This window comes from Tachypleus tridentatus, chromosome 12, assembly GCF_004210375.1.
Source record: "Tachypleus tridentatus isolate NWPU-2018 chromosome 12, ASM421037v1, whole genome shotgun sequence".
NCBI classification, from domain to species: Eukaryota; Metazoa; Arthropoda; class Merostomata; order Xiphosura; family Limulidae; genus Tachypleus; species Tachypleus tridentatus.
Window position 1 is genome coordinate 121,357,085 of NC_134836.1, and position 72,089 is coordinate 121,429,173.

The 72,089-nt window shown below is 33.1% G+C and overlaps 1 protein-coding gene and 2 long non-coding RNA genes across 4 annotated transcripts in view; 1 reads left to right on the plus strand and 2 right to left on the minus strand.

Moving 5' to 3' along the window:
* The first annotated feature begins 2,081 nt into the window (after positions 1 to 2,081).
* Positions 2,082 to 11,480, plus strand: LOC143233307 (uncharacterized). The gene is made up of 2 exons (XR_013018092.1): positions 2,082 to 2,155; positions 10,896 to 11,480. It is a non-coding gene; the product is annotated as an uncharacterized LOC143233307 (long non-coding RNA).
* A 3,151-nt stretch (positions 11,481 to 14,631) lies between these two features.
* Positions 14,632 to 50,543, minus strand: LOC143234546 (sentrin-specific protease 1-like). Of its 2 annotated transcripts, none has more exons than XM_076471976.1 (18): positions 50,338 to 50,543; positions 46,772 to 46,869; positions 42,650 to 42,798; positions 39,411 to 39,483; positions 35,525 to 35,820; positions 33,198 to 33,334; positions 31,490 to 31,719; positions 28,836 to 28,884; positions 28,243 to 28,308; positions 26,755 to 26,839; positions 25,068 to 25,100; positions 24,139 to 24,217; positions 23,485 to 23,627; positions 19,704 to 19,907; positions 16,989 to 17,068; positions 16,786 to 16,864; positions 15,035 to 15,130; positions 14,632 to 14,808 (listed from the first exon to the last, which is right to left on the minus strand). In XM_076471976.1, the coding sequence occupies exons 1-18, from the start codon at positions 50,439 to 50,441 to the stop codon at positions 14,746 to 14,748; spliced, it is 2,064 nt and encodes a 687-aa protein (XP_076328091.1). In that variant the 5' UTR covers positions 50,442 to 50,543; the 3' UTR covers positions 14,632 to 14,745. The 2 variants fall into 2 exon arrangements, with proteins under 2 accessions (XP_076328091.1, XP_076328092.1); XM_076471977.1 differs by lacking the exon at positions 50,338 to 50,543 and adding an exon at positions 48,260 to 48,378.
* A 14,506-nt stretch (positions 50,544 to 65,049) lies between these two features.
* The window catches only part of LOC143233176 (uncharacterized), an 11,980-nt gene continuing 4,940 nt past the window's right edge, over positions 65,050 to 72,089 (minus strand). The window contains exons 2-3 of the long non-coding RNA XR_013018017.1: positions 65,929 to 66,056; positions 65,050 to 65,618 (exon numbers count right to left, since the gene is read on the minus strand). This is a non-coding gene — a long non-coding RNA (uncharacterized LOC143233176). The remainder of the gene's footprint in view (positions 65,619 to 65,928; positions 66,057 to 72,089) is intronic.

Consider the following 72,089-nt stretch of genomic DNA (forward strand, 5'->3'; position numbering starts at 1 on the left):
CCTTTAACCATAGGCAGCGGTAATTGTAGAGATGGTCGTGTGGGTCACCTTATTTGCTATGTTAACAGTGACCACTTAATTCAAAATGGAATACACAGGCGTCTGTGTCTTGTTTAAGGGGTCACTCTTCTGCATGGCCAAACATGACAAGGATGGCGTAGCTGGGTTAAAAAGTATTGTACATTACACAGGTCAGAATTATGTGACCACAAACATGATTTTCTAGATAACTTTAAGAGGCCCTTTACAAACAACGTAGAGTACCACACACACATATATATATTTGTATGTGTGTGATGTTCTGACAACGGGTTAAGGTTCCAGGAACGTATTGCTACAATGGATTTCGGTTCCAAGAATATACTGTAATAATGGGTGACGGTTAAAAGAGTATATTGTAACAATGAACTACGGTTACAAAACTACACTGTAATAATAGGCTACGGTTACAAGGGTGTAACAATGAACATACTGTGAATCTGTTACGTGCACTTCACAATAAATTTTCGAAATAAAATATTTGCCTGTTATCAATAGATGGCGCGAGATGCATGACACATCAGGAAGTGACGTTTCTTTTAATATTTGTTTCTTTGTAATTAAGCCCAAAAAAGTTACACTATGGGCTATTTGTGATACGCCCACCACGGGCATCGAAACCGATTTCAACAACAAACAAACTATACTAAATCTCAAGATACAAGAAACTACAAAACCTTACACTGCTGCATGCCATGTATTTCCGACATCAGCGAAACAATAATCAACATCTGGAAAACATTTAACAAAACATAACATTCCAGTAAACACAAAATCTATTCAAAAACCAGGTACAAAACTAAAGTCCATACTATGCAAAAACTACACTGACAAACACAATACCAACAGTATTTATAAAATACAATGCAACAACTGCCACGACTTCAAAATGTAGAAACAAGCAGAAAATTGAAACCATATTCAAAACACCCTCACGCGTTTTTGAACGCTACAGATCAAATAAATACAACATAACCATAAAAACATCCATATACTAAATAGGGAAACAAATATAAACAAACGCAAAATCAAAGAAGTCCCACTTATACAGCAATTAAAACCAAAATTAAATAAATATAAAGGAACACCTTTATACCTATACTAATTAATAACCTAACATCTAACTGCAACGCCCCCTACAATCTCGTACCCGTTTACAGTATCGTTCCTAAGATATGTACCAATCAATAGTCAGTTGCAAACTTTTTCTTTGTTAACCTGAAGATGACCTAAGAAGGTCGAAACATTGTTCTCTGCTTTGTTAGTAAAAGTGTTAATACCCATACCTGAGATACATTTTTACTTAGGTGGATTTCTTGCCATCATGAATGAATGGTTCTGTTTAGTTGTCTCCTCTCTGGTCTGTCACTTCTAAATGAACAACGACCAGCAATGATGGTCCTTCTGTAGTTTTGCAAGAAACTGAACTAACAATTTGTTTGTGATTATGCACAAAACTACACAGTGGGCTAGCTGTGCTCTGCCCATAACGTGTATCAAAACACAGTTTCTAGCGTTGTAAATCCGAAGACAGACTGCTGTGCCACTGGGGGGTTGAATTAACAACAACAACAAAAAAGACAATTTATCAAAATATGCTGTTATTTTACTTTCACTTGACACATGCGATGTTGTTCTTAAATTCATAAAGTGCACTTATGAGAAAATACCGATAGAATTGTTGCGCATAAAATAGTATGTAATCATTTAAAGTTTAAAAGAAGCCAAAAAAAAGGTATTACCGATATTCATCAATAGATGGCACTAAATATTTAGATTTTATTGGTTTTTCTCTTTCTTTCATGTGATAGATAGGTAAGCATGAGACAAGTCGTGTAATATGTAGCTGTTCGTGTGCATTTATCTTAGAAGCGTGGAAAGTTGTACGAGTACTTTTTGTATAATACAACTTTAATTGTGCAAACTTAACGCTTTTTACCGAAAGAGCCATACTTTTAGTTTGTAATTTCGTACGCAAGTAATAATAATGATACAAACATAACATTAGACTAATTTTCTAAAGGTCGTACCTAACCCGCAGATATTAATTAAACATGTCAACCGCTGTACAGTAAATGACGTCTGTCTACATGGCTGGTAAAATAAAAGACTACCGGTAAGTCAGTGATTAGGCTTAAATACTGAAATATCCGTGAAATTGATCTATTTTAATCACTTATTTTTTATTTCTGTATTTTTGCATATAAATATCCAATAATTCTTTTTAAAGCATTTTATATCAATAATTTATGTAAAAAAAAATTAAATAATTAAATAGATATGTAGTTAAAAGGAATATCGGTTGTAATAGGAAGCTTTAATTTGGCTAAGAAATTAATTAGCCTAAAATTGCTTAAAATGGTATTTGCAAACGATACAGTGCTCAGAAACGTGGAGTTATGCAAAATTACAGGAAACGCATAATAATATGTACTGTAATCTAGATCCCAGTGAGTTTAATTTAAATTACAGATATTTTAAATATTTCAAACTGAAGCACTTGTTAATATGCTTTCATAAGTGAGTAATTTACGTTCTAGCTGTTATTTTGTACGGATTTTCAATTTTTCATGTTATGTGATGAATCGCATACCGTTTAGGGACAGAGGCGTAGAAAACGCGCCCCCTCCCTAAAAAAAAAAATCTAGACATATTGATTACGTTATTTTTCAGTTATTATATATAATAAACTCGCTTTGTATCATTTAATAAAAATAAATAAAACTTCTACAAACACCATTATATTTAATTTGTTTTAACGAACATTTTATTAAAAATTTAAATCAGTTTCAGTGTTTTAAGTTATTGTCACCCCTTTAAAATTTTCTGCCCCCTCAAGTGGAAAACCTGGCTAAACTACTGACTCCAGGTGCTATATGCTTTAATTATTACTTATTCCACTCAATATAATGCAGTGAACTTCAAATAGATATATTAGAGGAGGACCATTTTATCTCACTATTTAACCTTTAAAAAAATTTTAATCCAAAAGGAAAAGAAATCTGACAAAAAAGAAGTTAATAACAATAAAGTAATGGTAATACAATATTTTAATAAATTTTTGTAGTTTAACTTTGTATCGAAAAATAAGTGAAACAAAACGAAGGTCAGAGGTAAGCTCTATGGGGGTTCAGTGGTTGATTAGTTGGCTTATGAAGCCAAAATTGTTTCAATACTCACAGTAGGCCCATTCTTTAGCTTTGTGTTTTACCACGAACAATAAAGCAAATGTATAACTCACTGCATCAAACGATACAGAATCTCATATCAAAACTGTGGTATCAACAACAACACTTCTTTTTAGAAAGTTTGATAGGAGGGACACCATCCCCTCTCTGTAACTCTGATAGGAGGGACACCATCTCTCCTCAGTAACTCTGATTTCAGAAACACTATCTCGCCTCATTAACTCCAATAGGAAAGACATCATCTCTCATCAGTACTCTATTATGAGGGACACTTGTCTTTACTCAGAAACTCTGATAGAAGGGATACGTCTCTTCTCAGTAACATTGAATGCGGAGACACAAACACTCGTAATTAACCTTGATAAGGGAGTACTGTACTTCGTCATTAGCCCTGATGTGGGACCTTTGCATATTGTCGGTAACCCCAATAGAGGATCATTATTTCTGGGCATTAACCCAGAGCGTGAGGCACTACACTTTGAGAGTAACCTTTATTAGGGATATAAATAACTTTAACTTTATAAGGTAAGTCTATACATTCTCAGAAACCTTGAAGTGGGGATTTTTATCCACCCAGCGACCCTGGCGTGGGGATCAGTACATCTTTTCAATACTCTTGATTGCGAGGTCGCCACAACCAATCGATAATTCTCTCTGGAGGAAGTCACACTTTGTGACCAAAATGTACTGACTCTGGACGGGTTTTACTTCAGACAATAAGTGATTCAGAGAACTGGTTTAAAATTAATCAATTAAGATTTTTTATATTATTATCCTAAGGTAAATGTTATGACAAATCTTGTCGAAATCAGTGTTTTCATGAGTAGTTAAGTGGAAGTTGCTTTGATGGCTGTAAGGAGAACCTCTTCCATGAAATGTTAGACGTTGAGAATAAAAACCCATTTATCAAGTGAGGTTTGCTCTGCGATATTTTGAGGTGTTTAACCTTGATGCAACAATTTATACAAATACATTTCTTGGTGATGATGAGAACTACCGAAGGTCGAGTTGAAATCTTGGTCTCTTTGGTTTGTCATGAATTTCGCGCTAAAATACACGAGAGCTATCTAATTTAGTAGTGAAAGGCTAGAGGGAAGGCAGCTAGTTATCATACCTACCGCCAACCCTCGGGCTACTCTTTCACCAACCAATAGTGGGATTGATCGAACACCGTAACGGCCCAACCGCTTAAAGGGGGAAGGGACGGGGATTCGAACTCACGACCTCCACAGATTACGAATCGAGTACCATAACCACCTGGTTATGCTTAGCCTGGTGTCTTAGAAAACTTTGGAATATGTAAACCCGAGAAACAAAATTCATAGGCACACACTTACGCAAAATTTGTGCCTTCTGCTCAGAGAAAGGGTGTGGTGTGATGGACGTTGTCATTAATATTGAACATGAAAAGACTCCACCCTGTTCATTGTTCTCTTTATCCTCTGCTACATTATAAATTGATCGTTTCTAAAATACTATCTGTCACACGAAGTAGAAAGAAATAACTGTTCCAGACTTCGCCTAATCCCGTTGTGTCCAGATTCTTATCTTCCTACAAGGGTGTGTTTGGTTGGGAGATAGAATATTTGTATTAAAATTTATCACTGACAGCGTTTTGTGCCAATCAGAGAAGAGTCTTCGTGCCAAGTCAGTTCACCATTCTTCCCCCCCTCCCCCTTTCATTATTAGGACCAATTTCTTGTCAGTATAAAACAACCCAGAGCTTTTGTGGAAATTACAGAGATGTCAAGTATTGGAAACCTTTACTGGGTAGCGTAAAACGTCTTTATTTATATTTTTAGAGTTTTCACCCTGTGCTAAAATCGTTCGATTCCCACTCTGCGGAATGTAAGCCCACTGTGCAGTCTTGCGCTAAGAAAATAATAGGAAAAATAATAGCAATTACTGTAAGCGCACGCTGTGACGTGACTTTTTAATTAATTGGTGGTTAATTATTGATAGTTTACTGACCGTGATTCGGGGCGAATATTGCTCGTTTTGTGGTCAGCGTGTCGGGTTGTGAATCCTGCAGAAAAAATGTCACGGGAAACACATCGCACTTTTAGCGGTAGGTGGCGTTATGATTGTGAAATTAAGACCTCTGTTCGGTTAAATGTAACTGCGTAATAGGGGAAAGTGCTGTTGGTGATTGAGTCTCGCTCCTCTAAGTCAGCTGTTATGCATTATAAACGACTATTCCTGAGCCATAGGGGTCTCTGACCCGGTCATCTAAGCGGTTAAAGTTGTGTTCAGGCATATGTGAAATATTCCAAATTGAAGTAGTAGTTATTCATAAGCACGTGTCTCAGAAAGGGTTAGGGCATGAGTTTCTTCTGGAAGATAATCCCCAAAATAAGCACTTTCCTGCAATGAATATCCAATAAGACAAATAACTACAGCTTGTGACGAAGAGGCATCGAAAGTGGTGATCAATAGTTTGGAAGAAGAAAAAAGAGACGATTGAAAGGTTAAAATCGTAGTTTTATTAGTCTGTCAATTTACTGCCATTTGGTTGGCAACTTGTATGCCTAACACACAGAGAAGAAAGGGCACTTACCGCCATTATTTCCAGTTAGTGTACATACACTGTTATTCATAATGGTGTAAGATAATCTTAGTTATCCTTCCCCAACTTTCCAACAAAGTTAGACTCTGGTAGTAATCAGTTGGCAACTACGCTTAGGTTTAAGTATCAGCATTTACTAAGATTACAGAGGTTTTGACACGTTACAATAAAATGATTTTAGGGCTTCACCACGTCGTTACAGTCTGTGTCACCACGTTTGACCATTATTTGTGTGACGACTGTGCACCTTGACAATAAACAGCCTTGCAAATTCGTTTCCTTTGCAAAAGGCTTTTATGCCCAAAACTCATCACTTATCCCTGTATGCTTTTCATAAGCTATCTGTAACATGAGGAAAATGACTTCCAGTTCCCTTCTAAACAGTCCAGTCAGAAGAAAACCATAGGTACTTAATCAGGCTACTTCACCTGATGTCTTTATGTGGAATGACATGGATACTCGTTTCATTCTTTAGCTGCATAAAGTGTGAGGCGATTTAAAAGGAAGCGTAACTAGAACCCTTATCTTGGCAAATTCACACTACGTTTGCCTCGTTTCCAGACGCAGTTTCTCCTCGACTATGTTACAGTTCTACGGACTAGAATACTTGGACGTTTTGGTACTACCTTTTTGTTCGTGAATTTTTCACCTTTTACCATGTTTGAGGGATACTTTGACGCAGGTCTGTTTATGGAAGATCCTGGGTACCCAAGCTGATGCACAATTCATTATTTTCAATGCCATTAAATACAAAGGACATTCGTATGTTGCAAATTTTTAAATCCAGAATCTGAAACATCTCTATGATCTGAACATCGGTAACATAAACTTGCAAAACTCGACAATTTCAGTGCTTACCAAACGCCAAACATTGTCACAAATTATTTCTTATACGTTTCTTTCTATATCGATTGTATTTTCGAATTTCAGATTTTTCGTTATCCCTGACTTATCGTTAGGCTTACAGGTGTAGCAGATAAAAGTGTTATCAAATGTTAAACACTGGCTATCGAAGTCTAGCTACGCCTGATACACATTATCAAAATACATTTTAAACCTTTTTATTTAAAACGTAAAAGATAACGCTCCCTCTATAGTCGATCTTTGTAACGAGGACAATTTACTGAAAGGTATATTTCTGTTTGACTTTTTCTTTTTTCCACGAGATTCTCTCTAATTCATCTTCTTCCCACAGTTTAACAAAAAAATTTAAATAATTTAGTGAAGTTTTATTTCTTTTGAATTTCGCAAAAAACTACACGAAGATTATTTCCGATAGCCGTCCCTAATTTAGGGATGAAAGACTAGATAGAATACAGCTAGTCATCACCACTTACCATCAACTCTTGGGCTACTCTTTTTATCAACGAATAGTGGGATTGACCGTGACATTATAACGTCTCCACGACTGAAAGGGCGATCATTTTTGGAGTGACTGGGATTCGAACTCGTGACCCTCAGATTACTAGTCGAGCGCCCCAACCACCTGACTAATCTGAGCCTAGTAAAATAAATAAATACTCGACACTAAAATAAAATAAATAATATTATGTTATTCAATTTTACTCCAAAAACCTGATTTGTAAATGAGTTAAATAAAATATTAGTAATTACAATTAACATAATTCAGGTCACATCATAAAAGTTGGGCTTCATCAAACTGGTGATACACATGTAACATCTAGAGGTTAAGTCTGTCGTAACCCTGATATTAGAAGAAAAGCCTTGACATCCTAGGCGTAGCATATGTAGTATAGTTGACCAATTATAACATCTTTACTTACATTCATTGATGTTTAGAATAACATAACAGATGAGTCATACATTAATGAGAAGGCTTCCGTCTCGTGGTTAACGTGTCAGACTGTAAAATGAACAGTCCTGGTGCGAGACTTGGTTTTGTTAAACATGCTACGACATGCCAACCGTGTGTTCATTAGAAAAATATGTTAGTTTATCTTAAAAACTTCATGCAAGCCCCCTAATTTTGAACGAGTAGACTAGAGGGAGGGCAGCCAGTAAAAAGCACCTACTGCCAATCTTGTCAAACCAAATAGTGGAATTTAAGTAACTGTTATAGCACACTCAAAGTGTGAACTTCGTTTTTTTGCATTAACGGGACAGAAACCGTGTACCCTCGGATTTACAATACGGCATGTTAATCACTAGGGTACACCAAATTCTGCTACGAAAGGTTACTGACGAAGATTGGTATTGTTTGAAACCCGTTTTTCTTAAATTTCAGTTAAGTCTAGGTTTATATTGTTAGGACTGTCTTTCACACCAGTGTTTGCTACTTTTTATCACACGAGACTTATCAGTCGAAAGAAAGTGTTAGCAACAATAATCGTTGTTTTCTGTTGCTAGCTCTATTCATATCACTGAAGTATTTAACGAAGCTGTTTGTTTGGAATTTCGCACAAAGCTACTCGAGGGCTATCTGTGCTAGCCGTCCCTAATTTAGCAGTGTAAGACTAGAGGGAAGGCAGCTAGTCATCACCACCCACCGCCAACTCTTGGGCTACTCTTTTACCAACGAAAGGTGGGATTGACCGTCACTTTATACGCCCCCACGGCTGGGAGGGCGAGCATGTTTAGCGCGACGCGGGCGCGAACCCGCGACCCTCGGATCACGAGTCGCACGCCTAACGCGCTTGGCCATGGCTGGCCCACGAAGCTGTTATCAGACATTACTTTGATTTCGAATATGAATGTATTATAGTTAAAAAAGTTGTTTTAACAGGTTAAAGTTTGATGAGCTTCTGCGCTTCTTTTAAAGCGCTGATAAAACTATTAGTGAATATTAGAATAACACGTAGTTGTTATATCCAATATAACTCTAGACATGATCGAGAAGCCATTGTAAAAGCATTATTTCTTAACATTTCAAAATAAAACGAGATTTTACAGGCAAAGCAGATTAGCGCCATCTGCAGATGATATTTGAAAGAATAGCACAACAGAACCAAAACAGAACGTATCCTATAAATATATCGTGAAGCTACACCAAACAATGACATTTTTTGCCATAATATGAATCAGTTTTACAAATTCACATTTTTCGTCGATAAATCAGTAAACCTGCAGTATATTAAATAAGAGAAACGTGGGGAAAATAGAAAGAAAATTCCCCTATGGCGTGCAGATGATAATTATTACATATTGTTTAAATACAAATAAATTTTGAAACAAACAGATGAAATGGAAAAGGTAAATGTAATATAACCGTTGTCTTAACGACAATATTTATCTGGAAAAACAACACAAGGGTACTTGCGTTAGCCGTCCCTAATTTAGCAGGCAACTTGTCAACGCTACCAACTCTTTTTACTAACCAATAGTGGGATTTACAATACCACTATAACACTCCCACGGCTGAATAGGCGAGCATGTTCGGTGATGTGATTCGAACCTGCGATCCCCAGGAAACAAGTCGAACGACCTAACCATCAGGCCCCCTCAACGGTAAATCTGAACACTTACAACGCAAAAAATCAAGGTCTAATACCCGCTATGGGCTTTCAGCAGATATTCCATTGTGTAGTTTTGGAGCAAACAAAGCGTTTATGTAATTAAGTTTAAAAAACGCGTATTAAATCCTAATGATACGAATGCAAAGGACAGACACGGCTCGAAATCAGTAGTTGAAGTTTAAAACAAAACAAAATGCCTTTTTTGTGATGTTTAACTTTTAGCGTCGTTTAAAATAAGGCTTAGATTATACGGCTGTTCATCCATAGACAAAATGTTAAATATATAATTTTATCTGCTATGTACTTAGCGCACGTACATCGTTATTTGCACGTGCGTGATATGCATCGCGAGTAACCTTTGTATATCGGTCCCCTAACGATCAGCCACGAAAGGTTTCCGTGTAATTCTCTCACGTGAAGTGCTCTTACCTTTACTTTCAAACACATTAGACGTACGTGTTTGTATTAGTTACGGTACTTTACGAGCCTCAACCCATGACAGATAAAGTCTGATGCATCTAGCTACCAAGCTCTTAAGAGTCCGGCAACTTACCCGTAAACTAAGTATTTGAAAATCCTATTAAACCGTTATATATAAAAACAAAACAAAAAAAAGCAAAAACAACTGTGTATATATCTAAACCATGCCAACATTAGTATACAAGTACCGAAAATGATTGTTTTCACAATTTGCAGACATAAATTGGTTCTTGAATATGCAAGTTCTGTTCTGCATAACTAAAATTTAAAGTGCTTATGTTTTAAGTTTTATTTCAAAAACATTACGTCATTGTACATAATAAACCGCAATTTATTTAATATCTCCACAAACGATTATTCAATGGCCGATTAGATTCTATTAATAATTTGTTTTACAAAAATCTTAGGTTACTATTATAAAATTCCTGCCTTTATATATACATATACAAAGTTTTGAAAATTAACATATCTCGAATACGTTCGTTTAAAAAGGATAACACGATACGTGTAGTTCATTAAATAGGCACTAGATGGCGACAAAGTTATCTATCTTACTACAGAGTTCCTGTGTTCGATCATGGTTACAGCTGAGCTTGTTTCTTATTGGTGGATAACACTCAGCCTCGCCTGTAATCCCCAACACACCACTCTGTCTTTTCTGTATTAACCCTTGGAGCTCGATTAAATGCAAACTTCAAAATAGTATGCCATATCTGGATATAATATTTGTCACAGAGGGCGTTTTTTTTAAATGAAATATTTTAGTATTTATTGATTGAAACTGAGGCTGTGATGAATTTGTTTAAAAGCCATGTTGTAGAGCATGTTATTTACTTGAAATTAATAATTACGTATTTAGCTCACGAAATGAATTCAGTTTTCTATTTTTTTTTTCTTTGTCTTAGCTACTCGAATATCGCATTATGAAGTAAGCCAAGAAATTCATTAGGTTAAACAATGTATACTTGTTCGAAGCACTTGGAAACAAGTAGTGTAAACTTACACATAACGCAGGTGTTACAAGTAACTATCTCGTGCATGTCAATTTGACCTTGTGAACAACATTCAGCGGTATTTTTATACGTGTAAGTTTTCTGTCTATAAACAGTGTAGAACGTCGGGAAATATTATTACTTTTATTATTTACAGTAATACACGGATATTTCTACCTGGAAATACTATACAGTGATAGCGAGAGAAGGGTGACCATTTCAGTCTTAGAAGGTCGAAGAGGCCGGTTCCAAACAAAATGTGACATTTGAATGCTGAACGAGTACCACTGCATCGGGCAAACGGTTCGTATCACGGCTCAAAATAGTGAAAAGGGACAGCCCACGCCCCCATTTACTTTCAGGAATCACTGGATACCTTTGTTAGTCAATTATGTTTTTATCCAAACCCCTTATCAAAAGTAGTAATGGTTATTCAACGAGACAGAAATCAGAATTGCACAGACTTTCTGTCGTTATTCGAAGTGATAAAGACGGGCAGTAAATAACAGAAATGACACAGTTTAACAGACGACAGTGACACAGACAGTAAGCAACGAAAAGGTCAACTTTCTGCAGTTGGAGCGACACAGACGAGCAGTAAACAATGGAAAGGTAATAGTTGACCAAATGTACTGTGCATTCGAATCTAGAAAAACAGTTAATAATGGGATAGTTCACAGATACGCTACAAACAATAAAAACTGTCTGTTAACATCTAAACAAAGAGAAAGGTCATCTGCTACCTGACTCGAGTCTTTCGAGCAGAACTTTGAAAAAAATGTTTTGTTCGTTTGGCTCGAGTCAGAAAGTAGTTTCAATATTCATCACTTTCACGAAAGTTCCATCATATGAATAAACCAGAAGAACAGTTGCCTAACCAGTCCTGTATCATTTGGAGTATAAATATCCAGATATTTGAAACTTCCTTCAGGGATCAAACGTAAGTGTTATACTTAATTTTAAGTGATTAACCTACAATTTCACATTTCAGATTTAGGTAATATATTTCCAAATAGTGATATAAAAAAAAACCTGGATGTAATTGATTTTTGAGTGCCCATGTTTTATTACTGGTCAATATCAGATAGGAGTACAATAGGGGTTAAATAGCTTTAGTTTATCTGCTTGAAAATATTAACAAATAAGTTTAGTGTATTGTCTAACCAACAGTTTATGGATCAAATGGAGAGTCATGCAAGTTATGTGGTGACATAACACAAGAATAATGTGTAAACATAGCTTTCTGGATATAGCCATGTCAGTTATGTGGTGACATAACACAAGAATAATGTGTAAACATAGCTTTCTGGATATAGCCATGCCAGTTATGTGGTGACATAACACAAGAATAATGTGTAAACATAGCTTTCTGGATATAGCCATGCCAGTTATGTGGTGACAAAACACAAGAATAATATCTAAACACAAGCTTCTGGATAGAACCATGCATGTGGTGACAAAACACAAGCTTCTGGATAGAACCATGCAAGTATGTGGTGACAGAGGGTGACTGGAATATATAGTATAAGTTACTCAAATGAAAAGTGTGTGTGTTATGTGATAACAGAACACAAAAAGAAAGAATAGCCTGAATGGAAAAGTTCATAGCAAAGCTACACCAGGATGTATGCTTTGTCCACCAGGGGTAGTTGAAATCCTAATTTAAATGTTGTTAATCGCTAGACATACCACTGTCCCACCAAGGGACAACTGGAAAAGACATGTTTTAGCTACATGTGCATGTGACGTTAAGATTTCTCCAGAATGCAGGTTAATTGTTCCAGAGCTAAGCACTTTCCTGGAACCTTGAAATTAGAAACTACCAGGAAAACTTTAAACCATGTATTTAATCTTCTCAAGAGGATTTTCGTTTTGAGACAATATCTGGAAGGTTCAGATTTGAAATGTTTTCTCTGTTGAAGGAATTAGGTAAGATTGGTAATTAGATAGTTTCATATGGTTGTTTATTTAATAAGAACGTCCATGTTTTACCACCTTACATAAATATACCGATCACAATGTAAGTTACAGTGAATAGAATAGTTTAATAACAAAGTCAGGAAAAAACACTGAAAATGAGAATTTCTTCATGAAATACTAAAGATTTGAATAGGTTGTTACAGATAAACCACATAAATTATGTTTGTCCTGTATGAGGCATTATGTTTTAACACAAGTACTATTACTACATGTAAGAGAGGCAGTCCACAGATTACTACAACATATAATAGCTACTAGAGAGTTGTGTGTGTGTTTGTATACTAAGCATCAGTTTACGTTTCCGAGGGGTGAAGTTTTAACTTTATTATGAGGTGTATTTTATGTACGAAAGTTTTAAAGGACAATAACATAATCTTAGGATGGCCGATTCACCTCTGAATAGAAAATTAAGATGTTTTATAGTCTTTATTACCAAAAGTGTCTATAAAATGCTAACCAGAACCAAGAAGTTGACCATTAGAGGGTTGATATTAGCCATAGCAGTTTTTTTCTCATGATGTGTTGTAAAAACAGTCCATGGTCAGAATTCAGTTTGATTGGTCAGAAGAATACTGATCAGGCTACAACTCGGACATTGTACCTGAATATTTTAATTATGAAACTTGTTATAAGAGTACAATATGAAATACAGTACCTCTACAACTGAGATACAGTACAATACTGTTAATATAAATAATGGTTAACAAAACAATGAATAATTTACCATACACACTGATCAAAACGTTACCATCTACCATATATGCATGTTTTTAAAACTCATTTACCTACACATTATTTACAAGGTCAATCAACTGACCAGTGACATGTCTCAAACAGCAGAAATATACGTCAGAACAGTAATTACAGTTTGATGGACATGATTTATTTGCCAACACCTAGTACACATGAGTGAATCAGGTTTTGTTGAAGACATAGTACCTAACATATGTGCCTCAATCCAGTAAAACTGAACATGGTATTTATACCACAGTTTTCTTTTGTAAATCACACTCTGTCAAACTGAAAAAATCAGACTTAAAAATATACTACATGTTTTTAGGTAATTAACATTATTGTGCACCAAGATGTTTCTTACATCAATAATACAAAAGGAAACCAATTTTGGGCAAGACATATTTAATTATTTACAACTTAGTTGTTTAACAAACTTTACCATATACCAATTTTATTAATTAGTCTATTGCAGGTATTATTAAGCCATAGTCAAACAGTAAGACTATGATTCTGGTAATAAAATAGGTACTAAACATTCAACAACCTTTCATTGTTGTCATAAGTTTAAATTTTAATTCATCCAATAGATTGTTCTGAACCTGTTTATAATATTTATGACTGGAGAAAGAGATCTTAAACAATGAGCTTTATCAAAGCACAGTTTCCAGGTGATATCTTTTCAAATATAATGGGTAAGTATTAGACACTGGGAAACAACATTAGTTTAATAACATAATCCAAGACCTCTGTCTGATAGGTCAGTAACATTAACAGTAAGATGGAAGGTATACTATTAATAAAATTTGAAAGAATGTAGTTGGACTACAGGAGAAATTTATTTACTGTGAAATAAGTTTTTATATTTATCTTGATAGACCCCCATTAAAACAAATCAAAATATTTACAGCATGGTATTGTTTCATTTTAATAAAGATAACATTTGCATGTCGTATTAACTTTGCAAAGCTTACACACCGAAATACTCTGTTGGATTTAAAATTTCTGAAAAAGTTTTATGTTTTCGTATAAAACAAAGACAAATTATGATAAAAAAATACGGCAAATAAATTACAAACGTACCAGACTATTAAATGAATTTATAAGTTTTAACATATACGTGTTTAACCGTGAGGTTACGTTCTATAACTTCATTGTGTTTGATTTTAATGCCAGAACCATTAAAGTTACTGTAACACTTTTATTATGTCAATTACAAAATGTTATCTGTACAGTTACGTGCTGTTTGTTGTAGAAAATGATGCAGCGATGGAAAGTAGTCGTAAGTTGGAATGTTACAAAAGTTTCTTAGTCGTGATCTCGTATACCATCCTCCTCCTGAAATATGGCATGTGAGCCTGCAACAAAAGATTATACGTCTTGTCAGGTGAAGCAATATTCATACCTTTCATTTTTCTAGTACGTTACTATAAATACTTAAAACTTTCTTAGAGCGACAATCTACACAAAGAAATATATTACAATTTTTGTATATCGAAATGTGCTGACTTAAGTTCCTGGTGTTACTTGTTTTATTTGGAAGAGTACGTGTCACAATTTACACTTCAACTGATGTTTACAAACCTGAGTAAAGTTTATTTTTCCTCTACGGGTAACGTATTCGGCATACTTGCATGTAAACATCCCACAGTCACTTCCGTTCATTTGATGGGGAATGTCCTAGAAACGTGACAAAAAATTAAGTCTTACACAGCATGCTACTCAAATTACAATCCAGGTTTACAATGAAGATATAAAAACACATCACATATTACAACTCTGAAGGTACTCATTTACATTTCTTAATGAGGGTTTTGTTTTTTTCTATGCTTACAGATTGAATGACCTTATTGTTAAATCAAGTTCACTTCATTAAAAACAATAAGGCAGAGGGTATCAATACTGTACATTTTAAAGTTATGTAATACTTACAACACTTCCTAATTAATTCTCCATACTCTGTCTTTTTGACCAATCTTGTAACCACCATTGAAGAATACATATTCTAAATTAATGTAGTAAATGTATCTTTACAAAATTTGGGAAACATTTAATAAACATTATATGGAGTTAGTGTATTAACTGCTCTAAGTGCAAATTAATTATCATGTTCAGAATAAAAATACTTTACCTTAGTTTTGCATAACCAGAAGTCTCCTAAATAAATAACATTTTTCTTCAGTAAAACTTAGGATAGGAAAAAAAAACTAACATTATAAAAGGCTTGGTGCATTTAACTGACCTTGTAAATTCCAGAAAATTATATGAAATAATGTACAATGATTTTTACCTTTTCCAGAATAACTGTATATTGTAAGAATTAGTCACCTTAAATAATCTGAGGCTCATAACATCTGTTCTTGTTAATTTCTTTTTCCCCTTTGAGCCATTTCTTATTACTCAATCCATGTAAAAAGTTACAAAAGCCACAACAGATGCATAGCTCAGGTTACAGTAATGAACTACCACGTACGTTTCTAGCTCACTGATGATAAAAACAAACGGAGGGGTCATTGTCTCTTTTTGTGAATTTTTCCAGTTGAGTTTGAAACATTCTAAGCAGCACATTTATTATCTTTAATATTTACTGTAAGCTGAACACCACTCACACTATTCTTTATCATTACATCTTTAATATTTACTGTCAGCTGAACACCACTCACACTATTCTTTATCATTACATCTTTAATATTTACTGTAAGCTGAACACCACTCACACTATTCTTTATCATTACATCTTTAATATTTACTGTCAGCTGAACACCACTCACACTATTCTTTATCATTACATCTTTAATATTTACTGTCAGCTGAACACCACTCACACTATTCTTTATCATTACATTTTATAACTGTGATTGTGTTCCTGTGCTTCACAGAAGTGAAATAACTGTTACAAAAGCATTTAAACAGAATGTGTAGCCCAAACCTTTCCATAGAGGGCACTAACAGTACCAAGCTGAGTTTCATTGTTGCACATTAATTGGAACATTGGTGAATATAACGTTTTCATATTAGTTATACATGCCTTCCAGTGCTTTAGGTTACATTCATACGACTTATCAATAACAAAACTGATTAGGACTATAGTTAACCCAGATAATGATGTAGTTCATTTAGTATACCAGTCTTACTATTAGTATACAATGTGAAAGTTTTAAATGTTAGAATGCACTGGTTCATTGGTCAAGTACTCTTGCTATTAGTGACACTATCCATTTGTAAATAAACTACGGTACATATACATATACATTATGAAAGACACGAGTTAGTAACACAGCTGTACTTTTATCACATACAACAGACTTCCCAACATTGTTGACATGTAAACATACCTCAACAACTTCTAGTGACCATTCACCAATGTCAAATTCTTTCTTTTTCTTGTCCAAGCTTTCTTCCTGTAGGTATGTTCTGAAAAACAACAAACCCAAATATTTCAATATAATAAGCAGCAGGCACAAAGATGTACTAGACCATACAAAAACAGAGTAGAATTCTACCTCTTTCCATTGTTTACTCAGCACACAATACTGACCTTAAGGCCTTTAGACATTCACCATTTTGACCATCCATTGAATCGTAGTACTCAATTTTTTTATCTTGGAAATTCACCACCTGCAAAATAAAATAAGAAAGAAAAATCCAATATATTATAGCAACTGTTTACTTGACTTAATCTAGTATTTTAAAAATAAGGCATAAACTTAGAACATTTTTTTTTGTCGGTCTTAAAATTCTAACCATTACAGTGTGATAGCAATGGCCACAAATGCCAATTTTAGAAAATGACCAAATCAATTACTTGAAATTTAATATTAAAAACAAGTCCAACATATCTTGATTAATAATTTCATGACATATCATTTCACCCCATGTCTAAATATTTAATACAGAAAGTGCATCATTTCTGTCTTTGTAGAAGGCTTTAATGACTAAAATATGTAGTAGGACGTGTATAAAAATGTTCAGAGAAATAAAAGAATCTAACCCAACTACAATTTTTCAGATCATTAATCAAATAAACCCTTATAAAGATGGATGTATCTGAGGAACACATTAGGTATATAATGTTTTACGAGTTTAAAAAAGGTAACAGTGCAACAGAAACTACATGAAACATTCAAGGTGTTTATGGTGTGAAGTCTCTCAATGAAAGAAAATGTTGAAGGTGGTTTCAGAAGTTCAGATCAGGTGACTACAGCTCAAGTGATGCACCACGTTCAGGTTGTACTGTTGAGTTTAATGATGACTTGCTGCTGGCTGCACTTGATGAAGATTGTGCTGTAACAGTTGAAGAACTAGCACAGAAACTTAATTCAACCCATTCAACAGTTCACCATAATCTGAAACAGCTTGGAAAGGTGTCAAAACTTGGAAAATGGGTCCCCCATGATTTGACAGAAGCCAACCTTAGAGAAAGAGTGGACATTTGTACTTCTCTGCACTCTCGTGAATGTAGCTCACATTTTTTGGACAGGCTGATAACTGGAGATGAAAAATGGATATATTATAAAAATGTTAAGCACTGCAGACAATGGCTTAGTGCAGATAAACTGGATAAAGCACAGCCCAAAATGGACCTCCACCCTAAGAAAGTCTAGTTAAGCATTTGGTGGGATATTGTTGGTGTGATCCACTTTGAGTTGCTGTCACTTAATGTAACAATTACACCAGAATTCTATTGTCAACAGTTAGAGTGTTTGAATGTTGCACTGAAAGAAAAGAGGCCTGCTTTGATCAATTGTAAAGGTGTTGTGTTACACCAGGATAATGCACAGCCCCATACAACAAGAATCACATCTGTAAAGATTGAAGAGCTAGACTGGGAAAACTTCCACATCCTCCTTATTCTCCAGACCTTGTCCCATCTGATTATCATGTATTCCAAAGTTTACAAAACTATCTTCATAGAAAAGGACTGGGAACACATGAAGATGTCAAAACTACCCTCTCTACACTCATTCCCTCCAAACCTCAAGAAATATATAGAAGTTACATTCAGAAGTTTGTGAATCATTGACAGGAAGTAATTAATAATAATGGAACATACATTATTGATTAAATAACATTAAAAGTGTTTGAAATCCTTTCTCTTTTTCTGAACCTAAAATCAGACATTACTTGACCTGTTAGGTAATTGAACACACACACAATCATTTCATAAACTCAGACTCTTCTAAAGTTCCAAAACACACGTTTTGTATTCACTGGTGATTATTCATCAATAAACTGTAACTTAATGTTTCTAACAAAACATTGTTTTCTGTTAGAAAATGTTTAAATGTGTCTCACACTAGGGCTATTTTATGAATCAGTTCTTGATAAACAAACATCTAGGAGAAAAAAAGTGAAATACTATAACAATTGTCACATTAAGTTTTAGAAACACTATCAGTCTATATGTAAGTTATGTGAATCAGTACTGGCTATATATCAGTTTATATGTAAGTTATGTGAATCAGTACTCGCTGTATATCAGTTTATATGTAAGTTATGTGAATCAGTACTGGCTGTATATCAGTTTATATGTAAGTTATGTGAATCAGTACTGGCTGTATATCAGTTTATATGTATGCTGTATGAATCATCTTTGAACATTTCACAACTACAAATAACCACATCTTGCTCTTTGAACTGTCCTTCACAAGAGCTACTATTATGGGATAACATCCCCTCAAACTAGCCTCATTTTGTTTTGTGTTCAACTTATAAATAAATTTGGCCTTTTTCTCAATAATAAATACAATTTTAGTGATAAGAAACACAAACACATACATGCTGTGCCTGATATTAAAACAGTACTATTTTATCACAAATATCTACTGAATAAATTCAATGTGTTCCCTGTGCATGCTCATAGCTGTATGAAACTCTATGAACCAAAATATTCATATTTGCTGATTCTGTCATCTAGCCCATACAATCTTTAATACAACAACAACATATACCAAGGTTTTGTTTTGTGGCTCTAAGTACAGAAAACAGCATTTAAAATAAAAAATATTAAAACTTTCCCTCAACAGTGAAACTAACTAAATTATAAAGTAAATAAATACCAGTTTTTACTTATTAATAACTAAAAACAGCCCTATATTATGACTATTAACCCAACACTCAGACTTACCACCACATGATGGGGAAAAGTGAGAATAAACAACTTTCAACTGTTATCAGTAACTGAAAGTAACTTTAAGAACATTTCACAATAACCCACACAGAAACAGAGATGTTACTTATTATTTTCACATACAGCTAAGCACCAGTGCATTCCTAGGTGAACTGGTACTAACAAAAGGTCATAAGAGAAAATGTCGATCTTTCGCGTCCATCTCCGTAGGGCACTGTGGCCACCAGCAGCGAGCTTTGGGTAGAAAAATGTGTTGAAAGCATATACAGATGGGAAGTTTTCCTGTTTTCCTCTTTCCATTAGCAGATTCATGTAGAAATTTATCACCTGAAATCGTAAAAACATGGTACGTGTTCACGATACAAACATCAGAGAATATAATTCCATTCTTTCAGTAAGTGAAAACAAAAAACTTTATAGTATGTTCCACAATTCACACATTTTGTTTTTCTAATATGAAAACCAAAACAAGAAAAACACTCAACAGGTTCCTGTATCCGTGTGTATTTTATAAAAGTATTCCTGATTCATTACCATTGAGCTCTAGGGGCCACAATGGTTTAGATGTAAAAACTAACAACATTATTTGCATTATTGTGATTACAACTAGAAGAAACGAATAAAGTTTACAGATAACAAACAAATACAAAGAAATGAAAATATTCCTTCACTTAGTAGGCTGTTTTACAGCTACTATTATGCATAAGAAATTAATCAAACTTATGTGGTTTAAGATGAAATTAATGAAACACAACTGATAGAAAACAACCTTCAGTAAAACTTTTGACACACTTATTATACTCACAGGTTAACAATAAAATAAATGTTTAATGGTTTCTTTTTCTTATTAGTAGATGGAAATCCAGGTCATATATTTCCATGAAATTACTACAATAACGAAACGGCCAAAACTGGTCACTTACCCATTTTACTTGAACATTTACAAATAAAAAATTACCATGTCAGGTTTACTTTTAGAAACAAACGATTCAACAAATATTTTTACTTATTTGAAACTGGTGAAGAGTAAGGGTGGGAGACATTTTCTTCATTGTGGTACAAAGTTCATGTGGTTAATGTCAACCATTTTAATACGAAAACAGTGGTTATACAGTGTCCCACAGGGCTGTGAAACAGGTAAAGTGGAAGCCACTTCACATTTAATGCTAATTTATTTTAAAGGTTTTACTTTACTACAGAGTTCAATACAGTTAAGAATATTATAATAAGATCTAGCAATGAACAACATTTAATATGTAGAGTTTTTAAAACTTAGTCACTTTTAGCTGACATCAAATAAAATATTTGATGTATTCCTGTAACCAAAATAAATATAAAAAATGACAAAAGAAAACAAACCAGAATTTAATATACACATATTTGCAAGTTTAAGATATAATTTAAAACAATACATTTCTAAATTAAATTTGGTGAAGCAGTGTCCAAAGGATTAACAGTTGTAATTAAACATATGCTTATGTATAAGAAAATAACACATATCAATCAACTTTCACAGAGATCTAAGACACCACCTGTTCAATGTAAAATGCTGGAAATCAAACCTATCAGGATGAGTACCTATATTTTAAAGAACCTTGTAACCACCAGATAACCATGGTGGTATACATAACTCTGAAAGATCTCAGTAAAAGTTTACAAGTATTTCATAAAGAGAAGAAATATCAGAATTTTTAATTAGAGATTTTAACTAAAACTCAGTTTAATTGTATGGTTTCAGAGAGTTGTCCGCTCCAAGTAAAATGTGATTTTAATATTGAAATTAAAAATACTTTTCTTCATCTAAAAATTTTCAAATTTCATTTGCATGTTGCCTAAAATCTCATAAATAAATATCAAATATTGTTTTTTCTGAAAAACCTTTTATTTTATCTGTTACTTCCCTACTTTAATTCAGTATGAGATTTGTAAATTTGATCAAACTTGTAACCAACTAAAAAATGAAAAAATGTAATTAAATCTAAATTATTCATTAACCATTTTTTTCTTTCTAGAATGACTTCAAGTTGTAACACAAAACTTAATTTCCTATCCTAAGTAGCTTAAATATTGTAACACTATATACATGTTTAAAGTTTTACTGTTTTATTTATTGCTTTCTGAACTGCATCTCAGCTCATATTCCAACTAAAAAGTTTGAAATCACTTGGCATATGTGTGACTAATTACTCAATCAAATTACATAACACACAAGTTGCTCGTGGAATAATTATGAACAGACCTCGTGACAAATTTTATTATTATTTTATTCACTTTATGTAATCTAACCTAAAAAGGTTTCTAACTTTTACATTTTACTTTTTTTGTAATAATAAGTAAAAAGTACATGAGAAAATAATAGGTGTTTATCTGGGTTGCTTTCTTTGTACTTTTGACTATCGTTGACACATAACAGTTTTTTGGTTTTTAAACTAATGGTACCTACTGCATTCAATATCTTTTAATTAAATAGTGCTCCAAAGAACATTGAATAATATGTAGGATATGTCTGTAACTATCACAATTATTATGGCTTTCTAACTATGTAACAAGAACCATTAGAAATTCAGTTAAGTCTGTCAATGTCTTTCATGTGTAAATCAAACCTAAACTGGAAGCTGAAAACATGATGTAACATGCTGTTTGGTAGACTGAAGAAAACATGATGTAACATGCTGTTTGGTAGACTGAAACTCTCACTTTCTAGTTGTCATAAATAACATTAAAAGTTAAAATGAACTACTGGTAATTTGCAAAACACAGGATGTGACAGAGGGCACAGAAGGAGGGGTCATTTTGTAGTCTATGTCTCTGAACCAAATAACATTGAAGAGTGTAAGAAATATGTTTTACCTTAGTAATAACAGTATTATACTGAGTACTTCTGTTGAATTACCAGAGGGGTAGTAGATAAAGTAAATAAGAAGAAATGGCTAACAAATGTATTTGTTCTCATACTAGGAGGGACTGAGTTTGTGTTTTTAAATATCACCTTCTGAAAGTAGAAACTTAAAACTCATATAATATTAAAATTTGATTTATTATCTATGTTTTTGATGCCAAATTTATTCTTACATATTAGTAATAAAATAATTTAATTACATTTTGAAAACAAGATAGGTTAATTTTGAATGCAACTCTCTGAAAGGTTCTGGCATGTGCACTTTGACCTACACAATGCAGAAAGGTTAAAGTTTTGTATCACTCAAAAATACTTCTAATACTCTTATGTCTTTCTATAAAGTATTTATAAAAAAAACTACTGAAGTTTTATGCAACAAGCCACTAGTTAAGAACAGTTTAACAAATACAGGAACAATGCAACAGTAATTTGTAAGTTAGACAAACAAAAACATTCAGGTGTAAATGATCCAAAGAACCATGTAACTAGTGTTTGTTAAAGATTCTAATGTGGTATGATGCTTTCACCTGATATGACTAAGAACCAAGAGATGGCATCTTATAAAATTATCTCATCATTTAACCATCACCTGATATGACTAAGAACCAAGTGATGGCATGTTATAAAATTACCTCATCATTTAACCATCACCTGATATGACTAAGAACCAAGTGATGGCATGTTATAAAATTACCTCATCATTTAACCATCACCTGATATGACTAAGAACCAAGTGATGGCATGTTATAAAATTACCTCATCATTTAACCATCACCTGATATGACTAAGAACCAAGTGATGGCATGTTATAAAATTACCTCATCATTTTAACCATCACCTGATATGACTAAGAACCAAGTGATGGCATGTTATAAAATTACCTCATCATTTAACCATCACCTGATATGACTAAGAACCAAGTGATGGCATGTTATAAAATTACCTCATCATTTAACCATCACCTGATATGACTAAGAACCAAGTGATGGCATGTTATAAAATTACCTCATCATTTAACCAATTAAGTCCTGCTAATGTTTCCATATCCCTTCTGGTAATAGATAACCGGAAGCCTTCAACAAGCACTTCATCAGGAGGAACTGGTTCTAATGCATCATCCACGAGCCTCTCCATTTCATCAGTGAGTTCTGTAACACATGAATTTTATTCCTTTAGTAAGGTAGAAAGCTTTTATCTATTACCTTACCAATCTATTATTCTATCTTAGACATAAATAAAACATTAATGTTATAAAAAGTAGAAATCAGTGAAACTACAACTTACTCTCTACTATATTAAGAATAGCTGGTTATTTGAAGATAACTCTAACATTGTATTTCTCCACTTGACAATGTGATAATTTTATTGCAACATGGATTCTCTGTCTTTCTTTTAAATACTGTAACAACAACAACAAAAAGTATAAACAAAGAATCAAATGTGTAACTAAAAAGTGAATTTACAAATCTGAGATCTTATAGCATGAAATTTCATTCTTAAAAAACATGACAAGAATTAGGTTTGTCTTCAAATCTGAATGAATTTTCACAGCTTCATAAGTTCTCACATACAACCAATTAGATACTTTGTGAAATATTTCTTAAAAACAGTTTTATTTTAGTAAAGGAAAGACTTTATGGACATAATTTAGTCACCCACCAGGGAAATCTTTACTAATGTCCACCTCTTCATAATTCATTTTGGCTGCAATATGGGCTTCCTCCAGTTTTTTCTTCAACTATAAAAATATTTGTAAAACCACTTCAAACTAAAGACCTTAGTTATCAATCTAATTATATTTCATTGGATTGAAGAATACCATTCACACATTATACTATACTTGACCAAGTATTATTATCAAATAATTCGTAATTTCTTAACAATCCTTCAACAGGGAGGTTATGTCGATAAATATAAAAAATCACTTTGGTTCTTTCCCAATTCAAAACACCAAGCGAATAATGTTTCAACCTATATTTTAAATTTTTAGCATTTAAAAAGAAAAATTTTGTCAACTATTGAGTAACTGTCTCACAAACATGTCTTCCCTGGAGAACCAGTTCAACAACAGAGCACAACAGGAACAAAAATGTTTTAAACAGAATTACCACTGAGCCAAGGACCATAGAAAGTATAAATCCTGACAAATACAGATTATATGATTGTGTGATGTAACTTGAGGAACTCCATTCACTACAAATAAGTTTCTAAATGTTTTAGACTGTCGAAATATCTCATATAAAACTGATTAGCTAAGAAATGCTACTGTAATAATATTTGACCTGAACTGTCAATCTGGTGCCTATGGTATTAAACAACATAAAAGGAAGTGTCCATGGCTTTTGTACCTTTGTGCAAAAGTAATTTATTAATATATGTCCTATCGAATCAAATATATACAAAAGGTAACATCAAATAAATTATATTCTACCATTTAAATTAATTATAATATTTTTAAAACTCATGTTCGGCGAAACATTAGCCCTTACCACAGATTATACGTATTATATTGTACAATACAGATTATACATTTGTACTGAATTAGGGAAAATTATAAGATGATAAACTAAATGGACAATAAAACCTACCTTCTCTTCCCAGGCTGCATTTTCTGCTTCCCTCTGTATGATTAACAAAAACAGCTTACAATTTTTATTTATAAAACAAGTAAATTATCTTTCCTTGCAAAACACAAAATAAATAATGCACACAAAACAGCTGTTTTAAGTATGTGTACAAGTTAGATTTATGTTTTATAAAGTTATTTTCTCAAACATCTGAAGCAGATTATAATATCTTCACTAGTTCTCAAACACCTGTCATCAATGTTTTGTTTTAAACAAGTAAAGGAAGTAACATCTAAAGACAATCATGTTCAGTGGTTATTTTTCACTAACATCAATACACTCACAGTAAAATGCTTCTGATGTAGGAAGGTTTCAGTTTTTGAATTTCAGAAACTGACTGTAGTACCTAAAGGATTACACAGATACATCTGAAGAAGATATACTGATAAACAGATACATAATAAAGACACGATGCTTGTACTGTTACCTGATGTCTTTCTAGTAGTTACCCTGGATTAAACTACAGATTACATCATGTTATTTGTATAAAATATTAATGAGAAACCTAACAAGTGAAACTGGGGGAAAGAATATTTACAAGAAATCAAAGTATAACATGAACAATAATCAGAACAGCTGGAGCTAAATTATGTAAAGACCAGTAAATAGTGATAAAAACAAAACTAACGTACCTGTTCAGTAAATACGTGATAGAAACAAAACTAACGTACCTGTTCAGTAAATACGTGATAGAAACAAAACTAACGTACCTGTTCAGTAAATACGTGATAGAAACAAAACTAACGTACCTGTTCAGTAAATACGTGATAGAAACAAAACTAACGCACCTGTTCAGTAAATACGTTGATAAAACAAAACTAACTTACCTGTTCAGTAAATATTGATAGAAACAAAACTAACGCACCTGTTCAGTAAATCATTGATAAAAACAAAACTAACGCATTCCTGTTCAGTAAATGCATTGATAGAAACAAAACTAACGTACCTGTTCAGTAAATACGTGATAGAAACAAAACTAACATACCTGTTCAGTAAATACGTGATAGAAACAAAACTAACGTACCTGTCCAGTAAATACGTGATAAAAACAAAACTAACGTACCTGTCCAGTAAATACGTGATAAAAACAAAACTAACGTAGCTGTCCAGTAAATACGTGATAAAAACAAAACTAACGTACCTGTTCAGTAAATACGTGATAAAAACAAAACTAACTTACCTGTTCAGTAAATACGTGATAGAAACAAAACTAACGTACCTGTTCAGTAAATACGTGATAGAAACAAAACTAACGTACCTGTCCAGTAAATACGTGATAAAAACAAAACTAACGTACCTGTTCAGTAAATAGTGATAGAAACAAAACTAACGTACCTGTTCAGTAAATACGTGATAGAAACAAAACTAACGTACCTGTTCAGTAAATACGTGATAGAAACAAAACTAACGTACCTGTTCAGTAAATACGTGATAGAAACAAAACTAACGTACCTGTTCAGTAAATACGTGATAGAAACAAAACTAACGTACCTGTTCAGTAAATGCATTGATAGAAACAAAACTAACGCACCTGTTCAGTAAATACGTGATAGAAACAAAACTAACGTACCTGTTCAGTAAATACGTGATAGAAACAAAACTAACGTACCTGTTCAGTAAATACGTGATAGAAACAAAACTAACGTACCTGTTCTTGAAGTGCCTGAAGCTTTCTCTCTTTAGCTAAAAGTAGCTCTTCTCTTTCCTTACATTTGCTTGTCAAAGATAATTTTCTGTAAAACAATTTGTATTTGGAATTGTTACAATAAAGTGTTGTAGAGTAGCAAGTGAAATATAGTAAGTTCATACGTTATACCAACTATTATGTGCTTAATTATGTAAAAATAATTGAACCACATTAATTCCTATGAAACTTACTACCTAATCTATAATATTGTTCTATCACCTACTTTACAGATATATAGTATTCAATTTAGATTGACACTCACAGACACAAAGTTAGTGTTACTTGTACTATGTCCACCGCAAGTATCGAAACTTGATTTTTATTATTACATGCCCTCATTCACTGCTGAGCCCACAGAATAGCAGCTGTTTTATAAACTTTTGTGAAACCTTACAGTGAAACTGTACTTGAGAATTATACATTTTAATTTCTTAATTTCTTGTATAAATACAGTTCCCTGTACTTAATGTGTTGTATAAATACAGTGCCTTGTTCATAATGTGTTGTATAAATACCGTGTCCTGTTCATAATGTGTTGTATAAATACAGTGCCTTGTTCATAATGTGTTGTATAAATACAGTGCCTTGTTCATAATGTGTTGTATAAATACAGTGCCTTGTTCATAATGTGTTGTATAAATACAGTGCCCTGTTCATGTGTTGTATAAATACAGTGCCCTGTTCATGTGTTGTATAAATACAGTGCCCTGTTCATAATGTGTTGTATAAATACAGTGCCCTGTTCATAATGTGTTGTATAAATACAGTGCCCTGTTCATAATGTGTTGTATAAATACAGTGCCTTGTTCATGTGTTGTATAAATACAGTGCCCTGTTCATAATGTGTTGTATAAACACAGTGCCCTATTCATAATGTGTTACATAAACACAGTGCCTTGTTCATAATGTGTTGTATAAACACAGTGCCTTGTTCATAATGTGTTGTATAAACACAGTGCCATGTACTTAAGGTGTTGTATAAATACAGTACCCTGTACATGTGTTGTGTACACACAGTGCTTTGTTCTTAATGTTTGTATAAATACAGTGTCAGGTACTTAATGGGTTGTATAAATACAGTGCCCTGTATTTAATGTTTTGTATAAATACAGTGCCATGTTCATAATGTCTTGTAATAAATACCATACCCTGTTCATAATGTCTTGGATACACACAGTGCACTGTTATTAATGTCTTGGATACACACAGAGCACTGTTCTCAATGTCTTGTATAACTGCAGTGCCCTGTTCTCAATGTCTTGTATAACTACAGTATCCCTGTTCTCAGTATCTTGTATAACTGTAGTGCCCTGTTCTTAATGTTTTTGTATAAATGGTGTTCTGTTCTCAATGTCTTGTATAACTACAGTATCCAGTGATTCAGTGTTAATTTTTTATAATGTTGAGTAATGTGTGAATGGTAAAACATGTTGATTAAAAATCACTTACAATTCTTCGAGCCACTTAGGAGAGAAGAAAGGACAATTTCTGTAATAGGGCATAGCAGAACAGTTCCTGAAAAGAAGAAATACAATATTAAATATCCCTATCTTAAAACAAAGGTCTTTAAGAGTTACCAAACATAAGTATGTAGCAGTTGTCTTGTTCAACCTGCAACTATAAATCATAAAATTTGACATAAAAGTCAAATTGAACTTTTAATGAGAAGCAAAGGATTTCACACCTTGTTTTAGTAACAATGTTTCACAAATACTGCAGTAAAACTTACTTGTTTATGATGTACCATAAGAAACTGAATTACTTATTTCAAACTAAACTGCAAAGTTTAAGAACACATGCTACATCAAACAAAAACAACTATTGCTGAAAACATATTCACTCAGTTGATAATTTCAACTGGAAAAGTAAAAACATACCTTTTATAAAAACAGAATTACACTTTTAAAATACTATATTTCTTAAAACTTGAACACATAATGATGAAAAATACACATTTTTATATTATTCTGAGTTATTAACAAAAACTGTATACTGAACTGATATTTGAACTTAGTATGAAAATTTGAACTAAAATATCTCACCTCTCTGGAGATTTGATGTCACTAATTAGGAGAGAGTTGTCCTTTGATCCTACAAATAGAACAGATACAATGTTTCAGTGAAACTGTGACACATGGACACGAACAAGTAATGACAAAAACAAAATGTAGCTTAAGTGATTTATAACTATCATACAGCGTAACAGTTAAGTAACGTAATACTCTCAATAACTAGTTAATTATTCACATATAAAAGTTCTTAAGTTCTATACTCAGTAGTTACGACTGTTACAACATTACAAATTGTTGTCATTAAATACAAGGTGTTCTATAACAATACAGTTCCAGAAATCACAGACGTTGCTAACAAGAAGTTAAACCCTGGCTTCGTGTATGCCAAAATGTTACATGTTGTTGAAAATAATCAGGTGAACAGAAGAGAACAAGAGTTTGTTATTACCATAAGCGTGCTCACAATTAGAACAAACTTCTAGAACATTCTAGTCTATTAACAAGATTATATGTTCTATGGTTTTCAACTTTTGTCTGTATGTAGCACTAAGAAAGTTTTTGACTAACAACCTATTTAATTAATTTGTTTACAAGTTAGAAACATTTCAAGTTATCTGAATACACTAAAACACATTACTGTAGTCATTAGTTAGAGTATTATAGTATAGATCATTTAATTATACAAGTAGATTGTTAGATATCTTGTTATTTGTATTTCATATTCATCCTATAATGTTCTGATACTTTAGGTTGTTTAGTGTAGTTGTATTTTTACCAACTTTAATGGGATTATTTTTAAAGGCAAACAACTCAAAGAATACATCTTCCAGTACTAGGTAGCCTGTAGATCTTAGTTATTTTCAAATAGCAGCTCTGGTGCTACTTGTATGTGATAATAAAGTGGACATCAGTTCTATAATGTTGCTAGTTACATGAGATAATAAAATGGACTTCAGTTTTATACTGTTTCTTGTTACATGTGTTAACAAATGGACTTCACTTCTATACTGTTACTAGTTAATAAAGTGGACTTCCCTACTTACTATTTTCAACCAGTTAATTATATAAGTAGTACAACTAATACAGGAGAATATACTGATAACTAGCTCAGAATGTCAGCATTTAATGAAACCTTCATGTAGGTAAAAACAAGCAAGACGTATTTGTGACATAATAAATAAACATACAACACAGAGACACCATGTTTTCATACAAACCATGCAAGAAAGTTGTCTTATCTCTAGCAACTTTAATGTTAGGAAAATGCAGGACTTCTGTATTATAAAACCTCGATTAACAGGCACCATGCCAGTAAGGGCAGACCTTTTCAGTCTCTCATTTTATCCTTCTATTTGCAGCCAAAATGAATCTTGTGATAATGAACTTCTAAATATTTTGGAATAATGTCAGTCTTTAGTCTTGTTCTATTCACTCAGTAAAGTGGACAGTTGTCTCTGTATACCACTAAATTACAAACATCCCAGAAAAAAATGATCAATATTCAACGACTGCTGTGTTTTTTGGATCAGTTCCAAACCATACAGTGTAATAAAGGTTTTCACAAATCAAAGTGCAGTATTATTACTCTGGGTAATTTTTACTGTACAAAGTGTAAGATACACCAGCTGATAAAGTCTTCAAAGTGTTCAAGTCATTTTTGTGTGCATGTTTAGTTCCTCTCAATAATGTTGTATTATGGTGTCATGTAAACAGTCCAGTGATACACAAGTAGTGAGATGGTGTCACATAAACAATCCAGTGACACACAAGTAGTGAAATGGTGTATCATGTAAACAGTCCAGTGACACACAAGTTGTGATTTGTTGCTTTATTTTCAGCAGAATTCTACTTCAGAGTTTCACAGCAAAACAAAGAGACAAATGTGAAATGTTTATTGGTTTCAAATCTGAAGAGAAGCATTTTGTGACCAATAATAAATAATAAAAAAGACCAGCCAATTCACTCCCCAAAACCTCCTGACAATGTGCAACTCATGGAGCACCTGTGTCCATGTACACCAAACAAAATGAGGAGGGGCTTAAAGTTAAAAAACTTACTGAGGACAACATGGAATCACCCTCAATGTGGTTCATTTTTTATATTAAGGACACCTTGCTACAGAGGGCATTTTGACATAGTGAGGACAGGGGCTCTTTCTGTAGAGGTTTTACTGTAATTATTATAATATTCTTCTGTTTAGTTCCTTACTCAGAATACAAGTGTCTTACTGATGCTAACCGTAAGAATGTCAGAGTTTCTTTCTCTGTAATAACTGTAAAAAAAACAAACTGCTTAGAGGCTTTTCATTTTCGCAGTGTTGATTTACTGAAGCAGCTGACAGTTGTATTCAGTTTCATACTAAACCAATGTAAGTAAAAGATAAATTTTATTGTTATTGTGAATAAACGTTTTCCATAAAAACGTGAAAGACTAAGCAATAAAACTGATTTTAGTAAAACGCAAACAAACCCAAAATATTTATATTGTTTTAATCACTTTAGCCCCAAAATACAAAACACAATTACAAGTCAACTTCTAATCACTCATCTAATAAATAAAACCACTCAGTATTACAACACTTCCTCACCACGAAGGTTTTAAATGTAACAATGTATCTAGTACTTTAACCTCATTTTAATTCTTTATAGAATAAAGTATTTGATATTATAATCAGTATTACTTACCCATAGAAAATGTTTTTCTGAATGAGTTTCTCTTTACGTTTTCATTAGTTTTGGACATGCTTGCATTCAATGGAGACTTTGAGAAAATAGCCTGAATCTGACTTCCGTGTAACTTTGGAGGTTTATTCTTACGACCTTTTTCCAAAGACTGTGTAAGATTCTCAGCAGCTACATGGTCTAATCTTTCCATTTGGAAAGCTGGAGTATCACGCAACTTAGAAGTGGACCTTCTACAAGAAAACAACAGTGACATTAAGAAAGACAGGTGGTTTCTTGTGATGTAACAATAAGTAACTGTAACAACTTGCATCAGATTTATCAAATAAAACAAAGTTTTAAGATCCTTAAATCCAGAAACAGGTAAGCTAATAACAACCACGACAATCTTTCTGTTGAAACTTGTAATGGACAACAAAAAATGAAATAAACATGTATTTGCTGAATAAATGGGTAGACAATAAACTGGATAAATCAGTAACTAGTGTATATATTGTTATCAATTCTATAAAAGTTTTATTTTCTGTGAAAACTGTTTTATTTCAATATTATAAATAGAATTTGTACAATCATACTTATTGACAGTAATATACTAAACATAACACAATATGTAGAAACATCCCATGGATAAGTAAACCTCTTGACACTTCTCTAAGTATTATTTTTCCTTATAACTACATACCTTAGGCTCTATTGCTCTTATATCAAGCTACTGAAAAACTATAACTCTGATTAAAACATGCTTTTCATAGTGAGGAGAGACATAATAATTACGTTTTTAGAAAGAGGTAAATTATAACAACAAACTTGCAACTTTTAGTCACTAATTTTTTAATCTTTCCTACGTGTGTTAAACATGAAGCCTTAAACATCACAAATTTCCCTCATCTGTTTCATGTAAACAACTGTGGAGTGGGGGTTGAGAGTATGTCTAACAGTGAGTGTCTAATTTAGTTTGTTGTTTTTTTACAAGTTAAAAACAAAATAGCAAGATTATTTACAAATTGTTTCTCATTAAATTCTAAGTAAATGTATAAATAAAAATACAATTATTGAGAAAACAGTTAGTGAGTACATGTACTGGTGTAGGATTTTCTTCAATGTTCAACCCTGAACACAAGTTAATACAAAAACTACAAAATAATAATCTCTGTGGAATAGAACATTGAAAAAATTTTAAAGTGCTCTCGGTAAATTAAAAACTGCAGATAATTTTATGAAACCAATGCCCAAAAAACTGGTAACAAGCTGTAGAATACACCACTTATTTTAATCAAAAGAAACATTGGAGTTCTAGTTACAGTTTCTTGTTTGTTGTTACACACAATGTTACACTCTGGGGTGTTTCTGCTCTGCCCACTGTGAGTATCAAATCCCAATCTGTAGCATTATCAGACCTCAGACTTACCACTGAACCATCTAGTGGCACCAATCTGAATATTACATGAATAAAATAATTTGAAAAGGGCATGCAAGTCGAGAAGCTTTATTATAGGGGTGTGGGAAAGAAAACAAATATTCCTTTCACAGAAGTCAACACTTAGTACCACAAAAACTGTACACATTAAAAATAACAGTAAACCAGACAAAGCAATGATTAACCTAAATTATGTCTCATACACTGTTGTTTGGTTCAAACAGAAAAAAAAACCAAAGTAAGGGTACAAAACAAACCTTTTACTTTTGTATTGTTTTTTGTTTAAATGCTTACTTGTTGAAATTATTCTGTACACAAGCATCCTGGAAAGAAAGTCTTGGTTTCCATGCAGACACTTGATGAAATAAAGGTTCCGAGGTATATTGCTGAAGCATCAACCTGTACTGTTCCCGCTCTTGAAGGCGAATGCTCTATCGGAAAAAAAAAAAAGTTGTTTATTTCTGATGGAAAACAAAAAATTTCTCATCAGGTTTTGATTAAACTAATTCATGAAATTTAGTATAATTTTACAACTTGAATTTTAATCTTGATAAATGAAGAGTCAATTAAAAAAAATATAACTGTTAAACAGATTTTTAGAATTGTATCAATTTATTCCAGAGGTAAGTTCATTTTATATTTACAATAAATATTCACATTACAGGTGTTTAGTAATTATAACTTTAGTAACTGCATAATTATTCTTAACTGTTGAAATAGTCATATACTTACTGATATAATAATTGACATAGAAGTTATTATAATTTTGATGTACAATTTGTATTAAAGTTATTTCCACTGTACTTTACCTAATAAATAGGTATGAACACAAAACTAGACGATACATGACCATGACTGTGTCATCACTGAGCTATTTTTGACCTCACACAATAAAACGCCTTTATAAGTTCAGTTGGACCAATAATTTAATAATATGGCTCATTAAATATATATATCACCAGAATATTTCTGGAAATAAAATTTTGGTAGCAGTTCAAAGATTTTAATTCTAGAAAAAATCTAACACGGTTTTCACCGAATTAATGAGTGATAAATTATATTTGTACAAATGACCTGTAGGTACCAACACTTTTAGTTTGTTTGTTTTGGAATTTTGCACAAAGCTACACAAGGGCTACCTGTGCTAGCTGTCCCTAATTTAGCAGTGTAAGACTAGAGTGAAGGCAGCTAGTCATCACCACCCACTCAGGCTTAACCTACCTGACCATGCTGGGCCAACACTTTTAGTATATATTACAATTTCTTTACACAATGAATCCTTCTTATACAACTGGACTTAGCCAAAATAACATCCCCAGCCTGAATGTATCATCTTGTGCCTTTCCTGAATGTATCATCTCGTGCCTTTCCTGAATGTATCACCTTGTGCCTTTCCTGAATGTATCACCTTGTGCCTTTCCTGAATGTATCATCTTGTGCCTTTCCTGAATGTATCATCTTGTGCCTTTCCTGAATGTATCATCTTGTACCTTTCCTGAATGTATCATCTTGTACCTTTCCTGAATGTATCATCTTGTGCCTTTCCTGAATGTATCACCTTGTGCCTTTCCTGAACGTATCATCTTGTGCCTTTCCTGAATGTATCACCTTGTGCCTTTCCTGAATGTATCACCTTGTGCCTTTCCTGAATGTATCACCTTGTGCCTTTCCTGAACGTATCACCTTGTGCCTTTCCTGAACGTATCACCTTGTGCCTTTCCTGAACGTATCACCTTGTGCCTTTCCTGAACGTATCACCTTGTGCCTTTCCTGAACGTATCACCTTGTGCCTTTCCTGAACGTATCACCTTGTGCCTGTCCTGAACGTATCACCTTGTGCCTTTCCTGAATGTATCATCTTGTGCCTTTCCTGAATGTATCACCTTGTGCCTTTCCTGAATGTATCATCTTGTGCCTTTCCTGAATGTATCATCTTGTGCCTTTCCTGAATGTATCATCTTGTACCTTTCCTGAATGTATCATCTTGTGCCTTTCCTGAATGTATCATCTTGTGCCTTTCCTGAATGTATCATCTTGTACCTTTCCTGAATGTATCATCTTGTACCTTTCCTGAATGTATCATCTTGTACCTTTCCTATGCTTTTCATCACCTTTGTTCTTTCCTTTCATTAATTTCACACATCAGATCCCAAACACTTTCACACCACCTCAATTATATTAATCGTAAAATCACACGTACGTGCATGCAACACATGTAACAACAAGACTTAAAAAGTAACAGAGAAACTAGTGGGCACATTTTAGTCATGTTCTAAAGATTGTATTGATGCAATGGATAAAATCTATGAGAGGTTTTTTTTCACGCCCCACGGAGCAATTGCACCCTGGGTAATCTCCTGGTTTACCTGGCTCTGTGCCTTTATAACAAAAAATCAGCCAATACATTTAGTCTTTACTTGAACTGATGTACAAATAACCCCAATGAAAACTATCATCAAAACAATAGTCTCTTTTAACTAAAACAATAACAATTACAAATCAAACACAGACCAGAGCATACACATGTTCTGTTCCATGTTTAAATGTTACATAATGTGTACATAAACAAACTGTTCTATATACCTTAGTAACTTAAAGACCCAAACAGAACATTTCAATACCTGTTGAGCTGTAACAGTCAACCATTTGTTTGGAATTTTACTGTTCCTTTTGCTTTTAGGCCAGCTTGTTTTTCCAGACCCTGACTGCCAACCTGAATACTTCTGGCTCTTACCATATTTCTCTTGTGACTTCTCAAATTTATTAAAATTCATGTGTGATTTATAAAGAGGAATGTTTTTAGCCTTTGGCGACAGTTTGTTAGTTTCTGTAGAAGTAGATGAACCAGAATCAGGAGAAATCTCTGATGGTACAGAATATTTACCAAGTTTCGTAAGTTGCTTTGGTTTTTCATTCTCTGTAACACAAATTAAAACATTATTACTTTACTGTAGTTAACTAACATGTATTCAAAGCAACCCAACAATTCATTTTTTTTTTTTAGTTTTCTAACTTGTGATGTAAAAGAAACTAAATCTTACAAGTGATGCAGAAAACATGATTTTTGTTAACGTGTGTTTTTCAAGGTCACATTATCTGTCACCTTTGTTTTTCTCATATTAAATAAAGTAAACATTTCACCACTGATCTTGTGCTGATATATTTAAACTTATTATTCAAGTAAAGTTTTGTCTATATTTAAGCTCTTACTTTCAGCAATTAAAAAAATTAATTATTCAAATTCAATAAATAGCTAAACTGTTACATAGAAGCTACTTCAAAACGAACAAGTGAAAACACATCTGAAGAGAAAGATCAAACTCTCAAATCTTGAAGACTGTGTCATTGTTTTCAGAAACTGAAACACACGAAATATTCCAAATCTTAAACACAAAAAGAAATTGTAGTAATAAGTATTAATAAGAGATAAAGATAAAAAACAGCCAATCTAGATAAGAATAAAATAAGCAGTAGTTAATGTTTGCAGTTTGTTTTTCATAGTTGGTGTGGTGCTATTTTGTGTTTTATTAGTGCTGATGTATTTATTTTTCATATCTGTTATGGGTTGTTTTTATCTTAAATAAAATAAATAGCATGGCAAAAAACCTTTGAAACTAGTAAAATGACATCAGATATTTAAAACTTTAATACCCAAAGTGTAGGCATTCCATCTTCAGGAAGTAACGTGAAACAAGGTAAAAGACATGTTACAGTGATACCTATATTTATAACATAATATTATTTCATAATCAAAGTAAAAGAACAGTTACAACAGTGAAAAATACAACACATGTTAAATTATTAGTTTTTGAAGAACTACTCAACTTATTTAGAACAAACTTATGTAAAGTTCTGTTATAATTTAAGTTGGAGTTTGTTTAAACTAGGTACACTCTATAATTAATAAATCATCATGTGATAATCCAGATGAGATAATTTTGAAATCTTAAAATACAGAGGTTACTGCTTTCAGCATATATAGTGGAGAGTTAGAGAGCTGTCTTCCTGTTAGCAAGTCTGATATTCCCATGTGTTTGCAGGACTGTTATTTTACAGTAACTTGCATACTGGTTTGTCAGTGTAAGTTGCACTATAGCCACCACATTCACATCAGTACATGATGCAGGAATTCAGATTAGGTAGAAACTTGATTAATTTATTATGTACAATTAATGTCATGAAAATAAACAACTCATCAGAATTAGAATTTCCAATTATTCTACCCAATCAAGTAATCAAAATACTCCAATTACGATTTCTCATATTTTAAAAAGTAATTCAAGTTTGTTCAGTTTAACCACCAGCATACAAGGTTGGGCAATTTGACCGACTATGTAACTGCCATGTAACTATGTGAAACTATAGATACTATAACAATGGCTATAATGAGTATTTTCATTAAAGATGACAAGCACTTAGTAAACAATAAAATCAGTTGTATGCAAAATATCAGATGTTTTATTGAAAAATCATTTTAATAAGGATTTGTCAGCAAATTTAAGAAGCTTTTACTGAGTAAGTCTGCGTGAAATGTAATATGTCATCATCTGATAGATTAAAACTTCGGGTTTCTATCTACTGTAAAGAATATACTATTGAAACAACAGAGAGGAGTAATGACAAGTTGAGAAAGACATGACAGGTGGGCATGGCAAGAGGGGTCTCATATTCTAGTCTATGTTTCTGTAACCAAGTAAGATTGAAGGCTCTATAAATTATGCTTTACCTGAGTAATAAATATATTATGAGCAACTTACATAAAATTTTGTTTTTCTAGAGAATAATGGATAACTTTACAGTAAATATCATAATTCTCATATTAGATTGATATTACATATTTGAAAAAAATATTTCCTTACAAAATTATAAACTTAAAACTTATATAATATTAAAATGAATTATTATTGTTTTAATCCCAACTTTATTCATGTACCAAAATAATAAGTTACCTTAATTAAATTAGGATGTAATTCTTTAACCCTATCACCCTGGGTATTCTTTACTGTGTATGACACAAGGTTTTTAGTGTTTGACATTCAAAATTTTATTCAACTGGTTTTATGTTATTCCAAAAAATCTTGAATAATTATCCATATTTTAATAATATATAAATTTTACGTTCCTAATTCTACAAGGAAATATTAAATAAAATCCTGAATTTCCTCTAGTGTGACATATAACACATTTTCTCAAGGAGTTTTCACTTCTCCATTTTATCTACCCTCATAAATACTATGAAATTAAACTTAAATTACTCACTACAGAATGTTCACCATAATTTTTATAATTTTGTTTGGTTATACAGATGTCGAACAGACTCCCACTGTTACATCCTCTTTCTCTAGATTTTTAATAGTTTTCTCTCATGTTTAATTATATATTACTGATAATGAATAGAAATTCAAGGTTTTCATCTATCAAATCATGTACCGAATAACATTGTTTTCTAAACACAGAATAGCCAATTTCACTTCTAATTCAACTTTGGTTTCCAAGGGAATCACAACAACTAGCTTGAATGTGTTTGTAATGGCTCTTGTCACACAGTTAGAAAGCCAGAAATTTGTATTGTAATAGGTAGTTGTCTACTTTTTGCATATTATTAGTCCATGTTCTTTTATTCACTATTTAAAGCATTACTACTAATAGTTTAAAAAAAGTAGGGTTAACTATCACCTATAGTAGAGAGCAAATAAAAGACAGAATATATGGGTAAGTACTTCTTGTTTTTACGTTTATTTATATTTATTATTATAAAAGTAACTAAAATGTAAAAAGAGATTTATTTAGGCTGGTTAAGGTTAATTAGGTAAAATAAACAAAAATAATAAAATGAAACAATTTGGTCATGTTCCATTTATAGACATTCTAGAAAGAAAAGGAAGGTAAATTTAGATTTATTCATTTTCTTTTGTGGTTACAAGGTCAGTCAAATTGACCAACCATGTATAGAGTTAGGGTAGAGAAAGTAAGAGACAAAAACATAGTCTTACTGTAAACAAACAATCGAAATGTATTTAAAAGGTTTCACAGATTACACAAATGAAAATTGAGGTTTTTAAGGTGAAGAAAAGTATTTTTAATCTTAATATGCAAAACTACTTTCCACATAGACAAATCAAAACAAATACTCAATATATTCAAATGTAAATATTTTTTCTGGTTTATTAAAAATGCTTCACTAAAAAAATTTTTTTTGTATGTGAAAGGCTTACAATGTTCACTGAAAGACTGCCAGATTCTGGAAGATATACACATTATATCAAAAGTTAGTAGTATCAAATATCCATACATATACTTTATACAATATAAAGTGTCATGTGGTTGTACAAATTGACCTGCCAGAAGTTGGGAGTTTCAAAACTTTCATCAAAAGTAAGATGCCAGTTTACTTATTAAAATTACAAAAAACAACAACTAATACCTTTTATTTCACTGTCAGTTTTAGAACTTCTGTATTAATAATATATTTCAAGATTTATTGAAACTACAAAATTTCAAGATTACTTGTTCTTAATGGTGATCTTTTCAACTCCTCTTCTTTATTTGATGACATTTCTTCTCTACCAAAGTGTTTCTTCTGTAAGAGAATCAAATGAACACAAACAATTAATAATAAAGATAACTGTTACATGTACACTGTTAAATAATAAATAATAAAAGATAACTGTTACACTTACACAGTTAAATATTTAATAATAAATATAACTGTTTCACGTACACAGTTAAATAATTAATAAAGATAACTGTTACACGTACACAGTTAATTAATAATAAAGATAACTGTTTCAAGTACACAGTTAAATAATTAATAAAGATAACTGTTACATGTACACTGTTAAATAATAAATAATAAAAGATAACTGTTACACTTACACAGTTAAATATTTAATAATAAACATAACTGTTTCACGTACACAGTTAAATAATTAATAAAGATAACTGTTACACGCATACACAGTTAATTAATAATAAAGATAACTGTTTCACGTACACAGTTAAATAATTAATAAAGATAACTGTTACACGTACACAGTTAATTAATAATAAAGATAACTGTTTCACGTACACAGTTAAATAATTAATAAAGATAACTGTTACACGTACACAGTTAATTAATAATAAAGATAACTGTTACACGTACACAGTTAAATAATTAATAATAAAGATAACTGTTACACGTACACAGTTAAATAATTAATAAAGATAACTGTTACATGTATAAGTATTTAATAATAAAGATAACTGTTACACGTAGACAGTTAAATATTTAATAATAAAGATAACTTACACGTACACAGTTAAATATTTAATAATAAAGATAACTGTTACACATAGACAGTTAAATATTTAATAATAAAGATAACATACACGTACACAGTTAAATATTTAATAATAAATGTAACTGTTACACATACACAGTTAAATAATAATAAAGATAACTGTTACATATACACAATAAAATATTTAATAATAAAAATAACTGTTTCACATACACAGTTAAATAACTAATAAAGATAACTGCCACAAGTACACAGTTAAATAATTAATAATAAAGATAACTGTTACACATACACAATTAAATATTCAATAATAAAAGATAACTGTTTCACGTAGACAGTTGGATATTTAATAATAAAGATAACTGTTACACGTACACAGTTAAATAATTAATAAAGATAACTGTTACACGTACACAGTTAAATAATTAATAAAGATAACTGTTACACGTACACAGTTAAATAATTAATAAAGATAACTGTTACACGTACACAGTTAAATAATTAATAAAGATAACTGTTACACGTACACAGTTATTTAATAATAAAGATAACTGTTACACATATACAGTTAAATAATTAATAAAGATAACTGTTACACATACACAGTTAAATAATTAATAAAGATAACTGTTACACGTATACAGTTACGTATTTAATAATAAAGATAACTGTTACAGGTACACAGTTAAATATTTAATAATAAAGATAACTGTCACGCACACAGAGTTAAATAATAATAAAGATAACTGTTACATGTACACAGTTAAATATTTAATAATAAAGATAACTGTCACACATACAGAGTTAAATAATAATAAAGATAACTGTTTCACGTAGACAGTTAAATAATAATAAAGATAACTGTTACACGTAGACAGTTAAATATTTAATAATAAAGATAACTGTTACATGTACACAGTTAAATAATTAATAAAGATAACTGTTACACGTACACAGTTAATTAATAATAAAGATAACTGTTACATGTACACAGTTAAATATTTATTAATAAAGATAACTGTCACACATACAGAGTTAAATAATAATAAAGATAACTGTTTCACGTAGACAGTTAAATAATAATAAAGATAACTGTTACACGTAGACAGTTAAATATTTAATAATAAAGATAACTGTTACATGTGCACAGTTAAATTATTAATAATAAAGAAAACTGTTACACGTATACAGTTAAGTATTTAATAATAAAGATAAATTTTACACGTATACAGTTAAATAATTAATATAGATAACTGTTACAGGTACATAGTTAAATAATTAATAAAGATAACTGTTACAGGTACACAGTTAAATAATTAATAAAGATAACTGTTACACATATACAGTTAAATAATTAATAAAGATAACTGTTACAGGTACACAGTTAAGTATTTAGTAATAAAGATAACTTACACATATACAGTTAAGTATTTAATAATAAAGATAACCATTCACATATACAGTTAAATAATCCAAGATCTGGTATTTTTTTTAACCAAACATTCACAGTTAACTTTATTTTCTTGTTGAAAGTTTTGTAATGATCATAAAATGGCATCACTCAGGAGAAGTTGTTGTATCAAGAGGTACGTATTTGTTATCTCAAAGAAAACCTTAGTCTAGTTCATCCGGAAACTTTCATCTCAATAGCAACAAGAGAGTATTATTATTAACATAAACTATACTGCTAAGATATTATTCTGTTCAACACATCATAAAGAAAAAAGTGCCCCAAAAAACAAGTGAACAGAAGATAGACTTTTGAGAACTAATAACAAAGTTCAGCTGTAATGTAACTAAATACCAAAGAAATACAATGTTACATGAAAAATATATCTTTATTGGCTGAACAGTTTTCTATTACGGCTTCGTCAGGAGCTATCAATAACTTACACTTGCTAATCCAAAACATTACTCAAGCAGCTAATAATAAATACTTTACTTCTGAGATTGTATTTTGTCCCCATTAAGTTTAATAAAAATTTTTCTAAACAATTAGAGAACTGAGTGATGTCCTACATAGTGTGTATTTTCTTTACCACACTCCTTTAAATGCTGTTTCAAACAAGATTTCTATTTAACCATTTTAGGGAATGTAGTAAGAATAATTAATTATCTAACAAATGTTTCCACAGCTTTTCACATAATACAAGAGATTAAACCAGACACGCAAAAATATATTTTACAGTAAACTTTTAAGCATTTGTTTGAAGACAAAAAGTGCATTGGAACTCTAAAGCTGAAAAACATAAGCAGATAGTTTACAATATAATACATGATGAACTAACATATATTCATGTACATAATATGCACGTTTGTTAGCTTACGTATTTCGTGATTGCTGGTGTTGACTGTTCAGGTTGTACATGGACTCAAAAAACAAATGAAAGCTAGAACGTGCACAACTCAAACTAATATTTACTGTCAAAAACCCTTTTCACAGCATTTACTTTTATCATTTACCGGTATATTTTCTTCAGTACTTTCACTGTTTTCTGGGTTTCGAAACATATTTGCAACACTGTTCAGGAAGAAATTCTTATTTCTACATGGGGCCTCTACCATCCATGACATCCAGTCAGCTAGTCGTCTCCGAAAAGATGACTGATTTGCTGTTTAAATAAATACTTTTTAAAATCTTTTTTAACATACACAAATAGAAACATGTTTTTAATACTATTATTTATATATCAAATACCTAAGTGAAAAACAACTGTAAATCAGGCTCTTCCAGTTCAGTATGTGAAATGTAACTCAGAAGCACTTTTTTCATTATTAACCAAGTCTATGCTCACAGTTACACTTCTGATTCCTCCCACTGATGTCCCACAGTTTACGAGAAGTTGTAAACAACCTTTGTGTCACTTGTAATTTTAGTTAGAATTTCCACATTTAAATGAAAGAGGTACCAGAGAAAACAAAGATGTATCTGTTAACCAAAACAAAAGAAGAACAAAGAGTAATTTAAAATCAACATCCAACTGTTGGATGAAGAAAAACTAAGATAAGCTGAGGAACTAAGGACAGCGTTGCTGACCCGTAACTTCTGCTGACTTACAATCAGAACATTATAGGAGAAATTTAGATAGCATCGAAAGGAGCAAGTCCCAGGACAAATCACTAGCTTACACCCAGTAGGAAGAAGAACGTCCCATGATAAACCATTAGCTTACATCCAGTAGGAAGAAGCACGCCCCATGATAAACCATTATCTTACATCTAGTAGGAAGAAGCACATCCCAGGACAAATCACTAGCTTACATCCAGTAGGAAGAAGCACATCCCAGGACAAACTATTAGCTTACACCCAGTAGGAAGAAGAACGTCCCATGATAAACCATTAGCTTACATCCAGTAGGAAGAAGCACATCCCAGGACAAATCACTAGCTTACATCCAGTAGGAAGAAGCACATCCCAGGACAAACTATTAGCTTACACCCAGTAGGAAGAAGCACGTCTCATGATAAACCATTAGCTTACATCCAGTAGAAAGAAGCACGTCCCAGGACAAACCATTAGCTTACACCCAGTAGGAAGGAGCAAGTGTCAGGACAAACCACTAGCTTACACCCAGAAGGAACAAGTCTCTAAGATTGCCATGGACGAAGTGTTTGTCCCACTTGTTTGTCAGTATAAATATTTAAAGTGAGGGGAAAAGCTAAGTTATTAACAAAGAAACCTAACAGCAAATGTTTCTCAAACAGGTAGCACAGGACCAACCAAACCACAGAAATCAATTACTCAAATATATGAACAAAAAGTCAAACAACAGCTGTCAATAACAATTAAAAAGTGCATCCGAGTTACTTTGAAACCATAAAAGTATAAGGAAAGTCACATAAACAACCGTAAGGACTATAACAAGATGAACATATACAAACAAAGGAAGTGCTCAGGAATGCCACCTACATTACATACTGAAGGAGATATGTTAACTTGAAAAGTAAAAATTACATAAGTTGCTGCAACTGAATGGTTAGACCTGAAACTCACCTCTAACATAGAAAATGAGATAAAAAATTTAAAAAATGTAGTACAGTAAAGCCAAATCAAATGTCACAGTAATAAACATGTAAATAAAATGTACAAAGTAAAGTGGATTAGATTAAATACTTATGAAAATATTATACTATAACATGTGGTTATTAGCACACAAAAGTTCTTACAAGAATGAGGCATATACAAGACTACAATACTCAAAATGATGGATAATGCAGAGGGTGATGAAATAGATACATAAATAAAAGCAGTAAGAAAGCTCACACAGATTCTAAGGTATTTCTGAGCACATTGATGAGTGTCGGAAGGTTCCCAAGAATGTCTTTTTATCAATATGTACAAAAGTTTGCTATAAATTTTATGAATTAAGGCTGTCACTTGTCCCAGATATCTACTGGATACATGCTCTTGATGTAAGTATACTTTAAGATCAACGTGGAAGTACAGAGAAACAAATCCCATTTTTTGCTCTTCGGAAACACCAAACACTTCAGACCTTCTGTTAGTTCCCAATTTGTTTTTATCTTCCATGTCTGAACCTAAATCATAACATTAAGTGCACTAAAATCACTGCATTTGTTAAACCTTCCATACAATTAACTCTACTAAGACTGGAAGGATTCATCTTGCACAGGGTCAAATAGCACCAATAAATTAAAAAAAACAACAACATAAACTTGTTGTTGTCCTTCCACACACTGAAAAAACAAACAAAACCTTTCCAGTTAAATACAGCTTTATTTCTTTAATTTTAAATATGAACATAAAATCCTCCCATGGGTTACAGGGAAACATTTATAGTCTCTCAGAGGAAATACAAGTTAGTACTGAACAAAATAGTGCTTGTTTTCTACTTTTGTCAGCCACTGTTTCTCAACTTCAGTACTCGCAGTGTGTGAGGTTTGTGTCTATATTTTAGTTTTAAGTTCTAGTCTCGTGATCTAAACATATAACAAAACTTTCTTCCTGTCCTTTCAGTTTATAAGTCACTACTTTCCATTTCTGCAAGCTTACATGTAAAGATCACAACAAAGTGATAAATGCTTAGCTTAATGATACATTGCTAGAAGTTTATGGATAACTTCCACACTATAACAGTCCCGTATTTTCTGTTTAAACCTTGCTTTATGATTCTATACCTTATTATAACTCAAATGTTCCAGTGTAACAAACATTTCTTGACGACTTATAAAAGTTTGTTTCACCCACAAAGCCACTGTTTAAGGCTATGTTTACATTAGGCCTCATCAGCCTACGTATTATATAAATATATAAACTGCTTGAAAGATGATAGAAAAATCACTGTAATGTTCAAAAGATTTGGTTTGCTTATAATTTTGGTACGTTAAAAAGTTTTTATACTGTACAACAATGATTACAAACACAGTGAACCTGTAACATTTCTTTTGTTCAACCAAAATAAAATATATGGTTTTATTAAACAAAAACTTTAAAAATAAGTTTTATAAGAATGTAGGAAGACATAAGAATCAAAAATTAAAATCTACATAAAAGGTAATTTTTAACTTTCTCAAATATTACAATGAAATCTTTTCAAATTTCTAAAGTTGCAAATTATTTTCTAGTTGATTTCAGACAACTCATGGTAACTGTATATTTGTTAATATTTTTACAGATATCTCTACTTCTCTTGTAAGCATATAAACTTAACTTATAATGCACCAATGAGTATAGAAAATGTATGTTAGGCTGTTAGCCCATCTTTATAACAATTCACAACACAGGTGACTGTTTTCCAAAATGTTTTGTGACATGATAACCAAAGTTGCAATGATGGATTTTTTTTTTTTTTAATATTTCTTTCACAGTTTCAAAAATGCATTCTGGGAAAATAAGACTTAGAGAAATCATTTTCATCAGCAGTACTCTGTCTTTCTTCACCCTACAAATTAAGGGCTTTATAATAACTTAACAAACTGCCCACATTAACCACTAAGACACATATCAAAGGACTCATACAAGGCTAAATATTTAATTAATAATTTCAGAAACAACATTATGAAAAAGTTACAAGGCTGCAAACCAATCAGAGACTCAGCTGAAACTTGTGCTTCGCTTCACTAATCAGATACTCAGTTCATTACCCATTAAAACCAAACAGGCACAGTGTTCCTATGGTAAATCTTCAGCCAAATTTAAAAGCCACAAAAATAAAGATGAAATTAAGGAGTCTTTAGAAATTATGGAAATCTTAGTTTAAATTCTTTTTTGATAAAACATACTAATTATATGAGAGAGTTTTGAGGACTTAACCATTGACCCCACTTGACACCTATCCCATGGGTTCTACTGGAATCCTATGATAATTTCCATAATCTCAGTCATATGAGGATGTACATATAATTCCACAGAATTCAGTTTAAGTTAACTTTAAATAGTTTTTGTTTTTAAATTATACTTCTTTGAAATATATTTTTCTTTCACTTATAAAAATTATTAGAAAATGAATATTGATCATTCTTACACTACAGTTTTACGTTAACATAACACAATATCTCTTTCATGATGATCTAAATTAAATCATGCAAGAAACAAACATTATCTCTCCATACACATATAATTACCTTCAGTGGACATAAAGCCATCACTACCCTCAACCTTCCTTTGCTTAGCTGGAGTGTTGCTCAAAGATTCTTCAAACAAACAGCCTGTTTCGTCATCACTGGAAAAATTAAGACCAATGTATGGAATTAGAAATACTTAAATAAACATACAAAATAATAAACAAAACTACAGCAAGTTAAGAACTGATAGAATGTAATATATATTAAAAGAAAATCAAGTAAAAAGAAAAAAAAAAGCTATAACTTTATTTTGTCAGGTATACTGCCCAGAATTAAATGTAAAAATGAAGTTATAAGTAGGTCACAAGTGCTAAATGTTAATATGTAAAGATGAGCAAATAGGCTAGTTGGACTTGTGGAATCAGTTCAGTGGTGTAAGAAATTGTTTTTTAGAGGTATGCTTTACATTTAAATATGGTAGGGACTAAGGTTAGCTGTAAGGGAAGTTTTAAAATAGGACTAGACAGTGGTGAGGGTCAGGATAAATACAAAAATAATGAGGAGGCAGATGAAAGTTTAATGTATAAAATGATTATAGTAGTAATTATAAGAATAGGCTTAACTGTTACTATACGTTACTATAAGTCTAAAGAGGTTATACTCTAATTTAACAGGTTGCTGGTAAGGAACCTAAGGTAAGGAAAGGCAATAAAGTGTTGGAAACTGTTCAGACAAGGGTTACTAGAATTGTCCTGGGATAGAGGGGTTGTCACACAAGGAGAGATGAAATCTTTCAAACTGTTTACTCTTGCAAAATGAACAGTTATGGTGGATCTGATTGAGATGTTTAAGATTGTAAAGTGAATTAACAGTGTTGGTGTATCATTTTTTTTTCATACTTAACAGTAAGAACAGTAGGGCTAGAGGACAAAAATATAAATGTTGGTAGAAGTCATCTTCAGCTGAGACAGTTTTATTTTTCTAACACAGTGGTTGGCTGTAGAAGCTTGGACGAAGTAAACTTATGTGAGTTTAAGTAAGAGTTTGATAAGTATATGGACGATAAGGGCTGGCTTTGAGTTTTTTAAGTTTACTTAGTTCATAGTGTGGAATAGCTGAAATGGACCAATAGGTCCCATGATGTCCAAAAATGTTATATGTTAAATGAATCATGGAGACACAAAACTCAAAACAGTGGTTTAAATGAAGTCTAAAACAGCTTTTTTTTATATATGATTATAACGTCAATGCTAACTGAATTTCTGTAAACAGACTGCATAACTAATAATGGATCATCAGAGATAAATAATGTTAAATTCTTCAGAGTTTTTATCAATAACTGTACTTAAAACTTCCCTTTTTCTTCTACAAGTTCTTTCCACAACTAAAAAATTTAACTTCCCATTTTTCAGCATTGAAACACATTTTCCACATACTGGTTTACTCAAAAACTGTCATGAGACATTTATATAAAAACATACAGACCTAATAAAGCCACACATTATGAAAAACTGCAAGACATAAAATCATAATGAAATGTGCATTTACCTTTTTATGAACACTTTTTTCTCAATATTTCATAATAAACCCATCCTGTTCAAAGTCTTAGCATTATCAGCAAGTTTTAGAACATAATTGTCCAAATAAAACAAACTATTTAAATTTCTGATAAATAATGAAGAACAAAGATCCCCAAGATGACCTGACAATTTACACGACTACCATTATGCCAATTTATTACTTACTTAACCTTATGTCAATTCCATAACTAACCAACTTACTATTTTAAAAAAATGAAACAAACTGGTAAATTTTTAATTACTAGTGGTAGTAATTTCTAACCTATCTATTGACTATGAAAAAAAATTACACTCAACTAACTCATATTAAGTTTCTCAAACATTTAAAGATAAATCCAATTATAATCTGTTCTCCAAAAAAATATATAATTTAGGAAAAACATTTCTCCATTCTAGAAATAAATGAATAGTACAGAATTGTAATTATTGTTCCAAGATGCATCGCAAACACTACCTTACTTGTTAAGACAATATTAGAAATTTTATTGCTATCAGTTGAGGTCCAACTATTGATTAGACAACTGGAATTGCTACTATCACCATTATGGTCTACTGTGTAAACATGCTACTGGTTATTCAAACAGTCAATCAATTAAGTCATAAGGTCAACCTAACTAGTGTATCTGACCAATAAGATTCTATAGCAAAAGGATGCTGTATGGTAAATAAACCTCAAATGTTAGTTTTTCCTTAAATAATGGAGGAAATTGGGTGTTTATTGACTATAAACATCAGACACAGGTTGCTGTGTACAATCACATCTTTTATCAAACTACAGATACCTTCTTTACTTTATAAAAAATTGATTGGCAAACTACTAAACTGGAATTTGTGCATAACAAATTAGAGGACAGATAAAACTGACTCTATTTCAAAAATTATTTACACATTCAACTTGGTTTATGAAATTAAAACTGAAACAAATAAAGACTTCCATACTTTTCAGAAAGAAAATTAATTAAATATATCATGTATACTTTTTTTAAATTTTATTTGTTTGCCTCATGTGCTAGATTCAGCTATTAAATGTTTGGCCCAAACATCTGTGGCTATAAATTAATACTGGGTCAGGGTGAACAATGGAACGGTTAATATGAAATAACTTAGGTTTGTTTGTTTAGAATTAAGCACAAAGCTCAACAATGGGCTATCTGTGTTCTGCCCATCATGGGTATTGAAACCCAGCTTCTAGTCGCAAGTCTCCAGACATACCATGTGTCACAGGGGAACAAAATAACTTAGGTTAAAATAACATAACTATAACTGTTGTAAAATGACATTTAAAAATACAAGTTAAACAAAAGTCCAAGTGTATTGAAAAAATACTAATTAATAATTTATGGAATTATTAGATACAAGGTTTCTAATTCTATTTTATGTAAGCTTCAAACTATTAGTTCTTAAAATATAATAAAACATATAAAAAACTTTGTGCTTTAGTTCATAAAGGTTTGAATTATGTTTAGCTGAAAGATCTGCATTATATTTGTATCACCTAACTTGTAGGTGTAACATTAGACTACTAGTACAATTCTTGAAAAGGTTTTGTAATCATAGTAGTGTCAAAAAACAAATGATGAGTTTTAATTTACAAATATTGTTTCACTAACCAGCACCTAACCTCCCAGCATTAATCATTCTTATAACTTACAATACTTTTCAAAAACTCTTGGCTGATAATTTCAAACGTTAAAAATAACATTGTACTTTGTAGTCTGTGCACAATACAATATACATAACTTGCATATTATTAAGTTTAATTTTAAATGTTATAAAATATAACTTAAATTATAGTATTATTATGTTGTACTTGTATTATGTACAACTTATTGTATTTTTATCACTAATTTGCACTGTTTATTCGGTTCCTTGTAGATTATATTCACAACAAGCCCAATAAAGTCTACTACAACTATCTTGCCACAAATACAATTTATTATAACAATTTTATGAGACCAGTACCAGTTTTTCCCAGATTTCAAGTTAGGGTTAAGTAAGCCTAATAATAACCTACACTACAATATCGTAAAGTATTGTAATTTGCACCTAGAACTGCGATTTCTTTTTCTCACGTTGACTTGTTTTGAAGAAATTTCTTCATTTCTAGAAGTTACGAATTTCTTTAAATTGGAAGATAATTCTGGTAACATTTCTGCCAAAAAATAAATAAATTAGCATTAATAAGACTGTGAGTAATTTTTTAAAATATCGCTCGGAACTCCTAGGTTCCAGAATATTTGGAACTCATGACATTGGGGTATGGAACATAAAATCAGACGTTAAAACAAAATATAACACGTCTGAAAATTATATACACTTATCAAGAATGACAGTATTAATTACTTATATTTTGCGTGCGTCATCTGTGTAACCTCAAAATATTTCGTTTTGTCTTTTAGTAACAACCATAGTTATTTCAGTTTCCCTTGTGTTTGTGGTATATTATATATCATGCGTTTCTATTTTATTTTATTACGCAAGCCTGCAAAGCTAAATTTCATAAAATTTGTTTTGAGTTTATTAACGGATTTTTGATAATTCACCCAACGCAGTTTTTGAAAATAATATCTATTTTTCTATCGTAGCTGTGAAAGAAATAAAAACCTTACTTAGACTAAGATATTATTTTGTTTACCATAATGAGCAATTTTTATTATTGTATTTATTAACAAAAATACGAATAGTCTGAAGAATTGTTTTTGTTTGTTTTTCTTATAGCAAAGCCACCGTGGGCTATCTGCTGAGCCCACCGAGGGGAATCGAACCCCTGATTTTAGCGTTGTAAATCCGGAGACTTATCGCTGTACTAGCGGGAGGCAGTCTGAAGAAAACAAAGACAATAATGTCAAATGAATAGGCATCGTCATTAGTCCTGTTTTTTTGGGGGTGGGTGGGAAGTCTTTCTTTTATGTGTGTGTTTCTGTTTTTCTTATAGCAAAACCACATCGGACTATCTGCTGAGTCCATCGAGGGGAATCGAACTCCTGATTTTAGCGTTGTAAATCCATAGACTTACTACTGTATCGGGGAGAGTCTTTATTTTATGTTTTGTGTCTGGCACATCTCGTTTCAATGACAAGCAGTAATCAGTCATTATGCTGGCGTTCCACCTTCTCTGGAACTTCTTCCATTCCTCTGATGCCTTCATGAAACCTTTTCTCTTGTTATTCGCCGACGGCACCAATATTTTCAATATTTTTACTGTTACAAGAGTCTCCATTGAGTAGGTACAGATGCACTAAGCCTATGAACGATAGGTCGTAAGCAGGTTGAAAATTCGGATAATAAATTTCCTTTTTATTTCGAATGCTGTAACATTACGCGTTACATGAACAAAATTAGTTTATCTTCTTGTTTTTTTCTAGGCTCACGTCGGATCATTGGTATTCCAAAAGGCAAATACTTTTTCTTACCTTAAGTCCATCGCTCAACTCTTCAACACAAACGGTGCCAATTTTGTGTGGAGCCCATGGTTGGTCTTGGTTTCTAGGTGTCTTTCCAAAATACTTGTAACACGCTCTTTTGACGAATTCTGTAATATTTCTACTTTGTTTCTTTACAACAAATTGATCACAAATAGAGCAGAATATGTGAGGGTTATTAACACAGCCTCTTGTTGCCATAGCGACAGGTGAATATTATTTTTTAAAAAATCTCACAGTGCACAAATAAGCAAATAATTTCTAGAAATAACACGTCATGTTGCCTGTTAATCATTTATAAACTAGTGGAGTGTTTCTTGTGGGTTCTAGAACGATCGATAAAGCTCGCGTCGCGATTGATTTAAAATAACCTATAGCCAGTGGTTGTCGACATTTTAACCATAACAAAATGTGACCTAATTCCCATGAAAATTATTCACTTGTGTAAAACTACGTATGACATTTTGTGAAAAAATGTGTATGTGATTAAGAAAACGGATATTTTTGGATTCAGTGTACAGAAATGATTGTAGAATATGCAAACATTTAGAAGACACTAAAAATCATCGCAGACCTGTGTTATTATGACATTTTTACTTAACGTATATTTTATGTGAGTGCAGGTTTCACATAACAACAGATATTTGTAATTTTACCTTTGCTTAAAATGAAATCTATAAGAGTTTGTTTACTTTTGAATTTCGCGCAAAGCTACTCGAGGGCTATCTGCGCTAGCTGTACCTAATTCAGCAGTGTAAGACTAGAGGGAAGGCAGCTAGTCATCACCACCCACCGCCAACTCTTGGGCTACTCTTTTACCAACGAATAGTGGGATTGACCGACACATTATAACGCTCCCACGGCTGGGAGGGCGAGCATATTTGGTGCGACCGGTATTCAAACCCGCAACCCTCGGATTACGAGCCGAACGTCTTAACACGCTTGGCCATGCCGTGCCCCACTGTTTTATGTTCTTTAGTTTCAACTTACATCCAGCTCACTCGAAATTCTATTCACGATTTTCCAAATCCTAACTTCAGTGGTAGTGACGTCAATGAAGTGGCGGTATGTTATTGGCTGTTATTTTGCTCTTCTCACATTTTCAAATTTCTGGATACACCAGTGCCCATGCCTCTGTAGAATTGACAATAACTGCTAATTCTAATGTCGATTTTGGCGCCTCTTGGAGGATGGGCTCTGAAAGCTCTGAAAAATAAGAAGAAAACGTGTCGCTTCAAGACGTCAAAGCTTGTCACTTTCCAACAATCTGTTGGATGATTTAGCCCAATTAGTCGAAGGGAGAACATTCAAACTGATTGTGCTGTGTCGATACTTCAAATACACATTCCCTGTTTGTGTTAATACCATCTGAATACATATTGTTCATTTCGTGTTTCACTCTTTGCGCAGTCTCTTTATGTTATTCGTTCTCACTATCAAGCTATTCAGCATTACATTGCAGTAGGTACCTGCAAGTCAAGTCATTACATGCCATACTTCGGAATGAATTGAAGCCCCAATCATAACATGCCCTACTTCGGAACGAATTGAAGCTCCAGTCATTACATGTCCTACTTCAGAACGAATTGAAGCTCCAGTAATTACATGCCCGACTTCAGAACGAATTGAAGCTCCAGTCATTACATGCCCTACTTCAGAACGAATTGAAGCCCCAGTCATTACATGCCCGACTTCAGAACGAATTGAAGCCCCAGTCATTACATGCCCTACTTCAGAACGAATTGAAGCCCCAGTCATTACATGCCCTACTTCAGAACGAATTGAAGCCCCAGTCATTACATGCCCTACTTCACAACAAATTGAAGCGCTAGTCATCACATGCCCTACTTCACAACGAATTGAAGCCCCAGTCATTACATGCCCTACTTCAGAACGAATTGAAGCCCTAGTCATCACATGTCCTACTTCACAACAAATTAAAGCCCCAGTCATTACATGCCCTACTTCACAACGAATTGAAGCCCTAGTCATCACATGTCCTACTTCACAACAAATTGAAGCCCTAGTCTACACATGCCCTACTTCACAACGAATTGAAGCCCCAGTCATTACATGCCCTACTTCAGAACGAATTGAGCCCCAGTCATTACATGCCCTACTTCAGAACGAATTGAAGCCCCCGTCATTACATGCCCGACTTCAAAACGAATTAAAGCCCTAGTCATTACATGCCATACTTTACAACGAATTAAAGCCCAGTCATTACATGCCCTATTTCAGAACGAATTGAAGCCCCAGTCATTACATGCCCGACTTCAGAACGAATTGAAGCCCCAGTCATTACATGCCAGACTTCATAACGAATTGAAGCTCCAGTCCTTACATGCCCTACTTCAGAATGAATTGAAGCTCCAGTCATTACATGCCCTACTTCAGAACGAATTGAGCCCCAGTCATTACATGCCCGACTTCAGAACGAATTGAAGCTCCAGTCATTACATGCCCTACTTCAGAACGAATTGAAGCCCCAGTCATTAGATGCCCGACTTCAGAACGAATTGAAGTCCCAGTCATTACATGCCCTACTTCAGAAGGAATTGGAGCTCCAGTCATTACATGCCTTACTTCAGAACGAATTGAAGCCCTAGTCATCACATGCCCTACTTCAGAACGAATTGAAGCCCCAGTCATTACATGCCCTACTTGAGAACGAATTGAGCCCCAGTCATTACATGCCCTACTTCAGAACGAATTGAAGCCCTAGTCATTACATGCCCTACTTCACAACGAATTGAAGCCCCAGTCATTACATGCCCTACTTGAGAACGAATTGAGCCCCAGTCATTACATGCCCTACTTCAGAACGAATTGAAGCCCTAGTCATTACATGCCCTACTTCACAACGAATTGAAGCCCCAGTCATTACATGCCCTACTTCAGAACGAATTGAGCCCCAGTCATTACATGCCCGACTTCAGAACGAATTGAAGCTCCAGTCATTACATGCCCTACTTCAGAACGAATTGAAGCCCCAGTCATTAGATGCCCGACTTCAGAACGAATTGAAGCCCCAGTCATTACATGCCCTACTTCAGAAGGAATTGGAGCTCCAGTTATTACATGCCCTACTTCAGAACGAATTGAAGCCCCAGTCATCACATGCCCTACTTGAGAACGAATTGAAGCCCCAGTCATTACATGCCCTACTTGAGAACGAATTGAGCCCCAGTCATTACATGCCCTACTTCAGAACGAATTGAAGCCCTAGTCATTACATGCCCTACTTCACAACGAATTGAAGCTCCAGTCATTACATGCCCTACTTCAGAACGAATTGAAGCCCCAGTCATTAGATGCCCGACTTCAGAACGAATTGAAGCCCCAGTCATTACATACCCTACTTCAGAAGGAATTGGAGCTCCAGTCATTACATGCCCTACTTCAGAACGAATTGAAGCCCTAGTCATCACATGCCCTACTTCAGAACGAATTGAAGCCCCAGTCATTACATGCCCTACTTGAGAACGAATTGAGCCCCAGTCATTACATGCCCTACTTCAGAACGAATTGAAGCCCTAGTCATTACATGCTCTACTTCACAACGAATTGAAGCCCCAGTCATTACATGCCATACTTCAGAACGAATTGAGCCCCAGTCATTACATGCCCTACTTCAGAACGAATTGAAGCCCCCGTCATTACATGCCCGACTTCAAAACGAATTGAAGCCCTAGTCATTACATGCCATACTTCACAACGAATTAAAGCCCAGTCATTACATGCCCTATTTCAGAACGAATTGAAGCCCCAGTCATTACATGCCCGACTTCAGAACGAATTGAAGCCCCAGTCATTACATGCCAGACTTCATAACGAATTGAAGCTCCAGTCCTTACATGCCCTACTTCAGAATGAATTGAAGCTCCAGTCATTACATGCCCTACTTCAGAACGAATTGAGCCCCAGTCATTACATGCCCGACTTCAGAACGAATTGAAGCTCCAGTCATTACATGCCCTACTTCAGAACGAATTGAAGCCCCAGTCATTAGATGCCCGACTTCAGAACGAATTGAAGCCCCAGTCATTACATGCCCTACTTCAGAAGGAATTGGAGCTCCAGTCATTACATGCCCTACTTCAGAACGAATTGAAGCCCTAGTCATCACATGCCCTACTTCAGAACGAATTGAAGCCCCAGTCATTACATGCCCTACTTGAGAACGAATTGAGCCCTAGTCATTACATGCCCTACTTCAGAACGAATTGAAGCCCCAGTCATTACGTGCCCTACTCATTACGATTTAAAACGTGCGAGAAAGAAGCAGGAAAATACCAGGTGCTATTTTCTAAAAATGTTAAATTATCTCTCTGTAACGTTTTAACCGTCTTTATGGAAGGTGCTATAGCTTAGCTTATTGCCAGCCATGTTTGATATTCCTTGTTACTCTGTGGAATCCTTCTACAGAAATACTTATTACCTTGTAATTTCACAGGTTATACAAAGCCACAAACTCTTACTATCTTTACAGGTCAAACAAGGACGTAGACACTTTCTATCCTGGAGCTCCACATGACAAGCAAGGACGTAGACACTTTCTATCCTGGAGCTCCACATGACAAGCAAGGACGTAGATACTTTCTATCCTGGAGCTCCACATGACAAGCAAGGACGTAGACACTTTCTATCTTGGAGTTCCACATGACAAGCAAGGACGTAGACACTTTCTATCCTGGAGCTCCACATGACAAGCAAGGACGTAGACACTTTCTATCCTGGAGCTCCACATGACAAGCAAGGACGTAGACACTTTCTATCCTGGAGCTCCACATGACAAGCAAGGACGTAGACACTTTCCATCCTGGAGTTCCACATGACAAGCAAGGACGTAGACACTTTCTATCCTGGAGCTCCACATGACAAGCAAGGACGTAGACACTTTCTATCCTGGAGCTCCACATGACAAGCAAGGACGTAGACACTTTCTATCCTGGAGCTCCACATGACAAGCAAGGACGTGGACACTTTCTATCCTAGAGATCCACATGACAAGTCAGGATGTAGACACTTTCTATCCTGGAGCTCCACATGATAAGCAAGGACGTAGACACTCTCTATCCTGGAGCTCCACATGACAAGCAAGGACGGAACACTTGCCATCCTGGAACTTCACAGATCAAACAAGGACATAGACACTTTTTATCCTGGAACTTCACAGGTCAAATAAGGAAGTAGACACTTTTCTATCCTGGAACTTTTATGTGTCTTTCAGACACGAAAAGAATAAACTTGCTTATTTACTTTATGAATCAATCTTATTTTGAATAGCTAAATTTATTACGTGATAGTAGCAGACAGCTTTACAATGAAAACTAAGTGTATCACGTGAGATAAACAATCAGTGCTGTATTAAGGAGCTAAGAATACTATTGACACTACCTAAAAACGTTATGTTTCAAGAATGGAATATCTCCTGTTGTATCAACATTTAGCACTGTGTTTAATAGTTTATCTCCTGTTGTTTCAACATTTAGTACTGTGTTTAATAGTTTATCTCCTGTTGTATCAACATTTAGTGCTGTGTTTAATAAATTATCTCCTGTTGTATCAACATTTAGTACTGTGTTTAATAGTTTATCTTCTGTTGTATCAACATTTAGTACTGTGTTTAATAGTTTATCTCCTGTTGTATCAACATTTAGTACTGTGTTTAATGGTTTATCTCCTGTTGTATCAACATTTAGCACTGTGTTTAATAGTTTATCTCCTGTTGTATCAACATTTAGTACTGTGTTTAACAGTTTATCTCCTGTTGTATCAACATTTAGTGCTGTGTTTAATAGTTTATCTCCTGTTGTATCAACATTTAGTACTGTGTTTAATAGTTTATCTTCTGTTGTATCAACATTTAGTGCTGTGTTTAATAGTTTATCTTCTGTTGTATCAACATTTAGTGCTGTGTTTAATAGTTTATCTTCTGTTGTATCAACATTTAGTGCTGTGTTTAATAGTTTATCTTCTGTTGTATCAACATTTAGTGCTGTGTTTAATAGTTTATCTTCTGTTGTATCAACATTTAGTGCTGTGTTTAATAGTTTATCTCCTGTTGTATCAACATTTAGTGCTGTGTTTAATAGTTTATCTCCTGTTGTATCAACATTTAGTACTGTGTTTAATAGTTTATCTCCTGTTGTATCAACATTTAGTACTGTGTTTAATGGTTTATCTCCTGTTGTATCAACATTTAGCACTGTGTTTAATAGTTTATCTCCTGTTGTATCAACATTTAGTACTGTGTTTAACAGTTTATCTCCTGTTGTATCAACATTTAGTGCTGTGTTTAAAAGTTTATCTCCTGTTGTATCAACATTTAGTGCTGTGTTTAATAGTTTATCTCCTGTTGTTTCAACATTTAGTGCTGTGTTTAATAGTTTATCTCCTGTTGTTTCAACATTTAGTGCTGTGTTTAATAGTTTATCTCCTGTTGTTTCAACATTTAGTGCTGTCTTTAATAGTTTATCTTCTGTTGTATCAACATTTAGTGCTGTGTTTAATAGTTTATCTCCTGTTGTATCAACATTTAGTACTGTGTTTAACAGTTTATCTCCTGTTGTATCAACATTTAGTGCTGTGTTTAATAGTTTATCTCCTGTTGTATCAACATTTAGTGCTGTGTTTAATAGTTTATCTTTTGTTGTATCAACATTTAGTGCTGTGTTTAATAGTTTATCTCCTGTTGTATCAACATTCAGTGCTGTGTTTAATAGTTTATCTCCTGTTGTATCAACATTTAGTGCTGTGTTTAATAGTTTATCTCCTGTTGTATCAACATTTAGTGCTGTGTTTAATAGTTTATCTCCTGTTGTATCAACATTCAGTGCTGTGTTTAATAGTTTATCTACTGTTGTATCAACATTTAGTGCTGTGTTTAATAGTTTATCTCCTGTTGTTTCAACATTTAGTACTGTGTTTAATAGTTTATCTCCTGTTGTATCAACATTTAGTACTGTGTTTAATAGTTTATCTCCTGTTGTATCAACATTTAGTGCTGTGTTTAATAGTTTATCTCCTGTTGTTTCAACATTTAGTGCTGTCTTTAATAGTTTATCTTCTGTTGTATCAACATTTAGTGCTGTGTTTAATAGTTTATCTCCTGTTGTTTCAACATTTAGTGCTGTGTTTAATAGTTTATCTCCTGTTGTTTCAACATTTAGTACTGTGTTTAATAGTTTATCTCCTGTTGTATCAACATTTAGTGCTGTCTTTAATAGTTTATCTTCTGTTGTATCAACATTTAGTACTGTGTTTAATAGTTTATCTTCTGTTGTATCAACATTTAGTGCTGTGTTTAATAGTTTATCTCCTGTTGTTTCAACATTTAGTGCTGTGTTTAATAGTTTATCTCCTGTTGTTTCAACATTTAGTGCTGTCTTTAATAGTTTATCTCCTGTTGTTTCAACATTTAGTGCTGTCTTTAATAGTTTATCTTTTGTTGTATCAACATTTAGTGCTGTGTTTAATAGTTTATCTCCTGTTGTTTCAACATTTAGTGCTGTCTTTAATAGTTTATCTCCTGTTGTTTCAACATTTAGTACTGTGTTTAACAGTTTATCTCCTGTTGTATCAACATTTAGTGCTGTCTTTAATAGTTTATCTCCTGTTGTATCAATATTTAGTGCTGTGTTTAATAGTTTATCTCCTGTTGTATCAACATTTAGTACTGTCTTTAATAGTTTATCTTCTGTTGTATCAACATTTAGTGCTGTGTTTAATAGTTTATCTTCTGTTGTATCAACATTTAGTGCTGTGTTTAATAGTTTATCTCCTGTTGTTTCAACATTTAGTGCTGTGTTTAACAGTTTATCTCCTGTTGTATCAACATTTAGTGCTGTGTTTAATAGTTTATCTTCTGTTGTATCAACATTTAGTGCTGTGTTTAATAGTTTATCTCCTGTTGTATCAACATTTAGTGCTGTGTTTAATAGTTTATCTCCTGTTGTATCAACATTTAGTACTGTGTTTAATAGTTTATCTCTTGTTGTATCAACATTTAGTACTGTGTTTAATAGTTTATCTCCTGTTGTGTCAACATTTAGTGCTGTGTTTAACAGTTTATCTCCTGTTGTATCAACATTTAGTACTGTGTTTAATAGTTTATCTCCTGTTGTATCAACATTTAGTGCTGTGTTTAATAGTTTATCTCCTGTTGTATCAACATTTAGTACTGTGTTTAATAGTTTATCTCTTGTTGTATCAACATTTAGTACTGTGTTTAATAGTTTATCTCCTGTTGTGTCAACATTTAGTGCTGTGTTTAACAGTTTATCTCCTGTTGTATCAACATTTAGTACTGTGTTTAATAGTTTATCTCCTGTTGTGTCAACATTTAGTGCTGTGTTTAACAGTTTATCTCCTGTTGTATCAACATTTAGCACTGTGTTTAATAGTTTATCTCTTGTTGTATCAACATTTAGTACTGTGTTTAATAGTTTATCTCCTGTTGTATCAACATTTAGTACTGTGTTTAATAGTTTATCTCCTGTTGTATCAACATTTAGTACTGTGTTTAATGGTTTATCTCCTGTTGTATCAACATTTAGTACTGTGTTTAATAGTTTATCTCCTGTTGTATCAACATTTAGTACTGTGTTTAACAGTTTATCTCCTGTTGTATCAACATTTAGTGCTGTGTTTAATAGTTTATCTCCTGTTGTATCAACATTTAGTGCTGTGTTTAATAGTTTATCTTTTGTTGTATCAACATTTAGTGCTGTGTTTAATAGTTTATCTCCTGTTGTATCAACATTCAGTGCTGTGTTTAATAGTTTATCTACTGTTGTATCAAGATTTAGTGCTGTGTTTAATAGTTTATCTCCTGTTGTTTCAACATTTAGTGCTGTGTTTAATAGTTTATCTCCTGTTGTATCAACATTTAGTACTGTGTTTAATAGTTTATCTCCTGTTGTTTCGACATTTAGTGCTGTGTTTAACAGTTTATCTCCTGTTGTATCAACATTTAGTGCTGTGTTTAATAGTTTATCTTCTGTTGTATCAACATTTAGTGCTGTGTTTAACAGTTTATCTCCTGTTGTATCAACATTTAGTGCTGTGTTTAATAGTTTATCTTCTGTTGTATCAACATTTAGTGCTGTGTTTAATAGTTTATCTCCTGTTGTATCAACATTTAGTGCTGTGTTTAATAGTTTATCTCCTGTTGTATCAACATTTAGTACTGTGTTTAATAGTTTATCTCCTGTTGTATCAACATTTAGTACTGTGTTTAATGGTTTATCTCCTGTTGTATCAACATTTAGTACTGTGTTTAGTAGTTTATCTCCTGTTGTATCAACATTTAGTACTGTGTTTAACAGTTTATCTCCTGTTGTATCAACATTTAGTGCTGTGTTTAATAGTTTATCTCCTGTTGTATCAACATTTAGTGCTGTGTTTAATAGTTATCTCCTGTTGTATCAACATTCAGTGCTGTGTTTAATAGTTTATCTACTGTTGTATCAAGATTTAGTGCTGTGTTTAATAGTTTATCTCCTGTTGTATCAACATTTAGTGCTGTGTTTAACAGTTTATCTCCTGTTGTATCAACATTTAGTGCTGTGTTTAATAGTTTATCTTCTGTTGTTTCGACATTTAGTGCTGTGTTTAATAGTTTATCTCCTGTTGTATCAACATTTAGTGCTGTCTTTAATAGTTTATCTTCTGTTGTATCTACATTTAGTGCTGTGTTTAATAGTTTATCTCCTGTTGTTTCAACATTTAGTGCTGTGTTTAATAGTTTATCTCCTGTTGTATCAACATTTAGTGCTGTCTTTAATAGTTTATCTTCTGTTGTATCAACATTTAGTGCTGTCTTTAATAGTTTATCTTCTGTTGTATCAACATTTAGTGCTGTGTTTAATAGTTTATCTCCTGTTGTATCAACATTTAGTGCTGTGTTTAATAGTTTATCTCCTGTTGTTTCAACATTTAGTGCTGTGTTTAATAGTTTATCTCCTGTTGTTTCAACATTTAGTACTGTCTTTAATAGTTTATCTTCTGTTGTATCAACATTTAGTGCTGTGTTTAATAGTTTATCTCCTGTTGTTTCAACATTTAGTGCTGTGTTTAATAGTTTATCTCCTGTTGTTTCAACATTTAGTACTGTGTTTAATAGTTTATCTCCTGTTGTATCAACATTTAGTGCTGTCTTTAATAGTTTATCTTCTGTTGTATCAACATTTAGTGCTGTGTTTAATAGTTTATCTCCTGTTGTATCAACATTTAGTGCTGTGTTTAATAGTTTATCTCCTGTTGTATCAACATTTAGTACTGTGTTTAATAGTTTATCTCCTGTTGTATCAACATTTAGTACTGTGTTTAACAGTTTATCTCCTGTTGTATCAACATTTAATTTTGTGTTTAACAGTTTATCTCCTGTTGTTTCAACATTTAGTACTGTGTTTAATAGCTTATCTCCTGTTGTATCAACATTTAGTGCTGTGTTTAATAGTTTATCTCCTGTTGTATCAACATTTAGTGCTGTCTTTAATAGTTTATCTTCTGTTGTATCAACATTTAGTGCTGTCTTTAATAGTTTATCTTCTGTTGTATCAACATTTAGTACTGTGTTTAATAGCTTATCTCCTGTTGTATCAACATTTAGTACTGTGTTTAATAGTTTATCTCCTGTTGTATCAACATTTAGTACTGTGTTTACTAGTTTATCTACTGTTGTATCAACATTTAGTACTGTGTTTAATAGTTTATCTCCTGTTGTATCAACATTTAGTTCTGTGTTTAATAGTTTATCTTCTGTTGTATCATCATTTAGTGCTGTGTTTAATAGTTTATCTCCTGTTGTATCGACATTTAGTGCTGTGTTTAATAGTTTATCTCCCGTTGTTTCAACATTTAGTACAGTGTTTAATAGTTTATCTCCCGTTGTATCAACATTTAGTACTGTGTTTAATAGTTTATCTTCTGTTGTATCAACCAACTTTCTCTGTACAAAAATACGCTGGTCCCAAAGAGAGATGGAGACAGTTTTTCAAACTTTATCTTCGACTATATTTTCCAGCCAGGGAAGTACACTTTGGGTTTTTAATGAGGCACCTATCGGTATATCAATCAACTAATGGGATTTGGTTCAAAGACATCTTGCAGATTTGAAGCAGCAATACAGTTAGTCAACTCTGGATTAAGGCATAGGCTTTATTAATTGGAAAGCCTAAGGCCATTTAAACCATTAATCTTTGTAAAGTAACCTTGTAGACAGTTTCCCGTTTTTTCTGATGCCAAACTTGGCCTTGTTGGGATTATGTGGCACAGACATGTTGCATTTGCCAGTTCATATTGGTCCTCCTTAATATAGTTTATTGTTTGTTCTGAATTTCGCGCAAAGCTGCACGAGGGCTATCTACGCTAACCGTTCCTAATTTAGCGAAGCCAACTAAATATCACCACGTTCAACTCTTAGTCTACTCTTTTACCAACGAATAGTGGAAATGACCATTACATTATAATGCCCGCACGGAATCCTCCACGGGGATTCGAACCTGCGCCCTTCAGATTACGAGTCTAACGTCCCTAACCACCGAGCCATGACAGGCCTGTACAAAAAAGATACCTTATCGTTTTTTCATATTAATTCTCAGGTGCCGTAATTTATTTTATAGGATGAATACTGTTGTAAGCTATATCTCCAATGTTTTAATTTTGTTGTTTGTTAGACAGAACTACTGTAATGAAGATGACGAAAGATTTTTAAAAAGTTTATAAAAGAATTCCTAGAATGTTCGGTTTGGTTTTTGGAATTTCGCACAAATCTACTCGAGGGCTATCTGTGCTAGCCGTCCCTAATTTAGCAGTGTAAGACTAGAGGGAAGGCAGCTAGTCATCACTACCCACCGTCAACTCTTGGGCTACTCTTTACCAACGAATAGTGAGATTGACCGTAACATTATAACGCCCCACGACTGAAAGGGCGAGCATGTTTGGCGCGATGGGGATGCGAACCCGCGACCTTCAGATTACGAGTCGCACGCCTTAACACGCTTGTCCATGCCGGGCCCCTAGAATGTTCGTAACTATTAATAATCGGGATACTTTACAAAATAACCTGAAACAAGGACATGTTAAAAATAAGAAAAGAGTGAAACACAGTTAGTTTTCAATTCATTTAGTGATTGAATAGCTCGTGAAGTATTGACGTCAGTGTTGGTTATTATGTATGTTCAGTTACTCTATAGATCAGCAGTGAATCTCTACAACTTACAAATACATTTTCCTGTTTGTTTGTAGCAGTAACATTAGCGAGTAGATTTCTATTAAATATAATACGTTATTTTTGAACTTAAGCCTACAACTGTGTACTAAATGATAGTAGCCTGTAGCAAACATCAAGGAGGAAATAAGCTAATTGTTATCATTACCTGAACCGAACTTCGCTACATTTTTACCAAATAATTTAAAAGCTTGTTTGTTTTGAATTTCGCGCAAAGCAACTCGAGGGCTATCTGCGCTAGCCGTCCCTAATTTAGTAGTGTAAGACTAGAGAGAAGGCAGGTTGTCATCACCACGCACCGCCAACTCTTGGGCTACTCTTTTATCAACGAATAGTGGGATTGACGGTAACATTATAACGCCCCCCAGCTGAAAGGACAAGCATGTTTGGTGTGACGGGGATTCGAACCCGCAACCCTCAGATTACGAGTCGAGTGCCTTAACCCCCTGGCCTATTTAAAAGAACCTGCTCAACGAGAGAACACATTACAATAATGGTATTGCAGGCAAAAAAAAAAGTCTCACAAAGTTAAACTGAATTTCTAAGTATGACTGAATGAAGGAAGGAGACAAAACAGAATGTAAGAAATGAGAAAGGTGAGTTTGAAAAGGTGGCGCTCTTTTCTAAATGGAGAGATATTTCAGAATTAGGAGTGGATCAGGCCAAACCACACAGAGATAATGAATTAAAATGAGAGAATACTGTGACGATATACAAAACACAATTGTGAATTCCACCCCTAATATATGTGTAAGTCATTCCAATAATAACAAAAATTTGAAAATAGTGAAAGCAATGTATCCTTGTGGTTAGGTTGTTATCAATGCTAACGTATTGTTGTTCCACATAAAAGCAACTGTTCTATAACATCGGTCTAATACATACAGATTATTAAGTGGTCTGAAGGAACTGACGAATTGTGTTTTCTTATTCTTTCTGACTTAATGTTCTCATTGTGTTCTAAGCATACTATTGAAAATAATAATGAATCCAACTGCTCTTGTCTTGAAATAAACATACTTTATTCGAACGTAAACTTCGTACATTTTATATTTTAAAGCAATAAAGGTAAACCATACTAGTGGCTCGATTGTCATTAATCTACATTTATTCTTAATTTTCAGAAGAAAAAAAAAGAAAACGTTTATGGCATCTGTGTAGCACGTGTCATTATTTAGTGGTCTGAAAGTTTGCCAAATATTTTAAGCCTGATTTAAAAACAATCACAATATATTATTTAAAAGTCTGTTAATTCCATGATTTGGCACTTAGACTTAAAAATAAACATTTTAAGGAAAAGTAATAATATTTAAATATTAAGCCTAATAAGTTGTTTAACACTTGTAGATCAATGACTGGTTTTTACTTATATTCAAATATTTCAATAATTACTATTTGGTATCACCCAAGACAATTTTCCGAAGTTTACTGTACGATTATTATTATAGCTGATTGAATTATTTTAATGTTAAGCTTCGAAAAAGCAAATTGAAATTAATAATTCAAATTTGCTCATTAATAAAGGTTGTCGTCGACAGATGACGCAATTAATTTTGGCTGATGCTGTTAGATATGGAACGTTTTAAGGCCGGTAGGGGAAGATTGTAGTCATACTGCATTTGTCGTCTGTTGTATCCGTCTTCATCCAAGTTGTTAAGTTCTGACAACTAATAATAATAAAAAAAAGACAACAAAAAACCCCTTAATTATTATTCATATTATATATAAATTTTAAATTTATGTTTCGATATAACAAATGTTTCACACGTTTATTGAGCAGGTATTTGATAAATTTTCGTATTTTATCCCATTGTAGGTAATTATATTTGAATTAAATACTGCACTTAGTTTAGACTTTCAAATAGATAACTGTAATTTTATGTTCGTCTGAATTCGTTGATTAAGGGATAATTTTAACAGCACGTGATAAATAAGTAAGCCAATGAAAAGATAACTGAAAACAATATCCAAACATACCATTTGGAGAACATTCTTAATTTTTTCTTTTCTTGCTTCATCAGATCTCGTCGGTAGGTAGCGCCCCTGTGCAATCCAACAGCACGCCGATATAGCTATAAATACTAATAGCACAAATTCACGAGAAACTGAAAATAAAAGGGAACTGTGTTTCAGTTTAGATGTACTTTTAAAGTCACATGTGCAAGGCTTAAAACGGTATAGTTCATGTGAAACATAATGGGATATATTTTAAAAAGGTCCCTTACAGTTTTGATCATCTTGGAGGTTAGTGTTCGTTCTATTGACAAGCACCAATTACCGGAGAATGGAAGTTACCATATATTTTCATAATTTGGCTCGCACCAGTGGCTTTAAAACAACCCATCCCCAGTATATCGGCTGAAGAATATTCCGTTTATAATTTTTAAATACATTTCCCGCATTGGCTCACTAATAAACAAGATTTTTGGATAATACGTTAGTTTAACACCAGGTGGCACTGCAGCTGCCATCATGGCGTCAAAATAAAATTGAAACAATAATAAAGGGTAAAGACTGTAATGCATCACAATTTGCTGACGATGTAGCGGTCTGGAAAAGTGTCCCCACACCTTCAACAGCAGCAGCAAACCTCCAACCAGTCCTGAATAATTTAGAAGAAAACTGCCAGAAATATAGAATAAAAATAAATATTCCGAAAACCCAAGTAATACTATTCAGCAGATTAAATAAACTGCGAAAAGATTCATCAAAGTTATACATGAACGTATCACTTTTACTGACTGCTATTTCTGCTAAATATTTAGGATTAACTTATGATACCAAATTAACGTGGATACAGCATACTAACAATATCCTGATTAGAATCTGGAAAAGAGCAAATTATGCAATACGCCTATCGGGTAAAAATCAAGGTACATCATCTGATAATATAATAAAAATCTACAAAACATACATTAGACCCATTATAGAATACGCATCTCCTGCCTAGATAAACATATCACCTAAACAATTATACAAACTACACAAAATACAAAATTCAATCTTAACTTCAACTTATAAAGTACCACATAGTAGTACATCCACATTCATGTACAAGTATGTAAACATAGAAACAATATCTGTAAGACTCTTGTATAATGCACTGAATTATTTTAATAAAAACAGACATAAAGATGTGATCTACGTACATGATGAACATAGACCTCAGTACCTCTCTCCTATAAATATATATTTAAGAAATATAAATCAAGCTGGCCACCACGCACTAGACGTTTAGAACTGGTTATATTTGATTTTTATGTTTCATTTTTTCTGACTTTTATTTTTATTTTATTTATTAATATATTATTATTTTTCCGATAAATATATATGGAAAAAGGATATATAGGGCCGGAGTACTGTGGGATACTCTGGTCCAAAAGCACTGCAACAACAACAAAAGAGTAGCCGACATGAAAGCTATAGATGGAGAAAGAGGTCTTGTGCACCTGACCCTCCTGGGTATTTAAAAATTCAACATACCCAAATATCCACAAAGAAGAAGTGAAAGACTATAAAAATAGCTTGAACTATACAGCTATACAAATTGTGTTTTTTTTCTTTTCATTTTAGGCCAAAGTTGGTTGTATTATTCCAAACGTGGTTTGTGCTTTAAGTAAAAATGAACTATGTATAATAAGTAGTAAAGAAATTATTATTCTTTACAGAATGCCTCCAGTGACTCAGCGGTATCTGCGGACTTACAACGCTAAAAACCGGGTTTCGATACCCGTGGTGGGCAGAACACAGATAGTCCATTGTGTAGCTTTGTGCTTAATTCAAAACAACAGCTTTACAGAATTTGTACTTCAACATGCGTAATTTTGTAAAGATATACACACTGTAGTTCAAGGCAAGGAATAATTCACATACCTTCTCAGATATACAGGCTGATACTTAACCCGAAGTGCATATTGGATGTAAGGGCAACTTGTTATATAATACTTATAATACTTGATACTTAACCCGAAGTGCATATTGGATGTGAGGGCAACTTGTTATATAATACTTATAATACTTGATACTTAACCCGAAGTGCATATTGGATGTAAGGGCAACTTGTTATATAATACTTATAATACTTGATACTTAACCCGAAGTGCATATTGGATGTGAGGGCAACTTGTTATATAATACTTATAATACTTGATACTTAACCCGAAGTGCATATTGGATGTGAGGGCAACTTGTTATATAATACTTATAATACTTGATACTTAACCCGAAGTGCATATTGGATGTAAGGGCAACTTGTTATATAATACTTATAATACTTGATACTTAACCCGAAGTGCATATTGGATGTGAGGGCAACTTGTTATATAATACTTATAATACTTGATACTTAACCCGAAGTGCATATTGGATGTAAGGGCAACTTGTTATATAATACTTATAATACTTGATACTTAACCCGAAGTGCATATTGGATGTAAGGGCAACTTGTTATATACATGTAATACATTAATTCATTCACTTAACTAATAAACTAACATCTAACAGCAACGCCCCCTACAATCCCGTACCCCTTTAGACTCATCCCTAAGACATGTGTCCGGCAACGGTCAGTTGCAAACTCTCTATTTGTTAACCTGAAGATGACCTCAGAAGGTCAAAAGTTTGTTCTGTACTTTATTTTAATTGAAATTTTATTACCCATACCAGCCATCTTGAGAACACATAGTTACTTCAGATGGGTTTCTCGTCATCACGAGTGACAGAAACTTCTTAAATATTCAAGATAGAAAACTAATAACAGACAGACAGTGACAGAAACTTCTCCAGATAAGCAGTTAGACCGAGAACTAAATACACGGATAACCGATTAGAATGCATTAAACTATCATATACTATCGGCCATAATCCAATTAATAACTCACAATACTTGATAAAAAGGATCCTTATAGGAATAAAAGCAATATCAGTATGATCCTAAGTTATTTTAAAGGTTAAATTCAATAATATCATTGAGCCTGACTTTAAATATATAATATATTACGTCATTACTTAAAAATACACAAAAACCAGTTGTTTGCTCGTGATTAAAGTTCAGGAGTGTACATACGGATATACATAAAGCTGGACACGCTTACAGATGGCTAAATACTAATATAAATAGAAAGATAGATAAATAAACAAAAACTGTTTCTTTGACAGTTGGAATGACCACATCAACGTATGGATGAAGAAACGTCCAGAGAAAATGAAAGCAAGATAGACTTGTAAAAATAGACATCAGTCGTCAGAGGAAGATAATAATCAAAACTAGAAGCATAGGCTTTCAAACGTGGGATTACAATATGGAGAACAGACGTTATTTATTTAGTATACTAAAATGTTTGGGAGGTGGAAAACGTGGTTAAAGAAAGTTCTTGTAAGAAGAACATATGCGATCGGGAAGTAGGTAAAATAAACTATTGTAGACGTAAGCACGACAGCCAAGTAGTCTCCCAGAGTCGTCAACGAATACACTTAGACATTCTTTTATGGATTTATTCTTTTGGCGCCAAATCATTCAGTCTCGGTTGTGACTCACAACAGAACAGATTTATTTCATCACGTGGTCACTTTTATAAGGCTATTTGTGTGCGCGTACGCATCACTGTCGCCATAACAACTCTCTGTAAGAAATGAGCTTTGAAATATGTTTTTTATATGTCAGTATATTCTTATATATTTATTTATTTAAATGGCTGGCACTCTAATAAGGATTAAATATTAAAGGAAAATATAAATCCTAAAGAAGTGTACTGAGAACGTATTTTATGGATGTTCTGAAATGACTGCTATCTTTCTAGATTTTAAATTAAACAGAGATTTCATGAAATGAGGGTTTCTCCAGAGACATATTTCACCGCAGTGTTGTTAGATACTAGAGTTTGTATGAATATATTGTATTTTCCCCTACAAAAATAAAACAAACAAATCACTAAAGTTTGGACCGTACACATATATAAAGACACACAGAGAGAAATCTTACGATCAGTTATAAATAACTCATTTGTAATTATTTAACACATTTAGGCTTAAGAGTATCACACACACACACACACACACACATACCCTAAAGCTTCAGTTAAGCCTAAAACTGTAAACTGAGATTCTGTTTGGTTTGGTAGACAAATAAAATGGCGAAAAAAGAAGATTTATTAGGCTTAACATATAAGATTAAAATGAAATTTGGTTGCACACGTTTATGACACCCTGTTTTCATAGAAAATATATTATAGATTTCAAATCAGTCGTGTTTCGGGACAGTATTTTAGATTTATCACAAGTTATTTCTCAGGAAGATCTTTGTTAAAACAAATAACATCTTAAAAAGTTTTCACTATAATAGCTCATCTCAGCTGTTGTAAACAAAGTACATTCAGTATCGTAGTGACTTGTAACAATTTAAAGGGACTAGCTGAAATGTTTCAAAATAAACATCCGATTTGAAATCAGTAACAGACTAATTAAAAAAAATACATATCTTAGATTTATCTTTTCCACAAGCAAGGAAAGAACAGACCAAGACGTATCCTTTCCACGAGTAAGGAAAGAACAGACTTACCAAGATGTATCCCTTCCACGAGTAAAGAAAGAACAGACTTATCAAGATGTATCCTTTCCACGAATAAGGAAAGAGCAGACTTACCAAGACGCATCCCTTCCACGAGTAAGAAAAGAGCAGACTTACCAAGACGTATCCTTTCCACGAGTAAGGAAAGAACATTTATGAGGCTCCTTCAGAACAGTCTGTTACCAAAATGACCGTTTTAGAAAAGTTGTGCAAAAAGCTTTCTGCACGTAACCATCTCTAATTTTTAACTAACAGACTAGAGGTAAAGCATGTAGTCAAAAGTACCCACCGCCAATTGTTCAGATACTACTATTGTCTAATAGAACAGTGGTAAATGACCATTACGGTTACAAAGCACTCAACTCGCGGCCAAAAAGTTACGGACGCATTTTTGCGGCAAGGAGTTGCAAACTATAAATTTTCGGATTCATATTTCGGGTAAGTTAACAACTTACTCCATACCGGGCATGGCGCCACACCGGGAGCACGTGACTTGCACTGGATGCACCGCGAAACAAATTGCAGATGAAAGATAAATAAAAATGCAAGTGTCGAGAAAAGGCAAATTATTATGTGTCACTATTCAACCTGCCGACAAGTTCTGACCACTGATGTGTCACTATTCAACCTACCGACAAGTTCTGACCACTGGTGTGGCACTATTCAACCTACCGACAAGTTCTGACCACTGATGTGTCACTATTCAACCTACCGACAAGTTCTGACCACTGATGTGGCGCTATTCAACCTACCGACAAGTTCTGACCACTGATGTGTCACTATTCAACCCACCGACAAGTTCTGACCACTGGTGTGGCACTATTCAACCTACCGACAAGTTCTGACCACTGGTGTGGCACTATTCAACCTACCGACAAGTTCTGACCACTGATGTGGCGCTATTCAACCTACCGACAAGTTCTGACCACTGATGTGTCACTATTCAACCTACCGACAAGTTCTGACCACTGATGTGTTACCATTCAATCTACTGACCAGTACTAACAACCGACGGCTACTAAATACTTCATAAAGCAACATTCAGTCCGTTTAGCACAAGTTGTGGTAGCAAAAGCAAGGAATCCTTTGTTTGTTGTCAAACGCAAAGATACACAATGGGCTCTTTGTGCTGCGCCCACTGAGGGCACAGTAACCTGTTTGTTTTGTTTAGCATTATAAGCCTTCAGACTTAACGCTAAGCCACTTGGGGTCACGAATCTTATAAAACGAGGATATTTGACAGCACGTAACCTATTTCACTTAAATTATAAAGAAAGTTTGTATTTGAACTGGGAACAACCATGATTAGACAGCGCCGTTGAGATTCTAGCTTGTAGTTTATTGGTAGTTGGAGTTAAAACGTTTTTAAAGATTAATTTATGATTCGAAGTCTTACTTTATATGTACATATTTAAATAGATAATTCCCATAAGGAATTTAATCACTTGTTTCGGCTGCAAGTTACAGAGTATCATGGAGATATTTTTAATAATTGAAGACAAAAAAAACCTCACATTTCATACAATTGATAAATTAGGTAATGTAAATTGGTGTATACACACACAATCTTCGA

Bases quoted from the DNA above. Each gene is read 5' to 3' on its own strand.
- LOC143234546 (XM_076471976.1), bottom strand. From the start codon at position 50,441: ATGTTACCAGAATTATCTTCCAATTTAAAGAAATTCGTAACTTCTAGA. The intron at 35,821-39,410 runs GTAATCTTGAAA...TTTGTGTTACAG, and splicing joins AAGATCACCATTAAGAACAA to AGAATGAAAAACCAAAGCAA. The intron at 15,131-16,785 runs GTATGTTTACAT...TCACGTTTCTAG, and splicing joins GGTCACTAGAAGTTGTTGAG to GACATTCCCCATCAAATGAA.